Source organism: Citrus sinensis, chromosome 6 (genome assembly GCF_022201045.2).
Source record: "Citrus sinensis cultivar Valencia sweet orange chromosome 6, DVS_A1.0, whole genome shotgun sequence".
Lineage (NCBI taxonomy): Eukaryota > Viridiplantae > Streptophyta > Magnoliopsida > Sapindales > Rutaceae > Citrus > Citrus sinensis.
The window spans coordinates 15929342-16001430 of NC_068561.1; the positions used below are offsets into that span (position 1 = coordinate 15929342).

Below are 72089 nucleotides of genomic sequence, written 5' to 3' on the forward strand. Positions count from 1 at the left end.
ACATAATTAAATCACAAGGGACTTAAATACATAAAAATAGGGATGTTAACAAGACTTGGAGTGTAAAATGGTAATTTTCTCCTTTATAAATATACAATTTCTAACACTCAACACCCCCCCCAATCAGCTTATTGCTAGTTCCTAGCAAATAAAGCGAAGACAAAATTCAAACCCAAAATGATTTTTTTAAAACAATCGTGTTTATTCAATCAGACTAATGATAACAATCAAATAAAAGTATAAGCATAATCTCCAGCCTAAAGAAATATCATCCCCACATCAACTGTCCATATAAATTAGTCCAGTAGACTTTATCATGGCTACAATAATCAAGCCACTTTTAAGAATGACATGTCAAACAAAAAATCTCACCGGTAGTAGTGATACTTTCACAAAGAAATTAAACCTAATAAAGATAGTCAATGCAATGAATGGTAAATTGAAAAAAAATAATAAAGAAGTAATACCACACACTCTCACCAAGATGAAAGAAATATACCCACAGCTTAAAACTAACACGATCTTAAGTCAAACAAAATGCCAGTCAAACCAATGTTCCGCACTTGTTTAAGCACCTACAATTATGCATATGATTTAAGCACACAATTTATTATAAATCAAACAAAACTTATTAAAAGTAAACTAAAATGTATGTTCATTCAAAACATTACTAAAATGCAATAAAAACATGTCATTTATTCTCTAAGTAATCATGATTTAAGTCTAAAAGTGCTATGATAACTCACATTTTATAGAGTTATCAGTTGGCCAACTCAACCAACTATTGTGGAATTTAAAATTAGCTTACTGGCAAGAAGTAACTGGCAAACAAATGAGTGGGGCCTCAGTAAAAAATGAGGAGGGAAATATTTTTCACTGATAATAAGAGACATTAATTTAGATGACATAGTGGTTGTAGATCTAAATAAGATGTTAATAAGTTAATAGGTAATTAACTAGAAGGTAGCTCACAAATGAGGGGAACATAAAGGAATCACGATAATGGTGGCTAGTACAAGCCAAAGAAAAAGTTTTAAAGGGAATTGCTACAACTGAGGAAAGACAAACCATATGGTGAATATTACTGGTCTATGAAAAAGTTTAAAGAGAGTAATGCAGCCACTTCCAATCAAAAGAAGGATAATGACGAGGAATGGGAAGCCGAAGCATCAATCACTATTGAGGAAAAGAAACGGGCCTCACAGTCACAATACCTAGCCAACTTAACTACGAGAGTAATTGGATCGTTGATCTAGGATGTTCATATCACATGATTAGTGATAGAAAGAAGCTACAAGACATGACTAAATACAAAGAAGGTCGTGTGGTAGTAATAGTAAATAACTTGTAACTGCCAATAGCTCACGTTGGCACTACAGTTCTGACATTTCAATATAGTTCATTATAAAATATCACTTTAAGACGTGCATTATGTTCTAAATATGAAGAAAAACCTACTTTCAATATCATAACTAACATCATTAAGCAACTATGTTTTGTTCAGTCTTCAAGATGTCAAAGTGTATCAAGATGTAAAAATCTCAGGGACACTTACAATAGCAAAACAAAGGTTTGAGTTAATTCATTTATTATCAGTAGAGTTTGCTTATATAGACAAGACTCGAAAGAACGAGACAATAGATTTATTACATGCTCGGTTGGGACATGTTAGTTACAACAAGTTGAAAGTGATTATGAACAAGTCAATGCTCAGAGGTCTACCTAAACTTAATGTGCGAATAAACAAGGTGTTTGTAGAGTCTCAATATGGTAAAGTTCACCAACTCTCATATGAGGACTCGAAGTTTAGAGTAAAAGAGCCATTGAAGTTGGTAAACTCTAACGAGTTTGGTCCTATTAATCAACCTTCTATTAGTGGCATACGATGCATGGTCACATTTATCAATGACTTCTCTGGGTATGTCTGATTCTTCTTACGAAAAGAAATTTGCTACTTTTTTAATATTTAAAGTATTCAGATAGCCCAAGCAAAATTAAAAAGCAGGTTTGTTGTCTACAAATAGACAATGTAGAAGAGTATACATTACATGAGTTCTCCTAGTACATATCTTCGAGATTATAAGATACGCCATCAGTTCACTTGTGTCAATATACCATAACAGAATAGCGTAGCAGAACAAAAAAATCGATATCTAGCGGAGATCTATTGAAGTATGATACATCCAAAGAATGTACTAGAGAGGTTTTGGGTCGAAGCTATGAAGATAGCAACTCATGTGATTAATAGAGTTTCTCAACTGAAATTGGGGGTCATATCACTTTACGAGAAGCTATGAAATGTGACACCTACAGTCATGAACTTTTGTGTATTTGGTTGTGTATGCTATGTCTTTGTGCACACATGAAGGCAAAGATTCACAATATAGAACAATGTATCAACAATTGGTAGGTAGTTTAATCTACCAAATGCTGAATCAACCGAATATTTCATATGTCATAGGTGTCATGAGTTGGTAAATGCAAAATCCAAAAAAGCTTCACTTGGAAGTAGTTCTGTGAATACTAAGATATGTGAAGAGTACAAACAACTATGGTTTATTGTGCAAGAAAGATGAAATTACAAGCTGACTAGCTATTGTGACGCTGACTACGCCGGAGATCATGATACAAAAAGATTAACTACTAGGTATGTTTTCAGAATTAGGTCTGGAGTAGCTTTTTAGTGTAGTAAGAGACAACCAACTGTATCACTATCAACCACAGAGGCAGAGTATAAAACAATAGTGATGACAGCTAAAAAAAACACTTGGTTGATGTAGTTGATCAAGGATCTACACCAACTAGTAGATTATGTATGCAATACCATTGTATTACGATAGTCAATCGATAATCAACTTGGTAGAAAATCTAGTTTTCCATGCAAGAACTAAGCATGTAGAGGTCTATTATCACTTCATCAGGGAAAAGGTATTACAAGATAAAGTTGAGATGCAGTACGTCAAGACAAACAATTAAGTTACGGATTTTTTTTTTTATAAAAAGTCTTTGTACCATGAAGTTTAAAAAGTTTCGTGAGCAGCTTAATATGGATCGAAGGATGAAACTTGGTTTTGAGGGGGAGTGTTAAAAGTACAACACCAATTTTATGATCCAATTAAATAACATTTGTTCAAACCCAAGTTCAAAGCTCAATCCATAGAAGACTTAAGAATTGTGTAGAGAACATGGGACATTTCTAATCTAAAAATATTTAATGATGATGAAAATATCTTATTTTAGAAATCTCTTGAACAGTGGTATTTATAAAATGTGATTGTTAAATTTTTATAATTTAATGTTTTGTGTGGTTTATATTAGTTTTAGGATACTATAAATACTGTTAAACTCTTTGTTGTAGGCATCAAGAGAGGGAGTGAAGAATTAGTAGGAAGAAAAAGTATTGTAGTATTTTTCTTATAAAATATCAATAAAATCCTTTAATTTAGTAAAATTCTTCTATTTCTTAAATATTTTTAGTCTTAAGCAGCTTCGTCCTTCTTTCTCAACAAACGTATTCCATTTAGTATATGAAAAGAAAGTTGTGAGCTTGTGAAGAGAGAATAATTAGAATATCTTTTGCAATTGTTATTTTCCCAATTTTAAGTAACAGAGTTGCTTTCTCCTAGTATAAGAGAGATTGTACTTGTTCTATCCTTGTATTCAAAGAAAATTGTTATAATCCTCATTTGAATAGTGAATTCTTTCTACTTTTGTTGTGGATTTTTAACCCGGTTTATTTGGAATTTTTTCCACTTAAAATTTTTGTGTCCCATATATCTTCATTTGTTCTTAATATCACTTTGGTTACGGTCTGATACGGTCCTTAATTTCCTAATAGAAAACAACCGAAACCATCCAATAACGAGAGTGATCTCTGAAAGCTCCATTGCAAAACATGGATAACCGCTGCTTAGGCCATCTGTATTAACTTTTACCCAGCCATGCACTATCGGGCAAATTTTAGCAAAATATTGAAAATGAGAGGTATAACCAGCTTGTATTAGATGAAAGGAGGATGGGGTGTTTTCATATCGTAGCTCTGTCACGGCATCGATGTGAAGAAGATGAGTTGGTCATGTCTAATTAACAAAAAAAAAAAAATCCTTTCTGCTAATCCCAATTTCAAAGCTTTCTTGTGTCGGACTTTAATTCTAACTTTGTGATATCACACTTTCAATGGTTATTTTACCTTTATATTCACTATTGACTGATAGGGGTGAAATGAATAATTAAAACTCTATTATGGATATAAATAACAAAAAAAAAATTTATGTGTCGCGGAACTGGTACTCATATGAAAATAACATTTGACAATATCGAACCATTGGAGCACTAAATAAATTATAGCATTATATAAAAGGGAATTTGAATACATGATCATGTTATGCCCTACGGACTTTCTTTTGTATTTGTTGGCAAAAATTTGCAGATCGTAGATATTTGCCCCTAAGGTAACAAAACTGCAAAAGCATTTCGTGGGTAACAAGTACTCGGGCTTTTATCTAGAATATCTTTACTCGTCAATATCAATAAATCACTTAGATTTTATGGGCTACGAATGGAAATTGTTAAATTCATTATTTGTAGAGTTTGCATTTTATGGCAAGTCTAGTTAAATTAGAATTTTATTTATTGTATATCTTGTAATAGTGATTAATTTATTAATTCCCTAATTTAGTGAGATTTCAATTTATTAAGAATATTTATTTCCTAATTTAATTAGATGGCTAACTTAACAAGTCAATTAATGATGTGATTCTATAATTGGCGCATGAGCTCTATTTAGAGTAAGAAGTCGGTTTAAACAAGAAGTTTATTAAATGCTTTAAATATTTCTTGGGAGACAAGCAATGTAAGAAAATTAGATTTAATCCTATTCAGATTCATAGGAATTATAAAAGAAAATAAACTCTTATTTGGAAAGAATCAAAATCTTTTAAGAGTTACTATTTTTGTGAAACCCTAGTGCCTATAAAGAGAGGTATTTCGCAATTGAAGGTGCGCAACACTGAGCACAAAGTAGGGAAGCAAAATTCGGCCTTCTCCCTAAAGAATCCTAATTTGGCACATAATATTGTGTTGATTTATTTACTTATCTTCTTTTCATATTTGTGTAGAGTCTATGTGAATCTTGGATCACTAGACATTAAAAAATTGAAGAATTGCTATTGATCACTTTGCGAAGTGCGTTAAGTATTGTGGATCAAGAGGGGTAACAATTATTTAAGAGAAGCAAATTCAGTCTGTATAGTGATAAACTGTAAGTGGGAGTTTTAAGTTTGATAAATCTATGGTTGTAACATTTCAACTTAGTGAATTGCTTTTCATCTGAGCGTGACCTCGTGGATGTAGAATTAATTAATCCGAATCATGTAAAAATCTATGTACCATTTAATTTCTGTAATTTATTGTGTTTTTGAAAAATTAATATTTTGATGCGGATAAACAATAAGCGTAAACATTAACTATAAACAATAAGCATAAACAATAATGATGAATAGTGGTAAACAATATTTCCGAAAGTTAATTAAGTTGTTAATTTTAAATTTTTAATTACCTACATCTAGTGCAATTTTGAAAGGTATTAAATTGGCAGAGGACTTGGGGTTTCTTCCGCTACTGATAGAGTCCGATTCAGTTAATGTCATTAGTCTCATCTCAGGAAAAATTAACAGCGAATTAGAGATTGATTGGCTAATATCCGATATTAAAAGTTTTATTTTTAAGAAAAGTGCGTTTGCTATAAGACACATTCCCAAATCCGGTAATTCAGCAGCTCACAAAGCTGCAAAAATGGCTCTTGATCATGCTGAGTCGCGCACATGGTTACAGGATGCGCCTCCTGACATTATACCTCTCTTGTAGTGTTATGGTGTAATCAATGAAAATTTTATTGTAAAAAAAAAATCCTTTCAGAAATTAATATATATATATATTTTTTTTGATACATTGGAGCCGAACGGAGAATAAAGATCCCATATATATCATTACATAACCAATAACCAAGACCCTCGGGGGTAGAAATTAATATATACTCTTTTAATGTGGAAAATCCCTTCGGAATTAGTTCGATAAATACAATATTCATCCAGTTACCGCAGGCTAATAATGCTCATCCTGGATAACTCATGTCGCTTTTTACATATGCTGTAATCTAATTGGTGTGATTATCTTTGTAGCCCTACCTTGTCACTTGGCCAGAATCGAGGTTATATATATGGCCATGCAATTATACATGAAAAAAGAATATCTTTCCAGTAGTTCATTTTCCCTTTCATATAGAGCATACTAAGGATATATATATCGGAAACCTGAGAAAACTAATGAGATATTTGAAGGTTAAAGGGGAAGCCGGCTCCGTTATTAAAAGCAAACTTCATTATTTATTTATAGACTAGAGTCAAGGAGCTTCACCCGTTACACACTTAAATCCTTTTTCTAGGCACCATAAAGGATCCCAACAATTATACATTACAAGTCATTGCCTTTATTTATAGACCAGACACAAGGCGCTCTGCCCATACAACATACTTGGAACATTTTTAAAGGCACACTAAAAGACCATCCACAACAAAACATTGATTCGATCATTACACTGGAGGTCGCCTTTTCATCGGAAATTGAGATTTACCTTACCAAGAGGTAATATCAACGTTACACAAAACATGAAATATAACCATGTCTAACCTTATATCTAGATTAGATTACACAGTACACACCAGCTTAATTATCTTACAGTAGTATTCAATTGGAATACAAACGCCAATACACTTTACCATCGAAAGTATGATCAGAATCCAGAACATTTCCATGAGGTACCTCTATGAGATTAATCTGCAAAACAAGAGAACCTCCTTCCTGCACATGACGATCTTTATACAGTTCATCTAATTGAACCATAGTTCTAAGGCCATGAATAGGACGCTTTTTATCAATAGGCCTATAACCATTAGTATAACCAGATGCAACAACATCAAAAGATGCTTCAGCATCAATATTATTGGCGGCTGCAGGAGGCAGATCTCCTCTCCAAGCATCCTCGTTAGCTCTGGGAACAAATAGGACGGCCCAAGAAACAATAGGAGCCCAACTTCGACCAAACAAACCAAAATCCATCCTATTCAAGTTCTTCAAAACACCAGGATCTGCATAACGCAGAAAAAAGTAGTCTGATTTAAAACCTATCAATTTTCGCTGATCACACGCCATATCTTATTAATGAAAAATAAGCGCTCAGAATCAGATCACTTGCCTCAGAAATTATTTTCGTTGCTCTGTCACTCTTTTTTCTGCTGCCGTCCAAAGACATTTTCACGTCTATTTATGCAAGGGAGGAATTCGAACACAAACAAATCACAAATAATTATTAATTAATTATAATAGGACTCTTAATTAATGCATTCCAGCATCTCCTTCTGCAACGTGTCTGGCGACGTGGTTTTGTCTTCGTCTGTGCTCCGCCTTTCATTTCTTTGGATATCTTCGTCATAGGTATTAGAGCCTAGATAAGGTTAGGTAGATGATACAGAGTCCTCTTCAAAAGGATTTTGTTACCTTATATGCAATATATGTAACGTAAGGTTGGTATTAGAGCTCAATAAAAAATTAGATAAAAAAAATTGGATAAAAAATTAGGTAAAAAAATTATATAAAAAAATTTTTTCTTCTTCGAATAAAAAATTAGATAAAAAAATTTTCTCATTCCTTCACTGAATAAAAAATTAGGTATAAAATTATCCATGTATTCTCTCCAAATGAAAAAAATTTCTAAAAATACCCGTTCTCGTGGGAATTTTTATCATCCCTAAAATTCCATTGGCTTCGTGTTGCAACTCAGCAATAGAATCGCCAATGAAATTTCTTTATCCATTTTTCACGTGCACAGCCATAAAAAGAAAAAAAAATATCACAATTGTGTGTATATGCTGGTGGGTCCCTTTTCAAATTTGACAAGAGGATTTTAATTTCTTGTGGAATTTGTGTTACTTCAAATCATTTTATAGAAAATAATTTCATTGGCTTCCTATTGCAATTCTGCAACAGAATGTCAAATCGACAATGAATTTCTTTGTCCATTTTTCACGTGCACAACCATAAAAAAGAAAAAAACATTATCACAATTGTATGTATATGCTGGTGGGTCCCTTTTCAAATTTGAAAAGAGGATTTTAATTTCTTGTGGAATTTGTGTTACTTTAAATCATTTTATAGAAATTAGGGATGGCAATGGGGAGGGGAGAGGAGGGGAGGGGACCAATCTCCCTGTATCCATCCCCGATATATTGCGTATGTCATCGTCCCCTCCCCATCCCCGTCATAATTGCTTGAGAGAATCTCTTTTTCCTCTCCGAATAATAACAGGGGATCTCTAAGGCTTTCCGATCCCTGAATAACTAATATATTTTTTTTTATTTTGAGTTAATTATATTAAAATAAAAAATCCAAACAAAAGTAAAGTTCGAAATATATTTTACATTAACATTGATCCATTATAAAAGTCACATGCAAAATACAAATTATCAAAATAATTATCTTTGTCAATCTTCATAATCTTACAATAAAAAGAAAAAGAATTTACTTTTATATCGACAATAAAATAAATGAAATAAATGTAGATACTTAATTAATATTTTTAATAAAACAAAATTAAAATTAAAAAAAAATTTTGGGCTAATAGAATTTACCCGACCTTTTTAATGTCCTAAATAAAAATTTAAAACTTTAATTAGTTAATTAGGCCTAAAAGTTTAATAATATAAATATTTTAATATTTGCTACTTTTACCAATATTTATAATTTTATAATATAATTCAAAATTTATTATTTATTTATTAGTAATTTTAAAAAATAAAAATTAAATTAAAAATTAAAATAGGAAAATGGGGAGGAGATGGTGATTCCACCTCATCCCCGCCCCTTTCGCAAATAAGAAACTAGGTAAAAAAAATTTTCGGTCCCTTCCCCGAATAAGAAATTAGGTATAAAATTATTCTCGTACCCTCCCCGAATGGGAAAAATCCTCAAGGGTACCCGTCCCCGAATGAAAAATTGGGTATAAAATTTATTCTAGTTTTTCTCATAATTTCATGAAGAGAAAGAAGTATCATATTATTTTTTTGATTAAAATAATATATTTATACTTTTTTTTAAAGAATCTTTTAATTTTTTTCCACTCTTTCATTTACAATATATAAAAGTAAATAAATATTTAAAGAATTAAATTTAGAAGAATATTTTAGTGATCCTCTTAGATCTACTTAGTGTCTGTTTGGTATAATTTATGTAATGCTCATAAGAATTTATTTAATCTCATAAAATCTTATCATAATTTTTGTTACTGTTTATTTTTTTTTAGAGATTTTACTGTTTAAATAAGTTATTTTATTTCTACTAATAAAATCTCAAATTAAGAGTAGAGATTGAAATTTTTTTAAATATTAAAATATCTAAAATATTCTCTACTTATTTAATATTTTTTTCATAACATAATTTTAAAAATTTATCTATTAAAATAATTTCATAAATTTTTAATAAAAATTTTTATTAACAATCAACAACTAAAATTTTTTAAATAAAAAATTTATTTATAAAAATTTTATTATCAAAAACTTTATTTAAATAAATTTTATTTAAAAAATTATATTAAACGGAGCCTTACCCTCGCGAATCGCGATACCATAACTGATACCATAACTATTTTGAAGAAATGGAAGAATGGAAAGAATTGAAAAGACAAAATCGCGTTGTAAAAGAGGATGTGGATCAACGTACTGAGGCCACTAATGACAAATAGATACACATTTTGAAGTAGACTCCCAGCGTCTACCAAACCTAAACAGGTACAGAGACCTTTTGTTTTGTTTTTGACAATATGTGCAGATACGTACGAATGCATTAATTAATGAAAAGCAGAGGGTAGAAGAAAACAAAGCTACGTCGCCAGACACGTTGCAGAAGGGATTCTGGAATGCATGAATTAAGGGGTCTTAAGTATTCAATAGTGACTTCTTTTTTGTGTTTTTCCATAAGAAGATGCCGGAATGCATTAATTAAGAGGCCCACTGTGATTAATTCATAACTACCAGTAATTTGTTTTTTTTTTACAATAGGTACAGTTACGTATGACTGAAGAAATAAAAAAAAAAATGAAAAGCAGAGGGTAGAAGAAAACAAAGCTAATTCCATTGGCTTCGTGTTGCAACTCTGTAACAGATTGTCAAATCGATAATGAAATTTCTTTCTCCATTTTTTACGTGCACAGCCATAAAAAAAGAAAAAAAAATCACAATTGTATGTATATGCTGATGGGTCCCTTTTCGAATTTGACAAGAGGATTTTAGTTTCTTGTGGAATTTATATTACTTCAAATTATTTTATTAAAATTAGAAATGGCAATGGAGAGCGGAGAGGAGGGGATCAATTTCTTTGTATATATTCCCAATATTTTACGTATGTCCCCGTCCCCTTTCCATTCCCGTCATAATTACTTGAAAGAATTTCCTTTCCCTCCCCGAATAATAACAGGGGATCTCTGAGGATCCTTGATCCCTAAATAACTAATACATATTTTTTTTTAATTTTGAGTTAATTACATTAAAATAAAAAATCCAAACAAAAGTAAAGTTCGAAATATATTTTACATTAACATTGATCCATTATAAAAGTCACATGCAAAATACAAATTATCAAAATAATTATCTTTGTCAATCTTCATAATCCTACAATAAAAAAAAAAAGAATTTACTTTTATATCGACAATAAAATAAATAAAATAAATGTAGATACTTAATTAATATTTTTAATAAAATAAAATTAAAATTAAAACAAAATTTTTAAGCTAATAGAATCTACCCGACCTTTTTAATGTCTTAAATAAAAATTTAAAACTTTAATTAATTAATTAGACCTAAAAGTTTAATAATATAAATATTTTAATATTTGTTACTTTTACCAATATTTATAATTTTATAATATAATTCAAAATTTATTATTTATTTACTAGTAATTTAAAAAATAAAAATAAAATTAAAAATTAAAATAGGGAAATGGGGAGGGGATGGGGATTCCACCTCATCCCCGCCCCTTCCCCAAATAAGAAATTAGATAAAAAAAATTTCTCCGTTCCTTTCCCGAATAAAAAATTGGGTATAAAATTATCCCCGTATCCTCCCTTAATGGAAAAAATTTCTAAAAGTACCCATCCCTATGGGAATTTTTGCCATCCCTAAAATTCCATTGGCTTCGTGTTGCAACTCTGCAACAGATTGTCAAATTGACAATGAAATTTCTTTGTCCATTTTTCACATGCACAGCCATGAAAAAGAAAAAAATATATCACAATTGTATGTATATGCTGGTGGGTCCCTTTTCAAATTTGACAAGAGGATTTTAATTTCTCGTGGAATTTGTGTTACTTCAAATCATTTTATAGAAAATAATTTCATTGGCTTCGTGTTGTAATTCTGCAACAGAATGTCAAATCGACAATGAAATTTCTTTGTCCATTTTTCACGTGCACAACCATAAAAAAGAAAAAAAAATATCACAATTGTATGTATATGCTGGTGGGTCCCTTTTCAAATTTGACAAGAGGATTTTAATTTCTTGTGGAATTTGTGTTACGTCAAATCATTTTATAAAAATTAGGGATGGTAATGGGGTGGGGAGGGGAGGGGACCAATCTCCCTGTATCCATTCCTGATATATTGCGTATGTCCTCGTCCCCTCCCCATCCCCGTCATAATTACTTGAGAGAATCTCCTTCTCCTCCCCGAATAATAACAAGGGATCCAGAAGGGTCTCCGATCCTCGAATAACTAATACATTTTCTTTTATTTCGAGTTAATTATATTAAAATAAAAAATCCAAACAAAAGTAAAGTTCGAAATATATTTTACATTAACATTGATCCATTATAAAAGTCACATGCAAAATACAAATTATCAAAATAATTATCTTTGTCAATCTTCATAATCTTACAATAAAAAGAAAAAGAATTTACTTTTATATCGACAATAAAATAAATGAAATAAATGTAGATACTTAATTAATATTTTTAATAAAATAAAATTAAAATTAAAACAAAATTAAAATTAAAACAAAATTTTTGGGCTAATAGAATCTACCCGACCTTTTTAATGTCCTAAATAAAAATTTAAAACTTTAATTAGTTAATTAGGCCTAAAAGTTTAATAATATAAATATTTTAATATTTGTTACTTTTACCAATATTTATAATTTTATAATATAATTCAAAATTTATTATTTATTTACTAGTAATTTTAAAAAATAAAAATTAAAATAGGGAAATGGGGAGGAGATGGGGATTCCACCTCATCCCCGCCCCTTTCGCAAATAAGAAACTGGGTAAAAAAAATTTTCCGTCTCTTCCCCGAATAAGAAATTGGGTATAGAATTATTCTCGTACCCTCCCCGAATGGGAAAAATCCCCAAGCGTACCCATCCCCGAATGAAAAATTGGGTATAAAATTTATTCTACTTTTTCTCATAATTTCATGAAGAGAAAGAAGTATCATATTTGCTATTGTTTTTGTAGAGAAATTTTTTTGATTAAAATAATATATTTATACATTTTTTTAAAGAATCTTTTAATTTTTTTTCCACTCTTTCATTTACAATATATAAAAGTAAATAAATATTTAAAGAATTAAATTTAGAAGAATATTTTAGTGATCCTCTTAGATCTACTTAGTGTCTGTTTAGTATAATTTATGTAATGCTCATAAGTATTTATTTAATCTCATAAATTCTTATCATAATTTTTGTTACTGTTTATTTTTTTAAAAGATTTTATAGTTTAAATAAGTTATTTTATTTCTACTAATAAAATCTCAAATTAGGAGTAGAGATTGAAATTTTTTTAAATATTAAAATATCTAAAATATTCTCTACTTATTTAATATTTTTTTCATAACATAACTTTAAAAACTTATCTATTAAAATAATTTCATAAATTTTTAATAAAAATTTTTATTAACAATCAACAACTAAAATTTTTTAAATAAAAAATTTGTTTATAAAAATTTTATTATCAAAAACTTTATTTAAATAAATTTTATTTAAAAAATTATATTAAACCGAGCCTTACCCTCGCGAATGGCGATACCATAACTATTTTGAAGAAATGGAAGAATGGAAAGAATTGAAAAGGCAAAACCGCGTTGTAAAAGAGGACGTGGATCAACTTACCGAGGCCACTAATGACAAATAGCTACATATTTTGAAGTAGACTCCCAGCGTCTACCGAACCTAAACGGGTACAGAGACCTTTGTTTTGTTTTTGACAATAGGTGCAGATACGTACGAATGCATTAATTAATGAAAAGCGGTAGAAGAAAACAAAGCTAAGTCGCCAGACACGTTGCAGAAGGGATTCTGGAATGCATTAATTAAGGGGTCTTAAGTATTCAATAGTGACTTCTTTTTGTGTTTTACCATAAGAAGATGCCGGAATGCATTAATTAAGAGGCCCACTGTGATTAATTCATAACTACCAGTAATTTGTTTGTATTCGAGTTGCTCCTTTGTATAACTAGACGTGAAAATGAGTATTTGGTGGGGTGGTGGAGTCGAGGGTGCTAAGAGCAACAAAAATAAATTCTTAAGCAATTGTTCTGACTCTTGAGTGCTTATATTTATTTCATTAATCTCGGAAGATATGGCGTCTCATAAGGTGCCTGGTAATCGCAAATTGATAGGTGCCAAATCAGAATACTATTTTATGCTTTATGCAGGTACTGAAGAAGTGAAGAGCTACGACCGGATTGATTTTGGTATGTTTGGTCGGAGTTGGGCTCCCATTGTTTCTTGGGCCGTGATAGTGGTTCCCCACGAGCCGGAGAGTAATTGGAGAAAAAATTTACCTCCTCCAAGTGTCAATAATATGGACCCCGCTAGCTCGCTTTGTGTCATTGCATCTGGTTCTTCTAATGGTTATAAGCCTATAGGTGATGATAAACATGATCGTCCTTTTCATGGCGTTAGAACTACAGTTCGATTGAACAAATTGAAATATGATCGTGAAGTGTTGCGCGGAGGTTCTCTTGTTTTGGAGATTAATCTTCTAGAGGTTTTTTCCGGAGGAGATGTTGTGGATTCTGATCATACTTTTGATGGTCAAGTGTTCTGGAACTTGTACTCGAATTGAATATTGTACGGTGAGATAAGTTGATGTGTGTATTAATGGTATTATCTAATATAAACATAGGATTGGACATATAGTTGTGTCAATGTATTGTGTAATTTAACTACCTCTAGATAATATTATCGTTTGTGTAATGATTGTAATTGATGTTTTGTTGGAGGATCCTTTAGTATGCTTATAAAAAGGATTCAAGTGTGTTGTAACGAGCAGAGCTCTTCTAAGTCTAGTCCATAAATAAATAAAAGAGTTGACTATAATGTAATATTGTGGGGTCTTCTACTGTGTCTATAAAAAGGATCCAAGTGTGTTGTAATATGAGTAGAGATTCATGAATTTAGTCTATAAATAAATTAAACAAGTGGTTTATATAGTTCTTTTATGAACATGTATGGTCTCATTTCCTTCATAAAGCAATGTATAGACGTAGAGATTCATGAATTTAGTCTATAAATAAATTAAACAAGTGTTTTATATAGTCCTTTTATGAACATGTATGGTCTCATTTCCTTCATAAAGCAATGTATAGCCGTTGTGACAAAATCTTATTACTCAAGTTTACTCATGAATCCTTGAATTTAGTGTATAAAAAAATTAAACAAGTGTTTTATATAGTCCTTTTATGAACATGTATGGTCTCATTTCCTTCAAAAAGCAATGTATAGCCGTTGTGACAAAATCTTATTACTCAAGTTTACTCATGAATCCTTTACACAAATGTATAGCGGTTGTGATAAAACCTTATTACTCAAGTTTACTCATGAATCCTTTACACAAATGTTACAAATGTATAATAACAAAATTGAGAAGTCATTTTCACACGTTACAAATATATACTAACAAAACTGAAATAACATTATTACAAATTAGAACAATATGTAATAACAAAAAATAAATAAATAAACTCGAGGCTTGTAAAGTTAATAGTTTATTTAAAACAAATTCGCATCTTCTCAATGGTGCTTAATTTATATCAATCTCTGTCTTTCAAGATGCAACGGATTCGAATAGTCTCATGAGCACAATCATACTATTCTATCAAATTTGAAACTAGTGTTTGAACTAAAATCAGAGAAAATTTGTTTCAGATAGAAGAAGGAAATGCCACTTCAATTTTGTGTGTTTTGCAAATAAAATTAGAAACCAATTTATAGAATTTTTGGAGGACATTTTTGGTATAGAAAAATTAGGCAGTAACTATTGAATTTAATACTTAAATAAAATCTATAACAAAAGCATTTGTTTACCGTCAATCACTTGTAATATAAAGCCAAATTTTTCCTTCAAAATTAGCCATATACGTCACTTAACAGCCCTTTAATCTCTTGCTATTAAGATCAATATCAATATCAAATATTGATATTGCTTTTACCCTTTACAGTTTTAGTTTTAATTCAATGCAATTATAGTGCAATAAAAAGAAAAATAAAGGATAAAAAACACCTTTAATCTTTTCCAAACCAATGGGTGATAAGCACTAATTTGAATTTTCTATTATTCGTCCTAAAGATCTCACGAAGGAGATTCTGAATCATTCACGTAAGAATATTTCCTCAATAGACATCTAACTCAAAACTAGCCTTCAAATAATTGAATGCTTATTTAATTCCTATATTTTAACTTAAATATCCGTTTAGTCTCATATTATAAAATATATCTCAAAATACCCATGTATATTTTGGTTTTATGATAATACCCTTCAAATAACATTCTTGACATGAATTAATTATCTATAAAATATTAATTAGCATCTTAACCAATAATTAAATATTAGCAAATTAATTAACAAATATCAGGAGTGAAAGAACTAATATTTCCTGTACCCTTGCAACAACCTTACTAATAATTATTTATAAATAAATTAATATTAGCCAACTTAAAAATGAACATTTTAAGTAAAATAATGATATAAAATGTTTATTAATATCTTTACAACAATATTAATAATAATTGTTTAATAAAAATTAATTTACTAAATTAATTCTAAAGTAAAATAATAATATAAAAATTTGGGTAAATTTTTATGCTACTTTTAAGATAAATTTTGATAAATTAACATTTTTTATAAATATCCCAATGTTATCGTAAAAAGAAAAAAATTAAGGGTAGTAATGAAATATACTTGGCATCATGGGTGTCTTGACTTAATAAAGTTACTTTTGAATGCATTATAAAATTGTATTGTTCGATAGTCATTAAAATCTAACCTTATTAAAACGCACGGTTTACAAGCATGTTCACATGAAAAAAATGAAGGTGCCTTAGATGCCACTAACAGACAAAAAAAAAAAAAAAGATTTTGTACACCAACAAATAGAAAAATACAATTTTTTATATATTAAAATCTGTGTTTTTTTTGTATTTTAATGTGTAAAGCGAAGATACTCTCACTAGTGAAGGAATATGTGTGTGTGTGTGTATGTATGTATCTCTGTTTGTGTGTAAAATATTCCCTATGTTTTAATTTAAGTACCTATTTAGTCCTTATATTTTAAAAAATACCTCAAGATACCCTACTATTAAATATATTACAATCTTACCCTTACTTTTATTTACTTTTAGAATAATATCCTTACAACAATATTTTTAACATGAATTTCTATTTTAAAAAAATTAATTAGCAAATTAACCAATAATTACTTATTACCAAATTAAGAAATAAATACCATAATGAAACAAATAGTATTTTTCATAACTCACAACAATCTTGCTAATTATTATTTATAAATAGATTAATATCAACCAATTTAAAGCAATTTTTAATATCCTTGCAACAATCATTTTGATAATTTTTTTGTAAAAAATTAATTTACCAAAGTCATCTAAAAATTAAATAATAACAACTAATTTTATTTTATTTTTAAAGCTAATTTGATATATTTTTATTTTCTCCCATAGTAACCAATGTATTCTTTATATATAAACACATGTATGGAGCGCCTTTATCTGCAGTGAAACAATTGAATAAAAATGTCCTTTTAACTCTAAAATCGATAGCCTCTTTTCCTTCTAGATGCCTCTGGTTTTTAGAAAAGATTATTATTCTTTACAAAGATCCCTTGTCTTCCATGATGTTGCTGAAACCACTAGTGCTTAAGGGCTAGTTTGGTAATGCTGTAACTTTTAAAATAATTATTGTTAACCATACTGTATAAATAATCAACAATAAAGAGAATCAGCTAAACGTTTAATAAAATTTACTTTTAAAAAATGCTGTGAGTTTTAAAAACATTTGTATGTGTTTAGTAAATCTTATTATTAAACTACAGTAAACTACAGTAAGCTTTTGTATTTTGTTATCTCAATATAATTGGTAATAATAATCTCTTTAAAATAATGATTTTATTTCCTAATTAATAATGATAATGTTGGGTTTTATGATATGTATAACAATACATATGGAATTGTATTAAGTATAAAAGTAATTTTCAAGATCAAATTTTGAAACGCTACTCCTTTATTTTTTAAAATCTGTTGTAGACTAAGGTGATTTTGTCAAAAGTCATTTCTAATAAAATTTACTAAGGGCCCGTTTGGGATTGCTTTTGGAGGCTTAAAAATGATTTTGAAAATCTAAAAGCTAATTTTAGTGGTTGGTAAAAAAAATCAAAATCATCCCCTCCTACAGTTAATTTTGAAAAACATGGAATGAGTAGCTTTTACATTCTGATTTTGAGAATCAATTTTTTCATTTTATACAATTCCATAAATATCCTTAAAATTATTACCAAAACCCAAAATTATCCTTATTCAAATTGGAAACAAAATCAATATTTTAATGAATTTTTATTATAATTCATCAATATACATTTATTAATATCAATTTGTTGATCGAATTATTATTAAATTTGTTTCACTATATTATAAATTTAATTATCAATTGTTTTAAGACAAAAAATAAAAAAATAAAATCAATATATTATAAATTTTATTTTTAGTTAAAATTATTATAATACACAATTAGAAATATTGTATGTACATATTTTTATATATATAAGTAAATTTTATCCTACACTATGTGTATTTTAATCATTTGTTTTTATCAGCAGTTTAATAGTAAAATTTACCAAACACTTAATTGATTGTATTCACAGCTGATTATTTCTACAACACAGTTAATAATTATTATTTTAAAAGGGACAACATTCCCAAACTGGTGCTAAACACCAAAATTAACTTTAACTTTTTAAAATCATTTTTGAGACTCTCGAAAAGCAATCCCAAATGGGCCTTAAATACAAGATAAATTTTCATCACCTATGGATAGGTGATTGCCGTGTTAGTAGTAAATTCAGGAATACATGTTTTTCTCATTAAATGATATGCTTAATTCGGGAGGGATTTTGCAATTAAGTTCTAGCATATTTTTGGTTATCAGAAATGAGAGGAGAGTAGATAAATAAAAATGAGAGAGGGGAAGAGAAAATTAGAGAAAGAGAGGGTCAATCTCAATTTCATTCTTTGGTTTGACTTGAAATTCATCTCTTTTCCTTTTATTTCTTTATTTCCTCTTTTCATCTCCTCTCCTATCCTTTTATTTCTTCAAATTAGACACGCCATAAGTGAGATACAAAAAATCATTGGTTAGCTTGCTGTATATTGTATAATATTAATTAGAAAATTCCATTGGATTCTTGTGACTTGGGTTGTAGAAGTTTTGATTATTTAGTTACTCCTAATCATCATTTCATAAAGGATAAAAGCTCGTTTGGTCCCTATAGTTTGATGTTAGTATCCATTTAATCCCCGTATTTTTAAAAGTACATCAAAACATTATTGTCATTAAATGATTGACACCTCTATTGTTACTTTTGACTTGCTTTTATAATATTATCCTCTTATAATAATGTTTCTTTTTTGGACGTCAATAAAAAAATGAATTACTAATTTAACTGCAAAAGTAAAATAGCAACAAAAAGAATATATATTAATTTTTGTAGAACATTCTTTTGAGGAGTTAGTAAATTAATTTTTTAAATGTCCTAAAAAATTGGACATTTATGCAAAAAAAAAAAAATTATCGTAAGTAGGTAATATTGTAAAAGTAAGCAAAAAGAATAAAAAGTAACAGCAGGGTTGTCGGTAGTTTAATGGTAGTGATATCTTGAGATATTTTAAAAAATATAGGATTAAACGGACAATAACCTCAAAATACATGGATGAAATAAGTTTTTACCCTTTTATAATATTAATTAGCAAATTCCCTTAAATTGTTGTGACTTGGGTTATAGGAGTTTTGATTATTTAATTACTCCAGTTCATCAGTTGTGTACTCATTGGATAAGAAGATAAATTTGCTTGATATTGTTGCTAGATAATATATTAGATCATTCAAGTAAGATAAAGACATTGCAGATCCAATTCAAGGCAGATTTGAGAATGCTTTTAAGAGGTTCAAAAATGATTTTAAAAATCTAAATGTCTATTTTTGTGTTTCGTAGAGTAGATTTTGAAATTTAATTTTGAGAATCTGTTTTATGTTTAATACAATTCCATATATATCCTCACATATATTACGAAAATTTAAAATTTTCTAATATAAAGTTATTAAATATAAAGAAATTATTATCATTACCAATTATGTTAAGCCACCAAAAAAATTATTTTAGTTATCAATTATTATATATACACAGTAAACATAAATTATATATACGTGTTTTCAAATTATAAATATATTTTATTCAACGTTATGTCTATTGTAGTTATTTTTATTCTTGCATCACTTTTAAAATTACGATTACTTTTAAAACTCGCATTAATTTTAAAAATAAATTTTATAAAATGTTTAACTAATTCTCTTCACGATTGATTATTTATATAGTATAATTAACAACAATTATTTAAAAAGTACAACATTATCAAATTGGCCTTAAAGTGACTATATTAATAACAAAGAATTAAGTATTAATTTCATTTCTATTTTTCAACCCTTAATTATGTTCGATTTCTTACTCTTGGCACTCTTAAGTTAATCATCTTAATCTTCCTGTGTTAACTCATTATTGTATCTAAACCTTTTTGTTTCTTTCTTTATTTTTATTTTTCAAATTTATTAGTATTTCACAAAACCATAAAAAGTGTTGAACTAATTTTACATCAACAAGAAGTGAAGGAGTTACTTAATGTGCCCTACCCTTGATAAGTATACATAACACTAGAAAAAAAACTAAAATAACTATAATGTAGATCCTTTTTGGTATTGAGATATTGTAACTTTTACGTCATAATTGTTGAAAAAAATTATAATTATAAAATAAAAATTAGTAATTATGTAATAAATATAACTTTTTAATAAAATTTTTAACAAAAATAATAAAAATATAATAAGTTTTTTTCATATAAGTATGAGATCAAATTATTTTTTCTTTCAAGTTAAAGTAATAAGTATTTATTAAAAACTTAATTTAGTGCTGTACCTTTTAAGTTACAACTACTCTTTCTCAATACCAAATATAATTATTCTCTGAGAATATGGCAAATAACAAAAACTAATTCTACAGACTCAATCGAGTTCATATGGGATACTCCGTCTAAAGGAGTTTACAACATAACTCATATCCAGTATATGATATAATTCAATTAATTTGAGTACAAGTTCCAATAGACTTGACCATCAAAAGTAAATTCAGTTCCCACAAGATTTCCACCATCTCTTGGATCTATAAGATTAATCTGCAACACAACAGAACCTCCAGACAGCACACGCCTGTCGACTTTCAAATCGTCCAGTCGAACCACAGTTCTAACGCCGTGAACAGCAGTCTCATAACCACCGTGTTTATCAAGACGCCTGTAATTTCCACTGGTAGAACCAGATGCAACAACATCACGCAAAGCTCCAGTGCTCATAACATTTAATTTCGAAGCTGGTAAATAATCTCTCCAATTACTCTCTAATACCCCCGGAACAAATACGACGGCCCGAGTAATAGTAGGAGCCCAACTCCGACCAAACAAACCGAAATCCATCAGACAGTAGCTCTTCAATTCTTCACTTCCTGTCATGCGAATCTCATTCTCGACCACTTTACAAGTGGTTGGCATCCATTGCTTTGCTTTAAACTTGCTTCTTAAAGATTTTTTTTTTTTGGGTACAAAAAGGACCTAGTTAAAAACTAGGCAACAACCATACGCGGGTATGTAGAGCCAGATACATCATGCAACAGTCACCCTTCAGTTCCGATTGGAGGAGTTGGAAAAACATGGATCCCAAGAGGAAAAAGGAGAGCTTGGTTGGTGAGGCAATCAGCTGCAAAATTAGTTTCTCGATAGCTATGCGACAGGGATACCTGCCAATCCTTGTTAAGTAGTCTTTTAATTCCCGAATAAGAGAGGATAAGCATTGGGATGATTGATATTTGTGGCCAGGATCTCAGTGGTGCGCCGATTGTCAACTTAAACTTGTAGTTGTCAAATCCCAATATTCCAAGCAAGTTGCAAACCTTGAAATAGACCCCAAAGCTCCGCCCCCGTAACAGTGAAATGGCCAATATTCATACCAAAACCAAGAACCCATTTTCCGCAATAATTTTTAATGAGGCCACCTGCACTTGCATGTCTTGAAATCTTTGTAGCACCATCTGTATTTAATTTAAAAAAAGGCCAAGGTGGGGGGGGGGGGGGGGCCATTTTAACCGTTTGATGATCCTTTCATGGGCTGGTCTAATGATATTCTCCATGGAAGAATTAATTTCAGCCGCACAGTGCATGATGTCAAGCACAATATTTGCAACACTGATGTTAGCAATATTGTGAATGAATTGATTTCTCCAATACCAAATCCTCCACAAAGCAACACCAAAAATACAAGGCCATTTTTCATCTCTTAGTCAATCCCGTGTTCTTAAGATTGTAGTAGATCCAACTCTTCAAGTCCAAATAAAAAAAAATTATTCCATAAATTACTAGGAACCAATTTAAGCCACACCTGTCGAGTAATAACACAATCCCTCAACACATGAATGGTATCTTCAAGGTAGTGGCCGCAACTACAGGAAGTAGCATCCGCAGTAATGTGCCTTCGATGAAGCTCAGACTTTGTTTTCAGCCTATTGCTTATGGCAAGCCAAATAATGGTTCTGATGCTTTGAGGTCCATTCCATTTCCATGCCAAATTCCACAAAGAGTTATCGGCCATATTATTGGACTGGTGCAATGAGAGGTACGCAGATTTTGCCGTGAAATGCCCTGTATTAGAGTAAGCGTAGTAACATTGATCCTCACCACTATTAGCACAAGGAGCTTTAACTGCAGTAATCTTTAGAATTATGTGATTGGGTAGCAAATGAGCAAATAATTGCCAATTCCAGTTGCCATTGTTATCTGAAAAATCAGCCACACACAAATTAATTAGCTTATTAGGGATCAGGTTCAGGGCATATGATTATAAGTTATCAGCCTCACTGAGCCATAAATCCCACCAGAATTTCACTCTTTTTCCATCCCTAAGGGCCCATCGAGTTCTCTTCAAAACATGATCCCAAACCTTCCCCACAGTAAGCCACAAGTATGACCGGATCCTTGTTTGTAAGCTATCAAGAAGACAAGTAGTATCAATTTGTACTTAGAAGCCAGAACCTGAACCCAAAAATTATTAGGAGAGTTGACCAGGCCCCACCCAATTTTCATCAGCAAAGCCATATTCGTATGAGATAAATTTTTAAGACTAAGCCCCCACACAATTTGGGTTGCCATAGAGTGTCCCACCGGATGAGATTCAATTTTCTTTTTTCTTCATTTCCACTCCAAATAAAATGCTTACAGGTTTGATCAATTTTGGTCAGAACCGAAGTTGGAATTTTTGTTAATTGCATGGCATAAATAGGGAGAGCTTGAATTACCGATTGTGCCAAAGTGATTTTGCTCGCTAGTGAGAGATGCTTGGCATTCCAGCATGATAAACGCTGCTGCACTTTATCTAGAATCTCTTGATAAGTTGCCTTGGTAACTCGGGAGTGAAGGATGGGCATACCAAGGTTATTTGTTACTGAAAACCTGAGCGTATTCTCTATCTCTTAGATTGTGTCCGTCTGAACATTTCAAGAGAAGAAAATTTGGGTTTTTGCTTTATTCACCTTTCCTCCAGAGCTAAAGCAAAAGGTATCAAAGACCTTATTAATCACATAAGCTTGGTTAACGGAAGCCTCTGGAAGAAGAAGAAGATCATCAGCAAAAAATAAATGAGTAATAGAAATGCCTCCATGTGTAAGCCTGATTGGTTTCCAACGCCCATTCCGAACTGCCTGATTGATTCTGTGACTGAGCCTCTCGATGCACCTGACAAAAATATAAGGGGATAAAGGGTCCTCCTATTTGATTTCTCTAGATGGGATAAAACTTTCCGTGATCTCACTATTCCACAAAAGTTGCATTGAAATTGTGATAATACACTCCATTATAATACGAATCAAGTCTCTCAGTAACCCAATCACGCTCAGGGTCTCGTGAATAAAATCTCAGCTCAAATGATCATACACCTTTTCTAGATCAACCTTGATAGCTATCTGACCAGTTTTACCCCTTTTGTTCTTCATGTAGTGGATGATTTCCTGGGCAACAATAACGTTTTCAATTATATGCCTACCAGGAACAAAACTCACCTGAGTAGGGCCAATGAGTTGTGGCAGAATGGTTTTGAGACGATTAGCTACTAGTTTAGTTATAGTCTTGTAAACCACTGTGTAAAGACTAATAGGTCTAAGGTAGCGTTTACATTTTGGATTGGAGTGAGAATCCTACGATTGAGAGTGTGGAGTGGGAGTGGGAGTATGTTATTTACTTACATTGAAATACAAACATGAAATGGAGATCAGAATCCAATTTATGTGTTTACTTTGTCTTGAATTGTGAGTAAATAGTTTCAAATTACAATTTTATCCTTATTTAAAGAATTGTAGTTTTTAATTATAAAGTTAATAAAAATATATTTGATGAATAAACATTTATTTTATTATAATATTTATTAATATTTTTAATTATGTACATCACAACTTTTTTATTAATTTTAATCTTAATTATGTAAATTAAAAATTATTGATAAGGGGAACATAAATGAAACATTTTTACTATTAACATAATACAAAACTAATATTTTCTTAGAATAAACTATTTATTATTATTAATTATTAATATTAAATTAATATAATACTATTATTTTTAGATAAATATAATAATATTATATTTTTAAATATAGATAGTATATAGTAATATTATTAATCCTCTATTAATGTAATAATATTATTTTAAAGTAATTTTAACTTAGAATCAAACCAAATTATTATTTAGTTAAATATAATTATATTATTTAAATTATATTAAATTTAAATATAGTAATATTAAATTTAATTATAATAATATTAAATTTAAAAATTATATAAAATAATATTATTATTTAGTACAAAATTAATATTTTCTTAGAATAAACTATTTATTATTATTAATTATTAATATTAAATAAATATAATAATATTATATTTTCAAATAAAGATAGTATATAGTAATATTATTAATTCTCTATTAATATAATAATATTAATTTTAAGTAATTTTAACTTAGAATCAATGCAAATTATTATTTAGTTAAATATAATAATGCTATTTAAATAAATATTATTTATTTTATTTTATTTTATTAAATATAATTATATTAAATTTAATAAAAGGAGGATAAAAAAAAGAAGATCCATTCCCACTCCCCACTCTAAAAATAAGTGGGGCCCACGGAGTGAGATTTTTAATCCTCTCTTAAAATGTACAAGTAAACACTGAAGTGTAAGGAATCTACACTCCTCACTCTCACTCCAAAAAGTAAACTCAACATAAATAACTTGAGAGAATCCAAATTATTGGTCTTCGGTATCACAACACAAGAAGAGTTTGATTTAACTCCCTAGGCAATTGTTTTCCCGAGAAAAAATCTTTAATAAGTTGACAAATTGAGGACCCCACCACATGCCATTGAGTCTAGAAGAAGATGGCGTGAAGACCATCTACTCCCGGGGCTTTCATTGGGCTCATGCTGAAGACCGTATCTCTGATCTTTGCATCATCAACAATTCTGCTCAGACTGTTAAGAGCACAATTATCAATTAAAGGGAAATCAAGAGTAAAAGGATATTGGACATGAACACCTCCCTCTTTCATTAACAAATTGCAAAAATAAGAAAATGAATGAGATTTAATATCAGCTTCAACATGGATCCACTGCCCCGCGCTGTTTTTTATCATGCCAATTCTATTTCTTCGGCCTCTCTCGATAGCTTTTTGATGGAAAAAAGTTGTGTTCCTATCCCCACAAATAATCCACTGTCTCCGACATTTTTGGAACCATAACACTTCCTCTTGAGTTGAAACTTTTTAAAGTTCTCTCTTTAACTTAGTTTCTAACTTAATTAAACTCCTAGAATGACGCTTCTTAAGAAATTGTTGGATTCCACCTATTCTAGCCAGCAACTCCTTTTTCTTTTTAAAAATATTGCCAAAAATGTCTTTATTCCAGTTTCCCATTTTGTTGATAAAATCGTCAGCAGCATTAAAGAATTTTTCATTGTACACTATAGTTCATCTCATTGCTAGTTTGAACGGAAAAATATGTTAATGGATTTTAATTAGGCAAGTATCATTGGTTTAATTGGAGGCTGTAAAGTTCATAAATAGCCATTGTATGTTGTTCGCCTTTGCATCCACGTAGTCTAGTGAATTTAATTTCATTTATCGTGCTCAGATTCTCATATATTGCCCTGAGCCTCTCAATATACCTTAATATATTTACATTTATATCTGGTATATATGTGTTGAACTGTATTGATAGTATCTTTTTTTCACGTACCTTTACAGTAGAACTGAAATATCAAATACCATGGAGGAAAATTATATCAACTTAATGTTGCAAATACTGGTTCCTATACGAACTTCTTCGACTCGACAACTCTTAACTACTTTCTTGACTAAATTCAACAAAGACAAAATAACAACTTTAAATAGATGACACATTTCAATTCCTCCCTCTAGAACGGCGTTGTGCTTAAGGCCAAATTCTGAAAATTGAATTTCAGGGATTCAATCACAGTGGCAATGAAATTTCAGGAGTCTTGTCGATAATTTTATCTCTTTATCAACATCACTATCATTGAAGGGAGCTTGAATCATGAATAATTTTTTGCACAGATATCTAGGACCAAATTTTCATTACATTTGGAACACAATCCTTTATTCATTCTCTTGTTTATCTCTTCTATGGTTAATCTTTTGACTGGCACCAATGCTGAACCATTTGGAGCTTCAGAATGCTTGGAAGAAAATTTATTGACTTTTGAGCGAGATCACGAGCTTCATACAATCTGGCTAACCTACTTGAACATTAGCTTAAGTAGAATCTTGAAGCCCAGTCACACAACAATTAACTTGTGTGCTTGAGTAAGGTGCCCTACTTTTGATAATAGCTTCTCGTACCAAGTTTTATATTATGAACAGTTCCCAGCTGTTGTAACTTAGTCATATCTCCAAAGAAACCTTGAAAGCGGGTGGTACCAAATCAAGCATGAAATGCATCCCAATATTTATCCCATTTCATATCTCTCATTTCCTTTGTAAGTGTTTGGTACTATAATTGTGCTTCCCACTCTAGGTAGAAAGATGCAAATGCAACACGATCTTGTTCTAAGGTATGATTAAAATCAAAGAATTATTCCACTTAACAGACCCAACTTGTCGCATCATCCTTACCTTGGAAACGTGGAAATTTAGTTTGATAGTTCTGGCTTGATAAGGTTGTGGCAATCCACATGGATGAACTTCATTGGAATGACTGCCCTATTCTTCTTGTCGAAGGAATGGAGCCACATAGCGTTTTCCAGAATTTATTGTTGGGCAGTGGACAAAGAGCCCACTTCGTTCTCTAGCTTCTCAACTCTGGATTCTAATAGAAAAGTGAAATGAAGCTGTTTGGTTACTAAGAAAATGGACTGAAAGTTCTGGAAAAATTTCTTAACAAACTTTATTTCTTATTTTGCTTAACTAACGATTACAGTATAACAGCTATTTATATACTTCACAATTATGATTACATCATTTAACTAATCTAAAAGTTAATTGTAATTAATCTAACTAATCTTCAGTACAATGCACAATGTGCTTGTAACAAACTTTAACTAATCTGTTGAGCTGGCACTGCCAACACGCTTGCTTTGTATTTTCTTCATCTTAGCTTTCACATTCTTCTGTTCAGCATAGTGAGCTGCTCTAACAGCCCCCCTCAAACTCAGAGGACAAATATGGACGTTGAGTTTGGATCTTAAGTAATTAAACATTACAAATGAGAGAGGCTTAGTTATTATGTTTGCAATATGTTCTTCACTTGGTACATAATGTATGTTTAACTCGCCAGCAAGAACTTTATTCTTAATAAAGTGCATATCAATTTCGATATAATTTGTTCTTGAATGGTACACATGGTTCTTTGCCAATCCAGTGGCACTAACATTGTCACACCATATGATTGGCTTTTCTGTGCAACTTATTCCCAACTCGGAAAATAAAGATTGCAACCAAGTTAGCTCTGCACTTGCTGATGCCAAGGCTTTATATTCACTCTCTGCACTTGATCTGGTTATCACTGATTGTTTCTTAGAAGCCTAGGATATCAAATTATTGCCTAAATAAATGCAATAAGCACCAACTGATTTCCTATCATCTAAGTCACACGCTCAGTCTGCATCAGTGAAACCAGTGAGTGTTCGGCTTCCTTCTCTGAAGAACTTCAAGCCATAATCTTGAGTTGCCTTTAGGTATCTTAGGACTCTCTTGCATGCCATTAGATGTTGTAGTGTTGGTGCAACTACATATTAGCTGAGCTTGTTTATAGCAAAAGCAATCTTAGGTCTGGTAAGTATCAGGTACTGCATTCCTCCAACTATGCTCCTATAATGAGTTGGATCTTCAAGATAGTATCCAAGTTCTCCTTGAACTATCTTTTGCAATTTAGTGCCAGCACTCATGAGAGTATCAATGCCCTTACATTCAGCCATTTTAACCTTCGATAATAAGTCTCTGACATACTTCCTCTGTGACAAGATACACATAGTTTGCATCATATAATACCTAAATTCCAAGAAAATAAGATAACACTCCCAGATCTTTTAGAGCAAAAGTTTTGCTGAATTCAGTTATGAAACCTTCCAGTTCTGCAGTGTTTGGATCTGTGATCAGTATGTCATCAACATATATAAGAACGATGATCATAAATGCCTTATTTCTCCTAACAAACAATGAGGTACCAGAACTAGTATTAATGAAACCCCAGCTCATTAAATACCCTTTAAGCTTATCATACCAAACTCTAGGGGCTTGTTTGAGTCCATATAGAGACTTATTTAGTTAGCATACAAATTAGATCTCTGAGTATCAATAAAGCCATTGGGTTGAGACATGAATACTTCTTATGTTAATTCTCCATTCAAAAAGGCATTGTTGACATCCACTTGCCTTATTCTCCACTAATTCATCACTGTTAGGCTGAGTATTACTCTAACTGTAGTTGACTTAACAACTGGACTGAATGTCTCAAAATAGTTAACCCTTGCCACTTGTTGAAAACCCTTTGCAACAAGTCTAGCTTTGTACTTAGCTACACTTCCATCTATATTATACTTGATTCTATACACCCATTTATTCCCAACCACATGCTGATCAGCTTGTTTTGGAACTAAGGTCCATGTATTATTCTTAATTAAGGCATCATATTCCTCCTTCATAGCTTGTAGCCACTTTGAATCATTTAATGCCTCTTGCACAATGTCTGGTTCCTTGTGAGTAAGCACAGCAGTATAAATTTTGGGCTTAAAGATTCCTACTTTACTTCTAGTTATCATCTGGTATGTATTTGGTTATGAATATGAATAGAAAGAAGTATTGCCAAAATGATGATTTTGTATAGGTAAAGAGTGATGTGTAGGCTTTGGAATATGTTGTGTGGGTTCAATAGTTATTGGACATGTATAAGGCGTTGACATATTATTTATAACAGCTTGTTGTGAATTCTGATAAGTTGCTGTCTGTTCTGGATGATCTGAGTGACTTAAACTACTACTTTCAGATCTTACAAAGTCCAGATTATCAGTGCTGTTATTTTGAAATCCTGGTATGACAGGCAAGGAAGAGATATGATAGATTTGCTGTGGTGTAAGGGAATTAGAAGTTTGATGATTAGATTTTGTGTGATTATGAAAAATAGATTCAGTGGCATAAGGAAAAATTGATTAATTAAAGATAACATGTCTTGGCACATAGACTCGACCTGAAGAGTGTAAATATTTATAACCCTTATGTGAAGGACTATAGCCAATGAATATACACTTACTAGAATGGTAGGCAAATTTGTGTTTGTTGTAATCTCTCAACTAAGGATAACAAGCACAACCAAAGCATATGAGAAAATCATAATCAGGTTTGTGTTTGAATATCTTTTCATATAGGGTTAAAAGTTTCAAAACAGGAGATGATAATCTATTGATGTGATATACAGTAGAACTTAAAGGGAAGTTGAGCTTGAGTTAAGAGAGTCAGACCCAATTCAATAATATGCCTATGCTTTCTCTTAACTAACCCATTTTGATGATGAGTATAAGGGCAAAGATGTCTAAAAATAATACTAGATTGGGTTAAAAACTTAGTGAATGGTCTATACTCTCCCCCTCAGTCAGATTGCATCATCTTAATGGTTGTGCTAACCTGATTTTCAACCTGTAATTTAAAAATCTGAAAGACCTTTAATTCCTTTGACTTTAACTTCAAAGGATAGATCCATGTATACCTGCTAAAATCATCTACAAAACTTATATAATACTGATAACCACCTATAGAAGCAATAGGAGAAGAACCCCATAAATCTGTGTGTATAAGTTCTAGGACTTTTGAGGTTTTGGTTTCAGTGATTGGAAAGTGAAGTTTATGATTTTTGCCCATTTGACATGCTTAACAGATATGCTGATGCATTTGCTTTATTTGATATGTAGGTAAATGATTGGATTTTGTTGTCTTGAGTATATGTGTTAGCACTTAATGATTGGGATGACCAAACCTTCTATGAAGTAAAATGGCTTTATTGACTAAAGTTTTTCAAGATGAATCATCAGTTTGATTACATGATTTTTGAGATATTGTAACAACTCCAGAGGGAACAACAGAATTGAAATAACAGCAAGAAAGCATAGACAAAGGTTTATTGAAACATATATGGGAAAGAAAAGATTAATGTGATAACTGAGAAGATGATGATGATTTCAATAACAGCCTGTATAACCATTTCTCAGCAAGGCCCTGCAGAAGTACTTGTCCCCTTAGAGAATGCTTCACAAAACAAACATTACCAAGAAATTTAATAGACAAATTGTTATCAGTGGTAAGTTTTGAGATACTTAACAATTTTTTGGTAATGGAAGGAACCAACAAAATATTTTTAAGTGCTATAGGGGAGTGTTTGTGTTTAGAATTGGAACTTTTAAAGAGAAAGAATGCATCACCAACATGTGTTATAGGCAAACCTTGTCCATTTCCAATAATGAGCTGATATGCTCCAGTGAATTGATCTCTGACATGCATATTAGCCATGTTATTAGTGATGTGGTGTGTAGCTTCACTATCAAGATACCATCCTTCATCAACTGATCCTTCAAAGTTTGCAATATAGGCTGCTCCAGGTGCAGAGTAAACATCATATGAGTGGTGATTTACTGAGGAATTCATATCAGGTGGATGATAGCCATGATAACCAGGATACTCTGTAGCAAATGAGTTTTCAAATTGTGAAACAGAACCAATTTGTGGCTCAAAGTTAGCCATATAAGCAGACTTATGTCCTCTGCCCCTTCCAAATTGTCTAAGTTGAGGAACATAGTTATCAAAGTGTCTGTACCAACAAACATCAGCTGTATATCCAGCTTTATGACAAATTTGACAGATAGGCACATTATCATCAGATCCATTTCGATTAGACATTGAAGTTGAACCATGAATCATATTGAAATTATGCCTATTGTGAAGCATTGGTTTATAAGCATATGTATTCATTTGTTCTCCTCTACCACCAGCATTACCAGCATTACCAGTATAACCTCCAACTGAAAATCCTTTTGAATATGTGTTGAAAAACATTCCTCTTTCTCCATTTTGATTCCTATTACCAGCATTGAATTGTCCCTGATATCCACTATAACCACCTCTCATATTATTTCCTCTAATCTGAGAGTAGTTTAGCATTCACCATTCCATAGTTTGCATTAAACAGGTCCTTAGTATTCTGATTTTGTTCCAGTCTTGCCTCATTATGTTAAGAGTAATGCATAAGCATCATCATATGAGATTCTATTAGCAATAATTATTGAAGCAAGATCTAGAAATCCAGGTCCTAGGCCATTCAAAATTTGCATTAACAAATCTTTCTCAGAAACATAACTACCAGCACAAGCAAGCTTATCAACAACAACTTTTACTTTTAAACAGTACTCTTCAATAGATATATTCTCTTTTCTGAGAACATTCATTTCATATCTCAATTGCATAACTCTATCTTCAGATTGTACGCTAAATTATTTTTCAATTGATCTCCATGCTTCAAATGAATTTTCGCAATTAAGAACAATATTTAAGATACCTTCACTTATGGAGGATAAAATCCAGCCAAGCAAGGTTTGATCTTGAGCTCGCCAATTGATGTAAGCTGGATTCTCGATTTTTTGTACTGATTCATCAACTATTGTATTAGAAATGTATTGTTCTGGTATGATTTGATTTCCAGAAATGAAATCTTCAAGACGATTTCCTCTTATTGTAATAAGAACTTGCTTTCGCCAAATCATGAAATTTGATTGATCCAATTTGATTGGAGTGCTAAATGAAAAAGAAATATGTGATGATTGATTTAATGTTATGCTATTGGAACTAGCTGTTGAGTGTTAGAAAATGCATATTTATAAAGGAGAAAATCGTCATTTTACATTTCAAGTCTTACTAACAACCCTTACTTTTAAGTATTTAAGCTTCTTGTAATTTAATTATGTGTGTTTTATTTTAATTAAGTATTTTATGTATTTTAGGGGCATCATGGTCATTTCACAATAAATGAGAGATCAGACGGCAAAACGGACATCACTTTTGAACTCAGGACGGTTGAAAACCTTAAGAGGAGCATAAAAGGAAAAATAGCACTATTTACATGTACGGTACTGTCTACGTTACTGTTCATGACACTATTTACATAGACGGATCGATGACGTGGCATTGACCGATGATGTGGCATTGACTGATGAGGTGTCACGATCCTGTTGGACTAAAATTCTTATGTATTGTTGATGGTGACGTGGCAACATATCAGTGGATGAAAAATCTCGCGTACGGTACATGCATCACACAAGATTATTTTCAACCAAACCGCGTCACTGTTCAACCCGGGTCAAACCGTGTTACTGTTCATCAGCGTGGTCAAAACGCGTACTGTTGACTGATGACATGGCGCAATCCTAAGCGTCCAAACTGTTTTTAATTTGAGGGCCATAATTTACTCCATGTATTTATAAAAAGGGGGTCTCTCCCCCCTAATTTGATATCTCTGAATCCATTTTTGGGATCCATTTTCTGTAATTCCTTCTCCATCTTGTATTTTCTATGTATTTTAATAAATTTCTATTTTGCCCCAAGTTCAATTATGAGTAGCTAATTTTCTTTCAAGCTTGAGTTGAAGGTGAAGTCTCAACATGTGTCCTGGGCTTTATTTGGTAAATTTACTTTCTCTTCCCCTCTAATTTTTGTAGATGTTTTGACTTCTCGTCGACAAATAATACTAATCTTGTCTAGTACCGTCTTGGTTTCACCAGCTCCCTAGTATAAGGTTATTATTATTTGGCACGATAAGCCCTTAGCACCATATTGATTAGAGCGTGGTTCATGAGGTGTGGATTCCCCCCTCATAATTTAATTGGTATTAATAAGGAATATTTAGCCCATGGTGCATGTTAATACGGATCCAGATACCCAAGTACGTCATTTCAATAGAATTCTCTTCAATTTATTCTCGCCATTTTAATTCCAATTTTAGAATTTATTCTCACCATTTTAATTTAAGTTTTCGCATATTCCAAATCATTTCCACCATAAATCCAATCACCCATTTACAAAATTAATTCTACACACAATTAAAATTCACCTCCTCGTGGGATCGACAATCGTCACCATTGATCTATACTACAATAGATTCGTGCACTTGCGAGTTCAATAAAATTTGCACAACACTAGCCATTAGAGTGGCTCTGATACCATGATAGAAAAGTGAAATGAAGCTGTTTGGTTACTAAGAAAATGGACAGAAAGTTCTGGAAAATTTTCTTAACAAACTTTATTTCTTATTTTGCTTAACCAACGATTACAGTATAGCAGCTATTTATATACTGCATAATTATGATTACATCATTTAACTAATCTAAAAGCTAATTGTAATTAAGCTAACTAATCTTCAGTACAATGCACAGTGTGCTTGTAACAAACTTTAACTAATCTGCTGAGCTGGCACTACTAACATGCTTGCTCTGTATTTTCTTCATTTTAGCTTTCGCCTTCTTCTGTTCAACATCGTGAGCTGCACTAACAGATTCCATTCCTTAACTCTGAATGCCACTGTGGTATGTATCGAGTGGTGTTTCCTTACCCCTCAAGACATTTAAAACTGAAATAGCAAAGAAAGACAGAGAAAAGGAAAATCCATATAAATAAGTCTCGGGAGAATCTACAGGATGGGAAACCATTTGCTTCCTTCAACAAAATTCCTTGAATCTCAATAGGCGTCATGTGCCACCAAACCATAATAGGACAAATAAGGCCAAGTTTGGCCAAGCAATCCGCCACACTTTTGAATTCCATGAAGGTTTGAGTAAATCAAAAGTTCATCAATTTAATTTTGTAAATGCAATTGGACCATCGATTTTGAATACTCCAATGAGGATACAGAGAGTGATTAGACAAAAGATTAATGACAAATTGGAATGGGAATTTAATAACATGCAAGTGAAAGTGAATTCTCATGTGATGGAATATGAGAACGGTGCAATACTTGTTACCTTTGTCAAGATTGGCAAGTTAAGAAATGTGGCTATTTCAACAGATTTTTTTTTTCGCTCTCGTTGATAATCCAAGCCACCGATTGGCTATAAAAGGGAGCTCTCATTTGAGAGTAAAATTGTTAAAAGTTCAATACTAATTTTGTGATCCAATCCAATTACATTTGACCAAGCTAAAGTTTAAAACCAAATCCATGGAAGACTCACGAATTTATGTAGAGAATGGAAAATATTTCTAATTTAAAAATATGTAATGGTGGTGAAAATATCTAAAACTAGAAATCTATTAAATGGTTGAAGATATTTGTAAAATGTGGTTGTTAAGCTTTTATAATTTTATATTTGTGTGGTTTGTATTACTTCTAAGATACTATAAATACTCCTAAACTCTTTGTTATAGCCATCAAGTGAAGAGTGAAGAATTAGTAAAGAGAAAGAAGAGTGAGTCGACTATGCTTGGCATTGTCAAGTCTCTTTTGTAAAATGTAATAAAGTCCTTTAGTGTAGCAAAATTCTTCTGTTGCCTCAATAGTTTTAGTTCTGAGTCGTCTAGTCCTTCTCAATTTTCAACAATTGGTATCAGAATGTTGTTTGTCGTGACCACTGTAGCAGTGCTACTGAAAGTTAACAACAGTCAAGGACTATTGTGGAGAAGTTATAAGAGTACAACAAGGACAATCGAGCATTGTTTGGTGGAGCTTCATTGAACCGTGAAGAGTTTGAAACTTTGGAAATTCTTTGGTGAAGATCGACTATGCTTGGCATTGTCAAAGTCTTACAAACACGATGGTAATTTATAACTCTATGAAATGAGAGTTTTCATGACATTTTTAAATTTAAATCAATATTACTCAAAGAGTTAATAATGTGTTTTTGTTGCATTTTAGTTATATTTTACATAAGTATCTATTTAACTTTAATTTTAATAAATTGATTGTGTTTTAAATCACTTAGTGCTCTGATTATGTGTATAATTGTACGTGACCAAAAAGCCCAAGTTTTATAGGTGGAATGCTGCTGCAACAGATTTGTAGAAATGAAAAAAGAACTTGACTGCAGATGAAATAAAACAAGTCTGGAACAGAAAAGTTGCAGACAAGATTTCGGGCGTATTAACCGAAAAATTGCGATCAGATTTCCAAAAATAGAAGACATGTAGCCACACACTTTTGGTTGCCTTAATTTCAAGATATAAAAAGAGCATACATCAAGAAAAGAAATGAGAGTCGTCACTTAAGAAAAATAATAGAGAAAACAAAATGAAAACAGAGAAAAAAATGAGACTTGAGGGCTACAGTAGAGGATTCAGGAGAAAAATGAGAGATTGTAAGATCAAACAGAACTTAATTCCTCACCTTTATTTTCTTGTTTTCCTTTATCTATGGGAATGTATTAATGGCTATGGCTAAATTTATTTTTGTTACTATTTTATCGCAAATCATGAGCTAAACTTTGTTGTGGTTGAGTATTAAACAAGCTTAATGGTTATTTGACTGATATATGTGTGTTTCTCTGGATTTGCTGCAACATTTTGTCTTGATTTTATTTATTACAATTTCCTATTTCGACTGACCACCTATTTAGTTGATACTAACTAAGAAGGAGGCTAAAAAAATTTGACTTAGTGGAACAAAATAAGACAATATATGGTTTTAGATTGGGTTTCCTAACTTGAGTTAATCTCGATTTGAATAGGGTCATGCTTAATCTAAGATAAGTGAAGACTAGACATAAGGATTCACCTTGTAGGGCAATTGGAATCTTAAACGCAAAATGTTATATCTAATGTTAGCGTAACAATTTGTTATTGTTAAGTTGTATTTATATATAAGATATCCAACAGGTGATAACTGGGGATGCATGAGGAATTCTGCCCGGTGTTGTAGTAGATGTTATAGCAACAAAATCTTAATTAGAAAAATATTCAAAACCATTAAGTGAGTTTAATCATTCAACAACTCATTTCCCATTGATTACATCTTAGAGTTTAACTTAAGATTTTTATTATTGCATTTTGTATTGCATTTTTTTATTTAGATACTTTATTAGTTCATTATTCATTTTATTTTAAATCAAACTGAAATTGTACTATTGAAATTGCTAAAGTAAATCCTACAACATCAATCCATGTGGAGACAATATAAAATACTCATCATTATATTACTTATTGTGTATACTTGCACATTAATACTTATAGCAATAAGCATACCAACCAACAGTGACCTTCAAGTAGTTGGAGGAGTCAAAAGGCTCAATAACAAAAATTTCAATGCATAGACAACATTGATGGAGTCTACTTATAAGGCCAAGACCTTTGAGAGATCATTTGCGCTAACCGATGTGAAACCACTAACCGATGATGGCTGCTTCGAAGAAGTGGAACATTAAATCTGAGAGGCCATGTTTGCCATCAAGAGTACAATTGAAGAAGAGATGTTATAACACATAAAAAAAGCTAAAATGCCTAAGGGAACTTGGGACACTTTTGCAGTGATTTTTTCTAAAAAAGAATAATACATGGCTACAAGTTCTAGAGAATGAGCTACTGTCAATTTCACAACGAAACATGACAATTGATGAGTACTTCAATAAGCTAAAGTCCTTATGCTATGAAATTTCTAAATTAGATCCTACTGCTACAATTTCTGGATCTGGAATGAAGAGAATTATTGTCCATGATGTGAGACTTGAGTTTAGGAGCTTTGTTGTTGCTATCTAAGGTTAGTGTTGTATGCTTTCTAAGGTTATTGGTGTCAATGTATAAGTGTACAAAATAAGTAATATAATGATAAGTATTCAAGATTGTCTCCACATGGATTGTTGTTATAGAAATTGCTACAACAATTTTATCAGTGCAATTTCTATTCTAAATTAGAATTAAAAAATTATGAAACTAATGAACTAATTAAAATAAAAATGCGATAAGAAAAATGCAATAAAGTAAATTGTCACAGCAAACACAATGATGCAACCTATGGGAATGGAGTAATTATGTGATTAAATTCACTCAATGGTTTTGACTATTTTTCTAATTTTTTGATCGGTTGCTACAGCATCTGCTACAGTACTGGGCAAAATCCTTATGTATCATCAGTTGTCGCTTGTTAGATGTCTTATATCTTAATGCAACTTAATAGTGACCAATTGTTATGCTAACATAAGATATAACATTATACGTTTTAGATTCTAATTACCCTATAAGGTGAATTCATATGTTTAGTTCATCACTAATTCTAGATTAAGCATGACTTTTTTCGAATCAAGTTAAACCCAACCCAGGAAACACAATCTAAAACCAAGTCTTGCTTTGATTTGTTCTGCTAAGACATGCCTTTTTTACGCTCTTTCTTAGTTAATATCACTAAATGGGTGGTCACTAAAATAATGATTTAAAATAAGTATTATCAAAATAATGTGTTATAGCAAACATGCAGCAACATAGAATATCTGTCAATTAACCATCAAGTTTGTTTATCACTCAACTAAAAATAAATTTAGTTTATAATTTGTGATAAAACAAAATCTAAAATAGTTTCAGCCATCAAACAAATCATCATAACAAGATAAAACTAGAGAACAAGAATAAAATTTGAAATCTGCTCGTCCTTATGAATCCATTTGATATTATTCTTGAATCATTTGTTGTGATCCTCAATTCTCTCTCTTGATCTTTTTGTTTTCTTTTGTGTTATTTCTCTATTCTTTTTCTCTAATGACGGCTCCCTCTTCTTTTTCTTTACTTGTATGCCTTTTTTTATCGCTTAAAATTGAGGCAACCAGAAGTCTAGGGCGTGCATCTTCTAGTTTAGGAAACTCTAGATCGGAATCTTCAAAGTATCTCGCGCAAAATTGTCTTTGTCAATGCTCAACTATTGCTACAGCAACGGTGATACAGCAACAATGCTTCAGCATCTATATTGTTACAGACTTGTTTCAATTCTTCTCTAACTAAGTTTTTTCCTTATCTTTACAAGGTTATCACAGTAGTATTCCTTCCTTGAAATTTGAGTTTCTAGTCACCTACAATTATGCATATGATTTAAGCACACAATTTATTCTAAATCAAATAAAACTTATTAAAAGTAAACTAAAATGTATGTTCATTCAAAACATTACTAAAATGCAATAAAAATATGTCATTTACTCTCTAAGTAATCATAATTTAAGTCTAAAAGTGCTATGATAACTCACATTTCATAGAGTTATCAGTTGGCCAACTCAACCAACTTGTTGAAGAAGTGAACTGCAAATCTGAAGTTGTAGTTGGATATGACATGTCAGTTTAGATATTCTGAACTGGATGATATGTCGGTTTTGTGACACTGGTGAGGCGTATTACGAGCTTGGTGGATCAGCCGAATAAGTAAGTTGAGCACGTGATATTGCACATGTTTTACTTATCCTAAAATGACTGAAGAAGGCTGCGTTTTGAGTGAAGCTTTTACACGTGTGCTGAAACCAGTTTAAAAGGCTATTAATGCTGTTAAGATCAGCGGGAAATTTCTGGGTTTTGTTAGCAACAAACCCAGGTCTGGTGAGCTGGTTTTTGGGGGTGGTTGCTAGGGCAATTCAGGCGTGTATATAAGCTGTCCTTGCTTCATTATTGTGTCGATTAAGAGGGTGATAGCTTCTTAAATATCTTGTATCTTGTAAACACCGAATTAGTAAAGATTTCTTCCTCTCTTTCACAGTGGATGTAGGTCACTTAGTGGCTGAACCACTTAACTCATTTGTGTTGATTGTTCCTCTGTTTTTACTTTCTTTGATATTTTATGGTTCTTGCTAAGATTGTTCTACGTAGCATTGGTTGATCTTGATTTGTTCTTTGATTAAAGCTAAAGTCGAGTGGGTCTTGGGGGATTGAGATTGGTTTATTTGCTGGTCTTGATCCAACACAACTATTGTGGAATTTGAAATTAGCATACTGGCAAGAAGTAATTGGCAAACAAATAAGTGGGGCCTCAGTAAAAAATGAGGAGGGAAATATTTTTCACTGATAATAAGAGACATTCATTTAGATGACATAGTGGTTGTAGATCTAAATAAGATGTTGATAAGTTAAGAGGTCATCAATAAGAATGTAGCTCACAAATGAGGGGAACGTAAAGGAATCATGATAATGGTGGCCAGTACAAGCCAAAGAAAAAGTTTAAAGAGAATTGCTATAACTGCGGAAAGACAAACCATATGGTGAAATATTACTGGTCAAAGAAAAAGTTTAAAGAGAGTAATGCAACCACTTCCAATCAAAAGATGGATAATGACAAGGAATGGGAAGCCGAAGCATCAATCACTATTGAGGAAGAGAAACTGGCCTTGCAGTCACAATACTTAGCCAACTTAACTACGAGAGTGATTGGATCGTTAATTTAGGATGTTCATATCACATGATTAGTGATAGAAAGAAGTTACAAGACATGACTAAATACAAAGAAGGTCGTGTGGTAGTAATAGTAAATAACTTGTAACTGCCAATAGCTCACGTTGGCACTACAGTTTTGACATTTCAATATAGTTCATTATAAAATGTCACTTTAAGACGTGCATTATGTTCTAAATATAAAGCAAAACCTACTTTCAATATCATAACTAACATCATTAAGCAACTATGTTTTGTTCAGTCTTCAAGATGTCAAAGTGGATCAAAATGTAAAAATCTCAGGGACACTTAGAATAACAAAACAAAGGTTTGAGTTAATTTATTTATTATCAGTAGAGTTTCCTTATATAGACAAGACCCAAAAGAACGAGACAGTAGATTTATTACATGCTCGGTTAGGACATGTTAGCTACAACAAGTTGAAAGTGATGATGAACAAGTCAATGCTCAGAGGTCTGCCTAAACTTAATGTGAGAATAAACATGGTGTTTATAAAGTGTCAATATGGTAAAGCTCACCAACTCTCATATGAGGAGTCCAAGTTTAGAGTAAAAGAGCCATTGAAGTTGGCAGACTCTAACATTTTTGGTACTATTAATCAACCTTCTATTAGTGGCATACGATACATGGTCACATTTATCAATGACTTCTCTGGGTATGTCTGATTCTTCTTATGAAAAGAAATTTGCTACTTTTTTAATGTCTAAAGTATTCAGATAGCCCAGACAAAATTAAAAAGCAGGTTTGTTGTCTACAAATAGACAATGTAGAAGAGTATACATTACATGAGTTCTCTTAGTACATATCTTCGAGATTATAATATACGCCATCAGTTCACTTGTGCCAATATACCATAACAGAATAGCGTAGCAGAATAAAAAAATCGATATCTAGCGGAGATCTATTGAAGTATGATACATCCAAAGAATGTACTAGAGAGGTTTTGGGTCGAAGCTATGAAAACAGAAACTCATGTGATTAATAGAGTTTCTCAACTGAAATTGGGGGTCATATCACTTTACGAGAAGCTATGAAATGTGACACCTACAGTCATGAACTTTTGTGTATTTGGTTGTGTATGCTATGTCTTTGTGACAAGTCATTTACGAAGCAAATTTGAAAAAAAAAAGGTGATTCATTGTATCATTGTCAGGTATGACAGCTAAAAGAAATGATGAACATGTTATGATCCTACGAGTGAACAGTGCTACATAACACGAAATGTGGTATTTAATGAAGCATTTTCGTGGTGGTTTTTAGAAAAAGAAGAGCTAATAGATTAACAAAATTAAAAATCAAATGAACGAACGGATTACCGAAATTCATCCGAGCCAAGAAGAATATGAAGATTCTGATAATCCAAGAGATGATAATAACAAGCATGATGAGGCATAAAGCCCTTGGAAGACAAATATTCACTAGAGTTCTATTGAAGATGAAAAACCAATTAAACAAGAACTAAAAACTCCTGAATCTCAACTTAGAAGATCCAAAAGAGTGAGAAAGTCAAATCTCAGGTACGTTATGCAGTGGTTGCAAAAGAAAATAAAATAAAAGAACCTCAGAATTTTGAAAAAGCAGCAAAGAACTCTTATTGGATAAACGTAATGGATGAAGAAATTATGTAATGAAGTAGAATCAGACTTGGAATCTTATTTCAAAACCAAAGGATACAAAACTTATATCTTGCAAATGGGTATACAAGATTAAAAAGTGCGCATATGGTTTATTTGAAAGGTATAAGGCTTGATTGGTAGCCCGAGGATTCTCACAACAATATAGGCTAGACTATAAAGAATATTTAGCCTAGTGGCAAGGCACACAACAATACTAATTCTACTTGCACTTGCAGCTAATAAGGAATATAAATTGTGGTAGATAGATATAAAAAATATATCCCTACATGGAGAATTAGATCGAGAGATCTACATGAACTAATCGAGATGATTTGAGAATAAAGCTCATCTAAAGTATATATGCAAGCTAAAAAAGAAACTTTATGATTTAAAGCAAGCACCAAGGGTATAGTATGGTAAGATTGTTGAATTTTTAATGTAGAGTAGTTATTCAGTAGCACATGCAAGCTCTAGCTTGTTCGTCAAAGCTAGAGAAAGAAGGTTATCAACTATATTAGTGTACGTGGATAATTTGATTTTTACTGGTGATGATGAAGAAGAGATTCGAATAACAAGAAATAACTTATTAGTTCGCTTCCAGATGAAAGAGCTTGGTCAGCTTAAGCACTTCCTTGGTCTAAAAGTTATCGAATAGAAGGAGGGATATTTCTTTACCAACAAAATTATGCCAAAGACTTGCTGAAGAAGTTTGAAATGATGGAATGAAAACTAATCTCAACTCCAATGGAAGTAAATGCAAAATTGTGCACACACGAAGGTAAAGATTTACAATATAGAACAATGTATCAACAATGGGTAGGTAGTTTAATCTACCTAATGCTGAATCAACCGAATATTTCATATGTCGTAGGTGTCATGAGTTGGTAAATGCAAAATCCAAAGAAGCTTCACTTGGAAGTAGTTTTACGAATACTAAGATATGTGAAGAGTACAAACAACTATGGTTCATTGTGCAAGAAAGATGAAATTACAAGCTGACTAGCTATTGTGACGCTGACTACGCCAGAGATCATGATACAAAAAGATTAACTACTAGGTATGTTTTCAGAATTAGGTCTGGAGTAGTTTTTTAGTGTAGTAAGAGACAACCAACTATATCACTATCAACCACAGAGGCGAAGTATAAAACAATAGTGATGATAGCTAAAAAAAACACTTGGTTGATGTAGTTGATCAAGGATCTACACCAACTAGTAGATTATGTATGCAATACCATTGTATTACGATAGTCAATCGATAATCAACTTGGTAGAAAATCTAGTTTTCCATGCAAGAACTAAGCATGTAGAGGTCCATTATCACTTTATCAGGGAAAAGGTCTTACAAGATAAAGTTGAGATGCGGTACGTCAAGACAAACAATTAAGTAACGGATTTTTTTTTTATAAAAAGTCTTTGTACCATGAAGTTTAAAAAGTTTCGTCAGCAGCTCAATTGGATCGAAGGATGAAACTTGGTTTTGAGGGGGAGTGTTAAAAGTGCAACACCAATTTTATGATCCAATTAAATAACATTTGTCCAAACCCAAGTTCAAAGCTTAATTCATAGAAGACTTAAGAATTGTGTAGAGAACATGGGACATTTCTAATCTAAAAATATTTAATGATGATGAAAATATCTTATTTTAGAAATCTCTTGAACGGTGATATTTATAAAATGTGATTGTTAAATTTTTATAATTTAATGTTTTGTGTGGTGTGTATTAGTTTTAGGATACTATAAATACTGCTAAACTCTTTGTTGTAGGCATCAAGAGAGGAGTGAAGAATTAGTAGGAAGAAAGAAGAGTGAGCCGTCAGTATCGTAGTGTTTTTCTTATAAAATATCAATAAAATCCTTTAATTTAGTAAAATTCTTCTATTTCTTAAATATTTTCAGTCTTAAGCAGCTTCGTCCTTCTTTCTCAACAAAAGCATTCCATTTAGTATATGAAAAGAAAGTTGTGAGCTTGTGAAGAGAGAATAATTAGAATATCTTTTGCAATTGTTATTTTCCCAATTTTAAGTAACAGAGTTGCTTTCTCCTAGTATAAGAGAGATTGTAATTGTTCTATCCTTGTATTCAAAGAAAATTGTTATAATCCTCATTTGAATAGTGAATTCTTTCTACTTTTGTTGTGGATTTTTAACCCGGTTTATTTGGAATTTTTTCCACTTAAAATTTTTGTGTCCCATATATCTTCATTTGTTCTTAATATCACTTTGGTTACGGTCTGATACGGTCCTTAATTTCCTAATAGAAAACAACCGAAACCATCCAATAACGAGAGTGATCTCTGAAAGCTCCATTGCAGAACATGGATAACCGCTGCTTAGGCCATCTGTATTAACTTTTACCCAGCCATGCACTATCGGGCAAATTTTAGCAAAATATTGAAAATGAGAGGTATAACCAGCTTGTATTAGATGAAAGGAGGATGGGGTGTTTTCATATCGTAGCTCTGTCACGGCATCGATGTGAAGAAGATGATTTGGTCATGTCTAATTAACAAAAAAAAAAAAAAAACCTTTCTGCTAATCCCAATTTCAAAGCTTTCTTGTGTCGGACTTTAATTCTAACTTTGTAATATCACACTTTCAATGGTTATTTTACCTTCTAGTCACTATTGACTTATAGGGGTGAAATGAATAATTAAAACTCTATTATGGATATAAATAACAAAAAAGAAATTTATGTGTCGCGGAACTGGTACTCATATGAAAATAACATTTGACAATATCGAACCATTGGAGCACTAAATAAATTATAGCATTATATAAAAGGGGATTTGAACACATGCTCATGTTATGCCCTACGGACTTTCTTTTGTATTTGTTGGCAAAAATTTGCAGATCGTAGATATTTGCCCCTAAGGTAACAAAACTGCAAAAGCATTTCGTGGGTAACAAGTACTCGGGCTTTTATCTAGAATATCTTTATTCTTCAATACCAATAAATCACTTAGATTTTATGGGCTACGGATGGAAATTGTTAAATTCATTATTTGTAGAGTTTGCATTTTATGGCAAGTCTAGTTAAATTAGAATTTTATTTATTGTATATCTTGTAATAGTGATTAATTTATTAATTCCCTAATTTAGTGAGATTTCAATTTATTAAGAATATTTATTTCCTAATTTAATTAGATGGCTAACTTAACAAGTCAATTAATGATGTGATTCTATAATTGGCGCATGATCTCTATTTAGAGTAAGAAGTCGGTTTAAACAAGAAGTTTATTAAATGCTTTAAATATTTCTTGGGAGACAAGCAATGTAAGAAAATTAGATTTAATCCTATTCAGATTCATAGGAATTATAAAAGAAAATAAACTCTTATTTGGAAAGAATCAAAATCTTTTAAGAGTTACTATTTTTGTGAAACCCTAGTGCCTATAAAGAGAGGTATTTCACAATTGAAGGTGCGCAACACTGAGCACAAAGTAGGGAAGCAAAATTCGGCCTTCTCCCTAAAGAATCTTAATTTGGCACATAATATTGTGTTGATTTATTTACTTATCTTCTTTTCATATTTGTGTAGAGTCTATGTGAATCTTGGATCACTAGACATTAAAAAATTGAAGAATTGCTATTGATCACTTTGCGAAGTGCGTTAAGTATAGTGGATCAAGAGGGGTAACAATTATTTAAGAGAAGCAAATTCAGTCTGTATAGTGATAAACTGTAAGTGAGAGTTTTAAGTTTGATAAATCTATGGTTGTAACATCTCAACTTAATGAATTACTTTTCATCTGAGCGTGACCTCGTGGATGTAGAATTAATTAATACGAATCATGTAAAAATCTCCGTACCATTTAATTTCTGTAATTTATTGTGTTTTTGAAAAATTAATATTTTGATGCGGATAAACAATAAGCGTAAACAGTAACTATAACCAATAAGCATAAACAATAATGATGAATAGTGATGGTAAACAATATTTCCGAAAGTTAATTAAGTTGTTAATTTTTAATTTTTAATTACCTACATCTAAATTGCCTACATCTAGTGCAATTTTGAAAGGTATTAAATTGGCAGAGGACTTGGGGTTTCTTCCGCTACTGATAGAGTCCGATTCAGTTAATGTCATTAGTCTCATCTCAGGAAAAATTAACAGCCAATTAGAGATTGATTGGCTAATATCTGATATTAAAAGTTTTATTTTTAAGAAAAGTGTGTTTGCTATAAGACACATTCCCAGATCCGGTACTTCAGCAGCTCACAAAGCTGCAAAAATGGCTCTTGATCATGCTGAGTCGCGCACATGGTTACAGGATGCACCTCCTGACATTATACCTCTCTTGTAATGTTATGGTGTAATCAATGAAAATTTTGTTGTAAAAAAAAATCCTTTTAGAAATTAATATATACTCCTTTTTTTTTTTTGATACATTGGAGCCTAGTAAAACTAGGTTAAAACGGAACGGAAAATAAAGGTCCCATAAATATCATTACATAACCAATAACCAAGACCCTCAGGGGTAGAAATTAATATATACTCTTTTAATGTGGAAAATCCCTTCAGAATTAATTCGATAAATACAGTATTCATCCAGTTACCGCAGGCTAATAAAGCTCATCCTGGATAACTCATGTCGCTTTTTACATATGCTGTAATCTAATTGGAGTGATTATCTTTGTAGCCCTACCTTGTCACTTGGCCAGAATCGAGGTTATATATGGTCATGCAATTATACATGAAAAAAGAATATCTTTCCAGTAGTTCATTTTCCCTTTCATATAGAGCATACTAAGGATATATATATCGGAAACCTGAGAAAACTAATGAGATATTTGAAGGTTAAAGGGGAAGCCGGCTCCGTTATTAAAAGCAAACTTCTTTATTTATTTATAGACTAGAGTCAAAGGAGCTTCACCCGTTACACACTTGAATCCTTTTTCTAGGCACCAGAAAGGATCCCAACAATTATACATTACAAGTCATTGCCTTTATTTATAGACCAGACACAAGGCGCTCTGCCCATACAACATACTTGGAACATTTTTAAAGGCACACTAAAAGACCATCCACAACAAAACATTGATTCGATCATTATAATAGGACTCTTAATTAATGCATTCCAGCATCTCCTTCTGCAACGTGTCTGGCGACGTGGTTTTGTCTTCGTCTGTGCTCCGCCTTTCGTTTCTTGGATATCTTCATCATAGGTATTAGAGCCAAGTTAAGGTTAGGTAGATGATACAAGTCTTCTTCAAAAGGATTTTGCTACCTAGGTGTTAGAGCCTAGTAATATAAGGTATAATCTCGCATAAAATTGTGGGTCTAACTGGAACCTACAATTAAATTTCTAGGAGATTGTACCTTACATCACACGCTTCCTTTACTACTTGACACATGTTAATTAATGCATTCCAGCATCTCCTACTGCAACGTGTCTGGCGACGTGGTTTTGTCTTCGTCTGTGCTCCGCCTTTCATTTCTTGGATATCTTCATCATAGGTATTAGAGCCAAGTTAAGGTTAGGTAGATGATACAAGTCCTCTTCAAAATAGCTCTCTGTCACAAGTGGTTCCGGTACGTAGATCCACGTCTTCTTTTGCAGTTCTTCTCATTCTTTGATTTCTTCGAATAGTTATCTGCATCGTGTTTACAGGCTAGGTAAGACTAAGGATTGGGTTCGCACAGTTCTAATATTTTGATTGGACCATCCTGCATCTATCTCTTATTTAGTTTAGCATGACTTATTTAACATCATAAATATTTATTTAATTTTATAATTTTTTAAATATTAAATAAATTATTTTTTTATTAGTAAAATTTTAAATTTTGAGTTTTTGAAAATAGATTGAAAAATATTTTTAAAATATTAAAATGTTTAAAATATTATTTATTTATTTAATAATTTTATTTCATTCATTTTATAGCATAAATTTAAAAAATTATCTATTAAAAAAATTTATAATTTCTTAATAAAAACTCTTATTGATAGTCAAATACCTTAAAGTTTTAGTAAAAGTTTGCTTGTAAAAGATTTATTAACAAAAGTTATGCCTAAATAAGTTTTATTTGAAAAATTATATCAAGGCTTGATTTGGTACCAAAAGAAAATTATCATACACTTATATTTTTATATTATCATTTAAAACTGAAGAGAAGAGTAAAGAAAGATCAAACCAGAGTGACGAAAGGAAAAGTGAAGAAAGGTTAACATAAAATGAAAGAAAAGCCTCGGGTATTATACTATGATTTGGGAGAATGATGAGTTATTTAGTTTTGGTGGGTGTAAAAGGAAAACGAAGCTTAATAATATGAGCTTAAAACTCAATTAAAATGAGTTTAATGAAGGGTAGTTTTAGCATTTTAAAGCGCGATCATAGTTAATTTTAATTTTTGTAATTTATTGAATAAACTATTTGCAATGAATTAAGAAAAGTAATCAATAATTATAACAATAAAAGTAATGATTACTGAAACGACCCACCTCGAACTTCAAGAGCAAATCTGTCTAATTTCTTTTAACGTGATTAGTAAAACTTATTAATAAGGATTTTACTAAAATTTTCCAACATGCAAATCTGCAAAACAAACACTTTCAAAATAATTCAATACACAACAAACTTCATTGATCAACCTTCTCAACCATGATATTGATTATCACCTAAACACTTATAAAGTATCAAAAGATTATGTTATAGCTAATGTCAACATATATTAAACATTCATAATCATCAAATCATAATACAATTATACAATCCAAAATGAGATGATCTAAATGCCCTAATAATATCATTTATATCTTTTAGCACCATCACGTGGCCAAAATTCAAAAATACTACAGTCGTTGGGTCGATTAATATATCCACAACCTTCTGTGGGAGAAAAGTATAGTAAAATGGAATGAATATAAAACTCAATGAGTGAATAATAACTTTTGAAAATAATATATTTTAAAATAATTATATCTTTTCAATATACTATTTTCATCAAACTATAAGTAAGAACATAGATGAATTATTCGAACTTTAAATCAAACAACTGTTGTTTTAATTTTAAAGTGCGATCGTAGTAAATTTTTATTTTTTTTAATTTATTGAATAAACTATGTATAATCAATTAAGAAAAATAATCAATAACTATAACAATGAAAGTATTGATTACTGCAACGACCCACCTCAAACTTCGAGGGCAAGTCTATCTAATTTCTTCTAACGTGATTAGTAAAACTTATTAATGAGGATTTTGCTAAAAGTTCGTCGACATAGTCCCCCCCTATATTTATAAAATTTCTAACATGCAAATCTAAACGCTCCCAAAATAATTCAATACACAACTAACTTCATTGATCAACCTCCTCAACCATAATACTGAATATCACCTAAACACTTCTAAATTATCAAAAGATTATATTAGAGCTAATGTCAACATACATTAAACATTCATAATCATCAAATCATAATACAATTATACAATCCAAAATGAGATGATCTAAATGCACTAATAATATCATCTGTATCTCCTAGCACCATCACGTGGCCAAAAAAAAAAAACAAATACTACAATCACTGGGTCGATTGGTGTACCGCAACCTTCTTTAGGGGGAAAGTATAAAAAAATGAAATGAGTAATTTGACAAGAGGATTTTAATTTCTTGTGAAATTTGTGTTACTTTAAATCATTTTATAGAAATTAGGGATGACAATGGGGAGTGGAGGGGAGAGGACCAATCTCCCCGTATCCATCCCCGATATTTTACGTATGTCTCCGTCTCCTCCCCATCCCCATCATAATTGCTTGAGAGAATCTCATTCTACTCCCCGAATAATAATACAGGGATCCTCGAGGATCCCCGATTCCCGAATAACTAATACATATTTTTATTTTTTATTTTTAGTTAATTAGATTAAAATAAAAAATTCAAACAAAAGTAAAGTTCGAAATATATTTTACATTAACATTGATTCATTATAAAAGTCACATGCAAAATACAAATTATCAAAATAATTATCTTTATCAATCTTCATAATCCTACAATAAAAAGAAAAAGAATTTACTTTTATATCGACAATAAAATAAATGAAATAAATGTAGATACTTAATTAATATTTTTAATAAAAAAATTAAAATTAAAACAAATTTTTGGGCTAATAGAATCTACTCGACCTTTTTAATGTCCTAAATAAAAATTTACGACTTTAATTAGTTAATTAGGCCTAAAAGTTGAATAATATAAATATTTTAATATTTTTTACTTTTACCAATATTTATAATTTTATAATATAATTCAAATTTTATTATTTATTTACTAGTAATTTAAAAAAAATAAAAATAAAATTAAAAATTAAAATGGGGAAATGGGGAGGGGATGGGGATTCCACCCCATCCCCGCCCCTTCCCCGAATAAGAAACTGGGTAAAAAAATTTCTCCGTCCCTTCCCCGAATAAGAAATTGGGCATAGAATTATCTACGTACCCTCCCCAAATGGAAAAAATCCCCGAGGGTACCCGTCCCCGTGGGGATTTTTGCCATCCCTAAAATTCCATTGGCTTTGTGTTGCAACTCTGCAACGGAATGTCAAATCGACAATGAAATTTCTTTGTCCATTTTTCACGTGCACAACCATAAAAAAGAAAAAAAAAACAATATCACAATTGTATGTATATGCTGGTGGGTCCATTTTCAAATTTGACAAGAGGATTTTAATTTCTTGTGGAATTTGTGTTATTTCAAATCATTTTATAGAAATTAGGGATGGCAATGGGGAGGGGAGGTGAGGGGACCAATCTCCCCGTACCCATCCTCGATATTTTACGTATGTCCCCGTCCCGTCCCCATCCCCATCATAATTGCTTGAGAGAATCTCCATCCCCTCCCCGAATAATAACAGGGGATCCCCGAGAGTTCCCGATTCTCTAATAACTAATATATATATATATATATATATATATAATTTTTTATTTTGAGTTAATTATATTAAAATAAAAAAATTCAAACAAAAGTAAAGTTCGAAATATATTTTACATTAGCATTGATCCATTATAAAAGTCACATGCAAAATACAAATTATCAAAATAATTATCTTTGTCAATCTTCATAATCCTACAATAAAAAGAAAAAGAATTTACTTGTATATCGACAATAAAATAAATGAAATAAATGTAGATACGTAATTAATATTTTTAATAAAACAAAATTTTTGGACTAATAGAATCTACCTGACCTTTTTAATGTCTTAAATAAAAATTTAAGACTTTAATTAGTTAATTAGGCCTAAAAGTTTAATAATATAAATATTTTAATATTTGTTACTTTTACCAATATTTATAATTTTAAAATATAATTCAAATTTTATTATTTATTTACTAGTAATTTTAAAAAATAAAATTAAAATTAAAAATTAAAATGGGGAAATGGGGAGGGGATGGGCATTCCACCTCATCCCTGCCCCTTCCCCGAATAAGAAACTGGGCAAAACATTTTTCCCGTCCCTTCCCCGAATAAGAAATTGGGTATAGAATTATCCCCGTACCCTCTCCAAATGGGAAAAATCCCCGAAGGTAACCGTCCCCGAATGAGAAATTGGGTATAGAATTTATTCTACTTTTTCTCATAATTTCATGAAGAGAAAGAAGTATCATATTTGCTATTGTTTTGTAGAGAAATTTTTTTGATTAAAATAATATATTTATACTTTTATTTAAAGAATCTTTTAATTTTTTTTCCACTCTTTCATTTACAATGTATAAGAGTAAATAAATATTTAAAGAATTAAATTTAGAAGAATTAAATTTAGAAGAATATTTTAGTGATCCTCTTAGATCTACTTAGTGTCTGTTTGGTATAATTTATGTAATGCTTATAAGTATTTATTTAATCTCATAAATTCTTATCATAATTTTTGTTACTGTTTTTTTTAGAGATTTTACAGTTTAAATAAGTTATTTTATTTCTACTAATAAAATCTCAAATTAGGAGTAGAGATTGAAATTTTTTTAAATATTAAAATATCTAAAATATTCTCTTCTTATTTAATATTTTTTTCATAACATAACTTTAAAAACTTGTCTATTAAAATAATTTCATAAATTTTTAATAAAAATTTTTATTAACAATCAACAACTAAAATTTTTTAAGTAAAAAATTTATTTATAAAAATTTTATTATCAAAAACTCTATTTACCATACATGTTATCTTCGTGTAAAGCCTTTTGCGGCAAGATGCGCCTTGTATCTCTCCACATTGCCTTTCGAATCCCTCTTGGTTATAAATATCCATTTGTAACCAATAGGTTTCGCAACTTCTAGTGATGGGACAAAATCTATACTCAATATGCACCATGAGCTTAATATTCCTTATTAGTGTCAATTAAATCATGAGGGGGGTTTCTACTCCTCATGAATCATATTTTAATCAATATGGTGCTAAGGGCTTATTGTGCTAAATAGAAATAACATTGCACTGGGGAGCCGGTTATAATAAAGCCCAAGGAACATGTTGAGACTTCACATTCAATCTAAACTTGAAAGAAAATTAACTACTCATAATCGAACTAGGGGTAAAATGAAAATTTATTAAAATATGTAGAAAATACAAAATGAAGAATGAATTATAGAAAATGGAGCTAAAAAATGAATTCAGGAGTGTCAAATTAGAGGGGAGCCCCATATTTATAGATATAACGAGTAAATCATGACCATTAGATTAAAATGATTTGGACACTTAGGATTGCGCCGCGTGACAAATTCTGATTGGATAGAACACATCATCAGGGCTGTCATTCCGTGTATATGCATGTATCGTACGCACGTTTTTCGATCCACTAACATATTCCAGGTCACCGGTCAACTCCACATAATCCTTTTAGTCCAATAAGATCGTGACACATCATCAGTCAACGCCAACTCATCAGTCAACGCCACATAAGTAGTCAAGCCATATCATACGTCCAATCGAATGCTGCCACATCATTGATTATTGCCATATCATCGGTCCGTATATGTGAACAATGTCGTGAATAGTACCGTAAACAATATCGTAAATGTGAACAGTGCCATACATGTGAACATTGCCGTGCATGTGAATTGTGTTATTTACCCTTTTATACTCCTAAGGTTTTCGACTATCATGAGTTCAAAATGTTATCCATTTTGCTGTCTGATTTCTCGTTCCTTGTGAAATGACCATGATGCTCCCTAAAATATATAAAATACTTAATTATAATACAACACACATAATTAAATCACAAGTGGCTTAAATACATAAAAATAGGGATGTTAACAAGACTTGGAGTGTAAAATGGCAATTTTCTCCTTTATAAATATACAATTTCTAACACTCAACACACCCCCCAATCAGCTTATTGCTAGTTCCTAGCAAATAAAGCGAAGACAAAATTCAAACCCAAAATGATTTTTTTAAAACAATCGTGTTTATTCAATCAGACTAATGATAACAATCAAATAAAAGTATAAGCATAATCTCCAGCCTAAAGAAATATCATCCCCACATCAACTGTCCATATAAATTAGTCCAGTAGACTTTATCATGGCTACAATAATCAAGCCACTTTTAAGAATGACATGTCAAACAAAAAATCTCACCGGTAGTAGTGATACTTTCACAAAGAAATTAAACCTAATAAAGATAGTCAATGCAATGAATGGTAAATTGAAAGAAAATAATAAAGAAGTAATACCACACACTCTCACCAAGATGAAAGAAATATACCCACAGCTTAAAACTAAAACGATCTTAAGTCAAACAAAATGCCAGTCAAACCAATGTTCCGCACTTGTTTAAGCACCTACAATTATGCATATGATTTAAGCACACAATTTATTCTAAATCAAACAAAACTTATTAAAAGTAAACTAAAATGTATGTTCATTCAAAACATTACTAAAATGCAATAAAAACATGTCATTTACTCTCTAAGTAATCATGATTTAAGTCTAAAAGTGCTATGATAACTCACATTTTATAGAGTTATCAGTTGGCCAACTCAACCAACTATTGTGGAATTTAAAATTAGCTTACTGGCAAGAAGTAACTGGCAAACAAATGAGTGGGGCTTCAGTAAAAAATGAGGAGGGAAATATTTTTCACTGATAATAAGAGACATTAATTTAGATGACATAGTGGTTGTAGATCTAAATAAGATGTTAATAAGTTAATAGGTAATTAACTAGAAGGTAGCTCACAAATGAGGGGAACATAAAGGAATCACGATAATGGTGGCTAGTACAAGCCAAAGAAAAAGTTTAAAGGGAATTGCTACAACTGAGGAAAGACAAACCATATGGTGAATATTACTGGTCTATGAAAAAGTTTAAAGAGAGTAATGCAGCCACTTCCAATCAAAAGAAGGATAATGACGAGGAATGGGAAGCCGAAGCATCAATCACTATTGAGGAAAAGAAACGGGCCTCACAGTCACAATACCTAGCCAACTTAACTACGAGAGTAATTGGATCGTTGATCTAGGATGTTCATATCACATGATTAGTGATAGAAAGAAGCTACAAGACATGACTAAATACAAAGAAGGTCGTGTGGTAGTAATAGTAAATAACTTGTAACTGCCAATAGCTCACGTTGGCACTACAGTTCTGACATTTCAATATAGTTCATTATAAAATATCACTTTAAGACGTGCATTATGTTCTAAATATGAAGAAAAACCTACTTTCAATATCATAACTAACATCATTAAGCAACTATGTTTTGTTCAGTCTTCAAGATGTCAAAGTGTATCAAGATGTAAAAATCTCAGGGACACTTACAATAGCAAAACAAAGGTTTGAGTTAATTCATTTATTATCAGTAGAGTTTGCTTATATAGACAAGACTCGAAAGAACGAGACAATAGATTTATTACATGCTCGGTTGGGACATGTTAGTTACAACAAGTTGAAAGTGATTATGAATAAGTCAATGCTCAGAGGTCTGCCTAAACTTAATGTGCGAATAAACAAGGTGTTTGTAGAGTCTCAATATGGTAAAGCTCACCAACTCTCATATGAGGAGTCGAAGTTTAGAGTAAAAGAGCCATTGAAGTTGGTAAACTCTAACGAGTTTGGTCCTATTAATCAACCTTCTATTAGTGGCATACGATGCATGGTCACATTTATCAATGACTTCTCTGGGTATGTCTGATTCTTCTTACGAAAAGAAATTTGCTACTTTTTTAATATTTAAAGTATTCAGATAGCCCAAGCAAAATTAAAAAGCAGGTTTGTTGTCTACAAATAGACAATGTAGAAGAGTATACATTACATGAGTTCTCCTAGTACATATCTTCGAGATTATAAGATACGCCATCAGTTCACTTGTGCCAATATACCATAACAGAATAGCGTAGCAGAACAAAAAAATCGATATCTAGCGGAGATCTATTGAAGTATGATACATCCAAAGAATGTACTAGAGAGGTTTTGGGTCGAAGTTATGAAGATAGCAACTCATGTGATTAATAGAGTTTCTCAACTGAAATTGGGGGTCATATCACTTTACGAGAAGCTATGAAATGTGACACCTACAGTCATGAACTTTTGTGTATTTGGTTGTGTATGCTATGTCTTTGTGCACACATGAAGGCAAAGATTCACAATATAGAACAATGTATCAACAATTGGTAGGTAGTTTAATCTACCAAATGCTGAATCAACCGAATATTTCATATGTCATAGGTGTCATGAGTTGGTAAATGCAAAATCCAAAAAAGCTTCACTTGGAAGTAGTTCTGTGAATACTAAGATATGTGAAGAGTACAAACAACTATGGTTTATTGTGCAAGAAAGATGAAATTACAAGCTGACTAGCTATTGTGACGCTGACTACGCCGGAGATCATGATACAAAAAGATTAACTACTAGGTATGTTTTCAGAATTAGGTCTGGAGTAGTTTTTTAGTGTAGTAAGAGACAACCAACTGTATCACTATCAACCACAGAGGCAGAGTATAAAACAATAGTGATGACAGCTAAAAAAAACACTTGGTTGATGTAGTTGATCAAGGATCTACACCAACTAGTAGATTATGTATGCAATACCATTGTATTACGATAGTCAATCGATAATCAACTTGGTAGAAAATCTAGTTTTCCATGCAAGAACTAAGCATGTAGAGGTCTATTATCACTTCATCAGGGAAAAGGTATTACAAGATAAAGTTGAGATGCAGTACGTCAAGACAAACAATTAAGTTACGGATTTTTTTTTTTTATAAAAAGTCTTTGTACCATGAAGTTTAAAAAGTTTCGTGAGCAGCTTAATATGGATCGAAGGATGAAACTTGGTTTTGAGGGGGAGTGTTAAAAGTACAACACCAATTTTATGATCCAATTAAATAACATTTGTTCAAACCCAAGTTCAAAGCTCAATCCATAGAAGACTTAAGAATTGTGTAGAGAACATGGGACATTTCTAATCTAAAAATATTTAATGATGATGAAAATATCTTATTTTAGAAATCTCTTGAACAGTGGTATTTATAAAATGTGATTGTTAAATTTTTATAATTTAATGTTTTGTGTGGTTTATATTAGTTTTAGGATACTATAAATACTGTTAAACTCTTTGTTGTAGGCATTAAGAGAGGGAGTGAAGAATTAGTAGGAAGAAAAAGTATTGTAGTATTTTTCTTATAAAATATCAATAAAATCCTTTAATTTAGTAAAATTCTTCTATTTCTTAAATATTTTTAGTCTTAAGCAGCTTCGTCCTTCTTTCTCAACAAACGTATTCCATTTAGTATATGAAAAGAAAGTTGTGAGCTTGTGAAGAGAGAATAATTAGAATATCTTTTGCAATTGTTATTTTCCCAATTTTAAGTAACAGAGTTGCTTTCTCCTAGTATAAGAGAGATTGTAATTGTTCTATCCTTGTATTCAAAGAAAATTGTTATAATCCTCATTTGAATAGTGAATTCTTTCTACTTTTGTTGTGGATTTTTAACCCGGTTTATTTGGAATTTTTTCCACTTAAAATTTTTGTGTCCCATATATCTTCATTTGTTCTTAATATCACTTTGGTTACGGTCTGATACGGTCCTTAATTTCCTAATAGAAAACAACCGAAACCATCCAATAACGAGAGTGATCTCTGAAAGCTCCATTGCAAAACATGGATAACCGCTGCTTAGGCCATCTGTATTAACTTTTACCCAGCCATGCACTATCGGGCAAATTTTAGCAAAATATTGAAAATGAGAGGTATAACCAGCTTGTATTAGATGAAAGGAGGATGGGGTGTTTTCATATCGTAGCTCTGTCACGGCATCGATGTGAAGAAGATGAGTTGGTCATGTCTAATTAACAAAAAAAAAAAAATCCTTTCTGCTAATCCCAATTTCAAAGCTTTCTTGTGTCGGACTTTAATTCTAACTTTGTGATATCACACTTTCAATGGTTATTTTACCTTTATATTCACTATTGACTGATAGGGGTGAAATGAATAATTAAAACTCTATTATGGATATAAATAACAAAAAAGAAATTTATGTGTCGCGGAACTGGTACTCATATGAAAATAACATTTGACAATATCGAACCATTGGAGCACTAAATAAATTATAGCATTATATAAAAGGGAATTTGAACACATGCTCATGTTATGCCCTACGGACTTTCTTTTGTATTTGTTGGCAAAAATTTGCAGATCGTAGATATTTGCCCCTAAGGTAACAAAACTGCAAAAGCATTTCGTGGGTAACAAGTACTCGGGCTTTTATCTAGAATATCTTTATTCTTCAATACCAATAAATCACTTAGATTTTATGGGCTACGGATGGAAATTGTTAAATAGAGCTCATGCGCCAATTAATGATGTGATTCCATTCGTAGCCTATAAAATCTAAGTGATTTATTGGTATTGACGAGTAAAGATATTCTAGATAAAAGCCCGAGTACTTGTTACCCACGAAATGCTTTTGTAGAGCTCATGCGCCAATTATAGAATCACATCATTAATTGACTTGTTAAGTTAGCCATCTAATTAAATTAGGAAATAAATATTCTTAATAAATTGAAATCTCACTAAATTAGGGAATTAAAATAAATGAAATAAATGTAGATACTTAATTAATATTTTTAATAAAACAAAATTAAAATTAAAACTAAATTTTTGGGCTAATAGAATCTACCCGACCTTTTTAATGTCCTAAATAAAAATTTAAAACTTTAATTAGTTAATTAGGCCTAAAAGTTTAATAATATAAATATTTTAATATTTGTTACTTTTACCAATATTTATAATTTTATAATATAATTCAAAATTTATTATTTATTTACTAGTAATTTTAAAAAATAAAAATAAAATTAAAAATTAAAATAGGGAAATGGGGAGGAGATGGGGATTCCACCTCATCCCCGCCCCTTTCCCAAATAAGAAACTGGGTAAAAAAATTTTTCCGTCTCTTCCCCGAATAAGAAATTGGGTATAGAATTATTCTCGTACCCTCCCCGAATGGGAAAAATCCCCAAGCGTACCCATCCCCGAATGAAAAATTGGGTATAAAATTTATTCTAGTTTTTCTCATAATTTCATGAAGAGAAAGAAGTATCATATTTGCTATTGTTTTTGTAGAGAAATTTTTTTGATTAAAATAATATATTTATACATTTTTTTAAAGAATCTTTTAATTTTTTTTCCACTCTTTCATTTACAATATATAAAAGTAAATAAATATTTAAAGAATTAAATTTAGAAGAATATTTTAGTGATCCTCTTAGATCTACTTAGTGTCTGTTTGGTATAATTTATGTAATGCTCATAAGTATTTATTTAATCTCATAAATTCTTATCATAATTTTTGTTACTGTTTATTTTTTTAAAAGATTTTATAGTTTAAATAAGTTATTTTATTTCTACTAATAAAATCTCAAATTAGGAGTAGAGATTGAAATTTTTTTAAATATTAAAATATCTAAAATATTCTCTACTTATTTAATATTTTTTTCATAACATAACTTTAAAAACTTATCTATTAAAATAATTTCATAAATTTTTAATAAAAATTTTTATTAACAATCAACAACTAAAATTTTTTAAATAAAAAATTTATTTATAAAAATTTTATTATCAAAAACTTTATTTAAATAAATTTTATTATCAAAAACTTTATTTAAATAAATTTTATTTAAAAAATTATATTAAACCGAGCCTTACCCTCGCGAATGGCGATACCATAACTATTTTGAAGAAATGGAAGAATGGAAAGAATTGAAAAGACAAAACCGCGTTGTAAAAGAGGACGTGGATCAACTTACCGAGGCCACTAATGACAAATAGCTACATATTTTGAAGTAGACTCCCAGCGTCTACCGAACCTAAACGGGTACAGAGACCTTTGTTTTGTTTTTGACAATAGGTGCAGATACGTACGAATGCATTAATTAATGAAAAGCGGTAGAAGAAAACAAAGCTAAGTCGCCAGACACGTTGCAGAAGGGATTCTGGAATGCATTAATTAAGGGGTCTTAAGTATTCAATAGTGACTTCTTTTTTGTGTTTTACCATAAGAAGATGCCGGAATGCATTAATTAAGAGGCCCACTGTGATTAATTCATAACTACCAGTAATTTGTTTGTATTCGAGTTGCTCCTTTGTATAACTAGACGTGAAAATGAGTATTTGGTGGGGTGGTGGAGTCGAGGGTGCTAAGAGCAACAAAAATAAATTCTGAAGCAATTGTTCTGACTCTTGAGTGCTTATATTTATTTCATTAATCTCGGAAGATATGGCGTCTCATAAGGTGCCTGGTAATCGCAAATTGATAGGTGCCAAATCAGAATACTATTTTATGCTTTATGCAGGTACTGAAGAAGTGAAGAGCTACGACCGGATTGATTTTGGTATGTTTGGTCGGAGTTGGGCTCCCATTGTTTCTTGGGCCGTGATAGTGGTTCCCCACGAGCCGGAGAGTAATTGGAGAAAAAATTTACCTCCTCCAAGTGTCAATAATATGGACCCCGCTAGCTCGCTTTGTGTCATTGCATCTGGTTCTTCTAATGGTTATAAGCCTATAGGTGATGATAAACATGATCGTCCTTTTCATGGCGTTAGAACTACAGTTCGATTGAACAAATTGAAATATGATCGTGAAGTGTTGCGCGGAGGTTCTCTTGTTTTGGAGATTAATCTTCTAGAGGTTTTTTCCGGAGGAGATGTTGTGGATTCTGATCATACTTTTGATGGTCAAGTGTTCTGGAACTTGTACTCGAATTGAATATTGTACGGTGAGATAAGTTGATGTGTGTATTAATGGTATTATCTAATATAAACATAGGATTGGACATATAGTTGTGTCAATGTATTGTGTAATTTAACTACCTCTAGATAATATTATCGTTTGTGTAATGATTGTAATTGATGTTTTGTTGGAGGATCCTTTAGTATGCTTATAAAAAGGATTCAAGTGTGTTGTAACGAGCAGAGCTCTTCTAAGTCTAGTCCATAAATAAATAAAAGAGTTGACTATAATGTAATATTGTGGGGTCTTCTACTGTGTCTATAAAAAGGATCCAAGTGTGTTGTAATATGAGTAGAGATTCATGAATTTAGTCTATAAATAAATTAAACAAGTGGTTTATATAGTTCTTTTATGAACATGTATGGTCTCATTTCCTTCATAAAGCAATGTATAGACGTAGAGATTCATGAATTTAGTCTATAAATAAATTAAACAAGTGTTTTATATAGTCCTTTTATGAACATGTATGGTCTCATTTCCTTCATAAAGCAATGTATAGCCGTTGTGACAAAATCTTATTACTCAAGTTTACTCATGAATCCTTGAATTTAGTGTATAAAAAAATTAAACAAGTGTTTTATATAGTCCTTTTATGAACATGTATGGTCTCATTTCCTTCAAAAAGCAATGTATAGCCGTTGTGACAAAATCTTATTACTCAAGTTTACTCATGAATCCTTTACACAAATGTATAGCGGTTGTGATAAAACCTTATTACTCAAGTTTACTCATGAATCCTTTACACAAATGTTACAAATGTATAATAACAAAATTGAAAAGTCATTTTCACACGTTACAAATATATACTAACAAAACTGAAATAACATTATTACAAATTAGAACAATATGTAATAACAAAAAATAAATAAATAAACTCGAGGCTTGTAAAGTTAATAGTTTATTTAAAACAAATTCGCATCTTCTCAATGGTGCTTAATTTATATCAATCTCTGTCTTTCAAGATGCAACGGATTCGAATAGTCTCATGAGCACAATCATACTATTCTATCAAATTTGAAACTAGTGTTTGAACTAAAATCAGAGAAAATTTGTTTCAGATAGAAGAAGGAAATGCCACTTCAATTTTGTGTGTTTTGCAAATAAAATTAGAAACCAATTTATAGAATTTTTGGAGGACATTTTTGGTATAGAAAAATTAGGCAGTAACTATTGAATTTAATACTTAAATAAAATCTATAACAAAAGCATTTGTTTACCTTCAATCACTTGTAATATAAACCCAAATTTTTCCTTCAAAATTAGCCATATACGTCACTTAACAGCCCTTTAATCTCTTGCTATTAAGATCAATATCAATATCAAATATTGATATTGCTTTTACCCTTTACAGTTTTAGTTTTAATTCAATGCAATTATAGTGCAATAAAAAGAAAAATAAAGGATAAAAAACACCTTTAATCTTTTCCAAACCAATGGGTGATAAGCACTAATTTGAATTTTCTATTATTCGTCCTAAAGATCTCACGAAGGAGATTCTGAATCATTCACGTAAGAATATTTCCTCAATAGACATCTAACTCAAAACTAGCCTTCAAATAATTGAATGCTTATTTAATTCCTATATTTTAACTTAAATATCCGTTTAGTCTCATATTATAAAATATATCTCAAAATACCCATGTATATTTTGGTTTTATGATAATACCCTTCAAATAACATTCTTGACATGAATTAATTATCTATAAAATATTAATTAGCATCTTAACCAATAATTAAATATTAGCAAATTAATTAACAAATATCAGGAGTGAAAGAACTAATATTTCCTGTACCCTTGCAACAATCTTACTAATAATTATTTATAAATAAATTAATATTAGCCAACTTAAAAATGAACATTTTAAGTAAAATAATGATATAAAATATTTTTTAATATCTTTACAACAATATTAATAATAAATTTTTAATAAAAATTAATTTACTAAATTAATTCTAAAGTAAAATAATAATATAAAAATTTGGGTAAATTTTTATGTTACTTTTAAGATAAATTTTGATAAATTAACATTTTTTATAAATATCCCAATGTTATCGTAAAAAGAAAAAAATTAAGGGTAGTAATGAAATATACTTGGCATCACGGGTGTCTTGAGATGTGTGTGTCTCTCTCTTTCTATATATATATAACACTTAAATCAAAATATAAAGATTAAATGAGTATTTATCTATCTTTATATTCATCCCACTTTTAGACATACTTTGTTAAATTGTCTCTTCTAGAAAAGAGGTCGTTTGCAGCAATGAAGGAATTTCATATCAAGGTTACAAACAAGAAAACGAATGGTTCTGGCCAATTGCATTTGACTTAGTCAACTGAGATACGGCAAAAGCAAGGTAGAATCTAAAATTACATAAGAGTCTAATAGGCAATAATCTTCCTATAATTAATGAATAGCTCAATATCTTGACATGACCTCACAAATGTAGGATTTCAATCTCCGTGTCTTTTATTTTTTGAATTTTTTATTACTTGAGTTTAGATTAGTTAATTTAAGATAATAATTGACCTACATTTATAAAACATATCTAAATTTTCCTACGTATTAAAATACTAAATGTGATATAAGAACCAGCTATAAGTAGGTTAAATTGATGATTTGGTATAATTATAATGATTATTATTTTTAATTGATCGATGGATTGAAATTTTAGTACCCATATATTTTTTCAATACGGACAATTTTAGAGAGTAAGTGATAACTCTAGGAAATGAGAGTTATTACATCAATTCTAGGCTTGAATTAAGGTCATTTAGAGAACAAATAAGGAGTTTTCATTACATTTTGATTACCTTTTGCATAAACATTCATTTTAGTTGAGTCTTAATAAGTTTTGCTTAAATCATAGTAATTTGTGCTAAAAACAGGTTTTAAATTCATAAGAGTATGTTGAGGCATTTGAAGAACAAGAGGAGGAAGGAAGATGACCACAAAAGAAGTAAAGCACAATCGGGAATAAAGCAGTGTTATGGCAGTTGTTAGAGCAACCAGTGCTGTAGCAATCTGGGAGCAATGCGGGAGAAAACTTAGGCGCGAGTCAACCATAAAATCGCGATATGCATGTTTCCTAATTTAAACACATGCACGCTCATGGGCTTTGGTTTAACCTAATGTGCAATATAAAAAGGAGGCGTGCACCACATAGAAAGGCGGCAAGGAATTATCATTAGAATAATTAGAAGGAACGAAGAAGAAGAAGATCAGAATTGAAGAGTGTTGTTTCGGCAACATTGGACAATCGTGTAGAATTACTTGACTTTAATTTTCATTATGCTCAACTTATATTTATCTTTTTCCTTTAATTGATTTGATGTATTCCGAGACCAATATGTTTATGTTTACTTTTCTCATTCAGATTATGAACTAAATTTACTTGTAGTTGAGTGACAAATAATCCAATGGGTTCTTGACTGTTCTTATATGTTGTTACGGTATTGCTATAGCATTATACTCTAGTAGTTTTTATGAATATAACTGTTATTTTAGTTGACCACTCATTTAATAGTTTCAGTTAAGATAGAGCAGCAAAATGACATGTCTTAGCTGATATTATTAGAGTATTACTTGTTCCTAAGTCGAGTTTCCTAGATTAGGTTATCCCGAATCCCATAAGGACAATACTTTAAGTTAGGATTTGTGACACTCTAGACATAGATGTTCACCTTGTACGGTAGAAAGATTAAAGGTTATAATGATGTACCATAAATATATGAGCAACTGGTCATTGTTAGCAGTTTTAAAGATATGAGATTTCCAATATGCGATAGCTGAGGATGCAGATTTATTCTGCCCAGTGCTGCAGCACTTATTCTAACAACTGGTGCTAATTTGGTAAATAACAGTCACCCCATTAGGAGAGTTTGATCATTCAACTACTATATTCTCAATTGAATCTTAGACACAACTAAGCTAGTTTATTTCATTACGGTATTGTCTTATTTAATTCTTATTGCAATTACTGATTATGATAGAAATTATTTGACAATTGTTTGTTTTGGTTTCAAGTTGAGTTGCGTTATTGTGAGTGCTATAACATTTTGAATAATATCAATCCCTGTGGAGACGATCTTGAATACTTATCACTTTATTACTTGTTGTGTATACTTGCACGTTGGCATTGATAGATACTGCTTATAAAATTCACCAACAAGTTTTTGGCGCCGTTGCCGGGGATTGATTGTTTATTTTTGAAGTGTGAAGAAAATCGTGATAGCGCCAAATTTGACTTGATTCATTCTATTGATTGGCATATCAGTACGTGTATGCGCAAGGACGAATCTGTGGTATTCCAATTCGATCCTCAGATTGAAAGGACTGTCAGGAGATTGCGAAGAGAACAAAGATATCCAAAGACTGTTTCAGGCATGAATAATTTACAGAATGAGGAAAATTTAACCCCTCACGGGCCCTTACAACCAGTCAACATTCAAGAAAAACAGAATAAACATGCTAACGGGAGACAGCCAGGCAACAACAATATTATTTACATGGCTGATGACAGAGATAGAGCAATAAGAGATTATGCTGTGCTAACTCCTCAAGTTGTACATCCTGGCATCATCAGACCTGAAGTAGACGCTGCAAATTTTGAGTTAAAGCCAGTGATGTTTCAAATGTTGCAAACAGTTGGGCAATTCAATGAATTGCCAAATGAAGATCCCCATCTCCATATTAAATTGTTCTTGGAAGTAAGTGATGCTTTCAAAATTGCTGCAGCAACAGAAGATGCCTTAAGGCTAAGGCTCTTTCCTTATTCCTTAAGAAATCGAGCAAGAGCATGGTTAAATTCATTACCATCTGATTCCATCACTACATGGAATGAATTGGCTGATAAATTCCTAATGAAATATTTCCCACCAACAAAAAATGCAAAGTTGCGGAATGAGATTACTTCATTTCATCAACTTGAAGATGAGAGTTTGTACGAGGCTTGAGAAAGGTTCAAGGAATTGCTCAGAAGGTGTCCTCATCACGGTATTCCTACTTTCTACAATGGGTTGAATCCGAGTACAAGGTTAATGGTGGATGCTTCAGCAAATGAAGTTCTGTTATCCAAATCTTACACTGAAGCTTATGAAATTCTGGAAAGAATTGCCAATAATAATTACCAGTGGCCTTCAGCCAGGTAACCATCAACAAGAGGATCAGCAGAGGTACATAACATTGATGCAATTACAGCCTTATCAGCACAAGTTACTTCATTGACTAATATGGTAAAAGGCATGACATTTGCTCCAGCAACAATAAAGCAAGTCACTGCACTCTCTTGTGTATACTGTGGTGAGGAACATGACTTGATAGATGTCTAGGGAGTCCAGCTTCAGTAAACTATGTGGGTAATTTCAATCGACAACCTCAAAACAACCCATATTCAAATACTTACAACCCTGGTTGGAAGCAACACCCAAATTTCTCATGGAGCAATTAGAATCGAAATGCTCTAGCATTCATTTGACAAAATAGAAACACACAGCCACCTGGTTTTCATCAGCAGAGTCAAGGGCAAAATTAAATCAGTTAGGATCCAATTACTTCATTGGAAACACTGATTAAGGAGTATATTGCAAAGAATGAAGCAATTGTGCAGAGTCAAGCTGTATCCTTGAGAAACCTAGAGAATCAAATGGGACAACTAGCCACAGCAATGAGTAGCAGAACTCAAGAAAGCCTACCTAGCAATACAAAAGATCCTAGGAGAGAGAGCAAAGAACACTGCAAAGTAATTAGTTTGAGATCTGAAAAGAATGTTAATATACCAGTTGAGGTGACAAAAAATGGGACAGAATGCAATTCAGCACAAAAACTAACTCACAAGGGAAGCCTGTTACAGCAAATTCTCCATCAAGACACTGATTATATAGGCCAAGCTACAGCAATTGTAGAAGAAATTCAACCAGAACATGCTGAAAAGAAGTTGCAACACCAGTAGCCACAGCCTGCACCAACATAAACAAACAAAGTTTGGTACCTCCTGAATATAACCAGCAATTTAGACATCCACCACCTTTCCCACAAAGGTTTCAGAAACAAAAGCAGGACAAGCAATTCCGTAAATTTCTGGAAGTGCTGAAGCAATTACACATAAACATACTTTTGTGCAAGCTTTGGAGCAAATGCCAAATTATGTGAAATTTATAAAGGACATCTCGACAAGAAAAAGAAGGCTGGGAGAGTTTGAAACTGTTGCTTTAACACAGAAAAACAGTCATATGCTCCAAAATAAAATTCCAGCAAAAGTAAAAGATCCAGGAAGTTTCACAATACCATGTTCTATAGGAACTAGGTATGCTGGCAGAGCACTCTGTGAACTGGGAGCTAGCAATAATTTGATGTCATTATCTGTATTTAAATAACTTGGAGTAGGGGAATGCAGACCAACAACAGTCACTCTGCAATTGGTTGACAGATCTCGTACATACCCTGAAGGAAAAATAGAGGATGTACTAGTGAAGGTTGATAAATTCATCTTTCCAGTGGATTTCATTGTACTGGATTTTGAAGCTGATAAAGAGGTACCCATTATACTTGGAAGACCTTTTCTAGTAACTGAAAAGACTCTGATAGATGTTCAGAAATGAGAGTGTAGTGGATTTTGTTGTAGCAGATAGAATGGATAAATGCTACAGTAAAGTATTTGACAGAGTCAATACCTTTGATGATGTAGAAGAGAAAGATGTTGCAGCAATTCAGACAGATTAGATGGAAGAAAAGCAATCTGATACGTACACCAGGTTCATTGAGCATCTGAATCTTTCAGACAGGAGAGTAAAAATAACTTTACCATCTATTGAATCATCTCCTAGTCTTGAATTAAAATTGTTACCTTCACATTTAAAATTTACTTATCTTGGTCAAAATAACACACTCCCTGTAATCATCTCTTTTACTTTGGATGCAGGTCAAGAATAGAGTTTAGTAGATTTGCTTGGAAAATACAGAAGAGCAATTGGATGGACCATGGCAGATATAAAGGGGATAAGCCTATCAATTTGCATGCATAAAATCCTACTAGAAGATTACTCCAGCAATTCAGTTGAGCACTAGAGAAGGTTGAACCCTATCATGAAAGAAGTGGTGAAGAGGGAAATCGTCAAATGGTTAGATGCTGGAATCATATATCCAATATCAGACAGTTCATGAGTGAGCCTAGTTTAATGTGTTCCAAAGAAGAGATGGATAACAGTAATAACTAATGAGAAGAATGAACTTATTCCTACAAGGACAGTAACTGGATGGAGAGTATGTATGGATTACAGGAAGCCCAACATAGCCCCAAGGCAAGACCATTTTCCACTTCCATTCATAGATCAGATGTTGAACAAACTTGCTGGAAAACAGTACTATTATTTTTTATATGGGTATTCAGACTACAACCAGATTGCTATAGCTCCAGAAAATCAGGAAAAGACAACATTTACTTGTCCTTATGGCACATTTGCCTTTAGAAGAATGCCTTTTGGGTTATGCAATGCTCCAGCAACTTTTCAGATATGCATGATGTCTATATTTTCTGACATGGCAGAGCAGACTTTAGAAGTTTTCATGGATGACTTCTCAGTGTTTGGAGAAACATACAATGATGGTTTACACAACTTGGAAGAAGTTCTTAAAAAATGTGAGATGACCAACTTAGTACTCAATTGAGAAAAATGTCATTTCATGGTGCAAGAAGGAATAGTGTTGGGTCACAAGGTATCCAAAGATGGCATTGAGGTAGACAAAGCCAAGATAGATGTAATAGATAAACTGCCACCTCCAACTTCAGTAAATGGTATAAGGAGTTTTTTGGGTTATGCTGGATTTTACAGAAGATTCATTAAGGATTTTTCCAAGGTGGCTAAACCATTATGCTCATTGCTGGAACATGATAAACCCTTTTACTTTGACAAAGAATGTCATCAAGCATTTGGAGAATTAAAGAAAGCTCTGATCACTGCTCCAGTAATCATATCTCCAAACTGGACTTTACCATTTGAATTAATGTGTGATGCTAGTGACCATTCTGTGGGAGCAGTATTAGGGCAAATAAAAGATAAGGTTTTTCACTCCATATACTATGCAAGCAAAACTCTTACTCAAACTCAAATCAATTACACCACTATAGAGAAAGAATTGCTAGCAATAGTATTTGCTTTTGACAAATTCAGAGCCTACTTGGTGGGCACTAGAGTGACAGTATATACAAACCATACAGCCATCAGATACTTAATTTCAAAGAAAGATGTCAAGCCAAGATTAATCAGATGGATCTTATTGTTACAAGAATTTGATTTGGAAAGTAAAGATAGAAAGGGGACTGAGAATCAAGTAGCAGATCACCTATCAAGATTGGAAGCAGACACAAGCACATTGACAAGAAAAGACATCACTGAAACTTTTCATGATGAACAGCTATTGGTGGTACAACAAGCACAGATGCTGCAGCAGCCAGAATCTCCATGGTATGCAGATTTTGCTAACTATTTAGTAAGTGGATTGTTACCACCCGAGTCGAAGTTTCAAGAGAAAAATAAATTTCTTCATAATCTTAGAAGTTACCAATGGGATGACCCACATTTATATAAGCTGTGCCTAGACCAAGTAATACGAAGATGTGCTGCAGAAGGAGAGATTCTCCATATATTTGAGGCATGTCATCTGCAGCATATGGAGGATATTTTGGTGGTCACAGAACAGCTATTAAAGTATTGCAATCAGGTTATTACTGGCCAACTATTTTTAAATATGCTTATGAGTTTGTTAAATGTTGTGACAGATGTCAAAGGACAGGGAACATAATTAGCAGACATGAGATGCCATTGACCAACATACTGGAAGTAGAAATTTTTTATGTCTGGGGAATAGATTTCATGGGACCTTTTCCCCCATCCTTTGGGAACTTATATATCCTTGTTGTTGTGGATTATGTCTCTAAATGGGTAGAAGCTGTAGCATTACCTACCAATGATGTTAAAGCAGTAGTGGCTTTTCTGCAGAAAAAATATTTTTTTTAGATTTGGCACTCCTAGAGCAATTATTAATGATGAGGGAACACATTTTTGCAACAAAGTATTTGCTGCAGCAATGGTAAAATATGGAGTCAGACACAAGGTAGCTACATCATATCACCCACAATCTAATGGTCAGGCTGAAGTGTCCAACAGAGAGATTAAAAAGATTTTAGAAAAAGTGGTGAACCCAACAATGAAGGATTTGTCTTTACACTTATATGATTCTCTATGGGCCTACAGAACAACATACAAAACTCCACTCGGCATGTCCCCTTACTGAATTGTTGATGGAAAGGCTTGTCATTTGCCACTAGAGCTAGAGCATAAAACACATTGGGCACTGAAGAAATTAAATTGAGATATTCATGTTGCAACAGAGCAAAGAAAGCTTCGACTTTGTGAGCTTGATGAATTACGGCAATTTTCATATGAAAATGCAAGAATTTATAAAGAAATGACAAAACACTGGCACGACAAGCATATCCAACACATGCAATTTAGCCCTAGACAATTAGTATTGCTCCACAATACAAGACTAAGATTATTTCCAGGAAAGCTCAAGTCACGATGGTCTGGCCCGTTTAAGCTGCTCAAATTTTATCCTCATTGAGCTATTGATCTTTTAGATGAACAGACAGGTCAAGAATTCAAGGTTAATAGGCACAGGGTTAAGCACTACATACATCCAGCGGCATATCGTTCCAATGAGGTGTTACTCCTTAAAGAACCCAGCTATTGAGCAATGAAAGAAGATCAGGCTGAAGGACCTTAAATCAAGCGCTCCATAGGAGGCAACCCATTGGGGAGATAGCCGCTTCAAACTAATTTTGATATCCTTTGGTTTTGTAGATAGCTCTCCCTCTTTACTTTCTTATTTAATTTTATTTTTCTATGATTAGCCATTTATTTTTACCCTTTTACATTATTGCATTCTTTATTTTCGCTTTAATTTTATCTATTTATTTCTCTTAATAATTTTAGAATTAATTATATTTTGAAGTCAGTGTGACAATTGAATTCCATATTGACAAGTGAGAGTGTATGATGGCAGAATGCAGGGGTAAGCCATGTGTCAGAAGCTTTAGTATGAAGTATGTATTGAAATAAAAGTATACAACCCAAGAGGGGGGGTGAATTGAGATTCTAAAAATTATTCAATTTATAAAAAAAACTTAATGCAAATATTTAAAATTCAAAGCAATAACAATTAAGTTGATCACAATATAAAAAGATAAGGGAAGAGAGATTCAAACACAGAGATTTTTATGTGGTTCGGCCAACCTCGCCTACGTCCACGCCTCCAAACTTTCCGGGCTTGAGGATTCCATTAAGCAAGCCTCCAAGGCTTCAAATGCTTACACTTGACTTCCAAGGTGTCAATAAACCTTTACAACAAGAGATTATCCCCAATCTCTTAACCCAAGTGTATCCTAACACTTACAATCACTCATAGTAAAAGATTACAAATTGATTTGCCCCTCACAATATATAGGATTACACAATGATGCTTAATATGTGAATAGATGAAGCAAGAATGTGTTCTAAGCTCTATGAAGATTGTATTCTCGAATATTAGCTCAATGGTCGTGTTATGATCAATCTAGTTTGAATTTGAATGAGCTTATTTATATTTGGAGCTAAAAAATTAGCCGTTACAAACTGTCGGTCCGAAAACAGTTTGCCGTTAGTCATTAACGGTTAACCATTTACGCTAGTCAAAAGTTACCGTTGGGCCAAATTTCAAATAAACGGTTTGCAGTTTAGGATTGCCCTTTCGCCGTTAAATTCCAGAGACCTGCAAAATGAATATCAGCTATCCGTTTAAAGTAAACGGTTAAGGATTTGCATGAAGTGATTTCTCTGGATATTATCGATTGACCGTTTGTAATAAACGGTTCGCCGTTTGTTTCCAGTAACCTGTAAAATAATTTAGCCTTAATCGGTTTTGTTAATCAGTGATTCTGAACGTTATCGGTTAACTGTTTAAATAAACGGTTCACCGTTAAGTTCCAGTAGCCTTCCCATCTTTGGTGTTTTCCGTTTTTCATAAACGGTTAGAGTTTAGGCAATATGTTGCTCTCTGGTGTTAATCGGTTAACCGTTTAAATAAACGGTTCACTGTTAAGTTCCAGTAACATTCCCATCTTTTGTGTTTTCCATTTTTCATAAACGGTTAGAGATTTAGGAAATATGTTGCTCTCTGGCTTTAATCGGTTAACCGTTTAAATAAACGGCTTACCGTTTATTTCCAGAATCACACTTTAAAACAGATTTTACAGAGAATCATTTTTGAATTTGAAGGTCCATCTTTTATAAAACAATGAATGGAATGATTATTAAGGCTTTCGTTTATTAAGGAATAGCTCCAACACTTTTATCAAAAATCATTTAAAGTTTGTTATTATCAAAATCAATATTATTAACATATTCATGTTAACATGTATCCGTTGTTAGAACAAGCAAATGGGTGCTGCAACAACTAATTTTACCGTTACAGTAAATTAAAAGCTGGAGTCTTTCACTTACCGTTGGAAATAAAATCGTGACAGATGGATGCACGGATATGGATAGAAAATTGAGGAAACAAATCTCTGAAATTAAAGATTTAATTTCATTAACCGATAATTTTGGGGATATGCACATTTAATTCAAATATTTTATTCCCTCAATTATCTCTAGTTACCGTATTTATCTTCAAATTAAAGTCCATTATAAAAAGAAGTCACTGTGTTTAAGGCTCTAAGCCACTATTCCCTATCTCCTTCGTAAAGACAACTGTAACAATCCTTAAATTTTTTTTCTCTTTTTACTCTTAGGAAAAGTAGCTTCAATTTGTCACTGCTACAGCAATGCCGGGATACAAGAAAACAGCCAGCCACCTCAAAGATCCGTCACGCTTCCAGAGCTACCATGCCGAAGAAAAATATAAAGAATTCATAAAGTCGCGTAAGATTCTGGAAGAGAAAGGGTTTCAATTCCTAGAATAACTCACTAGAATTGTACAAACAATTCATAATGCTGCAGCAAAGCGAGGATGGTTAGAGTTTTGCAATCATCCTCGTGATCCTGTGCTTCAAGTAGTCAAAGAGTTTTACGCCAATTTGGTAAGCCCTGATCAGCATAACATTTGGGTAAGAAACACTCTTGTTCCCTTAGACTCCCAAGTTATCAATGCTTTTACAACTCTTACCATAAATTGACCCCGAAAAAATAGACCATTATTTTCACAACTCTTACCATCGAAGGGGCATTATGGGCTAACGAAGAAGGGCGTGTAGTTAATAGGATAGATTTGAAACCTATTGCTAAGGTGTGGGTGAAATTTTTTAAATCTAAGCTTATGCCCACCACTCACACTACCACGGTTTCGCAAGAGAGATTGGTTTTGTTATATATCCTTGTTCGAGGGCTTCCTATTGATGTGGGTAGCATCATTGCAAAAGAAATCCGAGAGTATGCAGTCAAGACTCACCGAACTGCTGCCTTACTATTTCCTTCACTTGTCACCAGCATTTGTGTAGTTTCAGGTGTTCGTCTTGACACCAGAGATGACCATGTTAAGAATGATGGTGCCTTTACGACACGTACAATTAAGAGAGTTGCAGGTGAGAG

General features: G+C 31.7%; 1 protein-coding gene, 1 long non-coding RNA gene and 1 other non-coding gene across 3 annotated transcripts; all 3 read right to left on the reverse strand.

Moving 5' to 3' along the window:
* Positions 1-6032: 6032 nt before the first annotated feature.
* LOC127902990 (uncharacterized) lies at positions 6033-46910 on the reverse strand. The gene is made up of 2 exons (XR_008055710.1): positions 45906-46910; positions 6033-6185 (listed from the first exon to the last, which is right to left on the reverse strand). It is a non-coding gene; the product is annotated as an uncharacterized LOC127902990 (long non-coding RNA).
* LOC112497039 (uncharacterized) lies at positions 6361-7469 on the reverse strand. Its single transcript, XM_025094452.2, has 2 exons — positions 7253-7469; positions 6361-7145 (listed from the first exon to the last, which is right to left on the reverse strand). Exon 2 carries the CDS (start codon positions 7114-7116, stop codon positions 6745-6747), a length of 372 nt encoding a protein of 123 aa, XP_024950220.2. The 5' UTR covers positions 7117-7145; positions 7253-7469; the 3' UTR covers positions 6361-6744.
* Positions 46911-64357: 17447 nt separating the features above from the next.
* Positions 64358-64465, reverse strand: LOC112498717 (small nucleolar RNA R71). The gene has a single exon (XR_003066135.1). It is a non-coding gene; the product is annotated as a small nucleolar RNA R71 (small nucleolar RNA).
* Positions 64466-72089: the final 7624 nt, after the last annotated feature.

Coding starts and splice junctions, on each gene's coding strand:
- LOC112497039 (XM_025094452.2), bottom strand. CDS start 7,116: ATGGATTTTGGTTTGTTTGGTCGAAGTTGGGCTCCTATTGTTTCTTGG.